The sequence below is a fragment of the Argopecten irradians genome, chromosome 1 (genome assembly GCF_041381155.1).
Source record: "Argopecten irradians isolate NY chromosome 1, Ai_NY, whole genome shotgun sequence".
NCBI lineage: Eukaryota > Metazoa > Mollusca > Bivalvia > Pectinida > Pectinidae > Argopecten > Argopecten irradians.
This window is the reverse complement of record NC_091134.1, coordinates 11,482,876-11,542,859: the sequence shown is the minus strand read 5'-3', so window position 1 is coordinate 11,542,859 and position 59,984 is coordinate 11,482,876. Positions and strand designations below refer to the sequence as shown.

The 59,984-nt window shown below is 37.5% G+C and overlaps 1 protein-coding gene across 2 annotated transcripts; it reads left to right on the top strand.

Annotated features, from left to right (window-relative positions):
• Nucleotides 1-25,867: 25,867 nt before the first annotated feature.
• LOC138317599 (uncharacterized) lies at nt 25,868-59,537 on the top strand. Of its 2 annotated transcripts, none has more exons than XM_069259382.1 (7): nt 25,868-25,968; nt 42,764-42,942; nt 44,018-44,127; nt 45,284-45,442; nt 45,857-45,947; nt 47,025-48,467; nt 49,045-59,537. In XM_069259382.1, exons 2-7 carry the CDS (start codon nt 42,867-42,869, stop codon nt 55,611-55,613), a joined length of 8,448 nt encoding a protein of 2,815 aa, XP_069115483.1. In that variant the 5' UTR covers nt 25,868-25,968; nt 42,764-42,866; the 3' UTR covers nt 55,614-59,537. The 2 variants fall into 2 exon arrangements, with proteins under 2 accessions (XP_069115483.1, XP_069115491.1); XM_069259390.1 differs by lacking the exon at nt 25,868-25,968 and adding an exon at nt 26,013-26,116.
• The last annotated feature ends 447 nt before the right edge of the window (nt 59,538-59,984 follow it).

The following is a 59,984-nucleotide window of genomic DNA, read 5'->3' as shown; positions in this document are numbered from 1 at the left end:
TTAGTAATGTTAGATATGGGGTCATAATTCAGTAAGGTTAGAGAGGGCATAATTCGTAGTAATGTTAGAGAAGACATAATTTAGTAATGTTAGAGAGGACATTATTTTAATTCAGTAGCATGGTAGCTTTAATTAAGGGAAGGACTCGAGAGGGCTTATAATTAGTAATGGTTAGAGAGGGCATATTCTTATAATGTTAGAGAGGGCATAATTAGTAATGTTAGAGAGGACCATAATTAGTAATGTTAGAGAGGGGACATAATTAGTAATCGTTAGAGAGGGAATTTTTAGTAACGTTAGAGAGGGCATTAATTAGTAATGTTAGAGAGGACATAATTAGTAATGTTAGAGAGGGTTATAATTAGTAATCGTTAGAGAGGGCATAATTAGTAATGTTAGAGAGGGATAATTAGTAATGTTAGAGAGGGCATAATTAGTAATGGTTGGAGAGGACATTATTAGTAATGTTAGAGGGAGGGACATAATTAGTAAACGTTAGAGAGTGGACATAATTTAGTAATGTTTGAGAGGACATTATTAGTAATGTTAGAGAGGACATAATTTAGTAATGTTAGAGAGGACATAATTAGTAATGTTAGAGAGGGCATAATTAGTTAATGTTAGAGAGGACATAATTAGTAATGTTAGAGAGGGCATAATTTAATTAGTAATGTTAGAGAGGGACATATAATTAGTAATTGTTAGAGAGGGTGTTAAATTAGTAATAATGTTAGAGAGGGCATTATTAGTAACGTTAGAAGAGAGGGCATTATTAGTAACAGTTAGACGTTAGAGAGGACATAGATTTAGTAATGTTAGAGAGGAGCTTAATTAGTAATGTTAGAGAGGGTAACTAATTAGTAATGTTAGAGAGGGCATAATTAGTAATGTTAGAGAGGGTATAATTATTAATGTTAGTAGTTAGAGAGGGTTTATAATTAGTAATCGTTAGAGAGGGTATAATTAGTAATGTTAGAGAGTGTGTATAATTAGTAATGTTAGAGAGGCATAATTATTAGTAATGTTAGAGAGGGTCTTCTAATTAGTAATGTTAGAGAGGGTACATAATTAGTAATGTTAGAGAGGGTTATAATTAGGCTAATGTTAGAGAGGTATTAATTAGTAATGTTTGAGTAGGAGCATAATTAGTAATTAGAGAGCATAAGGTAAGAGGAGGGCCACAGGACTTTATAATGTAGTAATGGTAGATAAAGGAAGAGGAGGGCCACAGACTTATTAAGTAGTAATGGTAGATAAAGGAAGAGGAGGCCCACAGACTTATAATTAGGTCATTGTAGATATAATTAGGAATGGTAGAGAAAGGAAGAGGAGACTGTACAGGGGGTGGGGGGGGGATACAGGGGGAGGAGGGACCACAGACATATAGGGGGGGGGGGGTAGGGGGGGGGGGGGGGGGGGGGGGGGGGGGGGGGGGGGGGGGGGGGGGGGAATGTAGTAATTGGTAAGGTGATACAGGAAAAGGAGGTCTCACAAACTTATAATTAGTAATGGTAGATACAGGTAGAGGGAGACCGCACACAGACTTATGATTTGTATATGGTTAGATAAAGTAAAGAGGAGGACCACAGACTTATGATTAGTAATGGTAGATAAAAGTAAGAGAGGACCAACGCAGTCTTATTATATTTGTAATGGTAAGATACATGTAAGAGGAGAAACACAGACATGCTTAATAATTAGTAATGGTAGAATGACCAGGAGAGGAGGGACACAGACTTTATAATTTAGTAATGGTAGATAAAGTAGAGGATGGTAACACAGGACTTATAATGTAAATGGTAGGAATAAGTAGAGGAGAACCACAAAACTATAATAGTTAATGGTAGATAATGGAAGAGCAGGAGGACCTGATAATTAGTAATGGTAGATACAGGAAGAGGAGGACCCACAGACTTAATAATTAGTAACATGGTAGATAGAGGAAGAAGAGGACCACAGACTTATAAATTAGTAATGGTAATACAGGAAGAGGAAGACCAACAGACTTATAATTAGTAATGGTAGATACAGGAAGTGGAGGACCACAGACTTATAATTAGTAATGGTAGATAAAGGAAGAGGAGGACCACAGACAGATACTAATAATATTAGATACAGGATGGGAGGGCCACAGACAATAATTAGTAAATGGATAAAGGACCACAGACTTATAATTAGTAATGGTAGATAAGGAAAGAGGAGGACCACAGACTTATAATTAGTAATGGTAGATAATAAGAAAGAGGAGGGACACACAGACTTATAATTAGTAATATCGTAGATAAAGGAAGAGGAGGACCACAGACTTATAATTAGTAATGGTAGATAAAGTAAGAGGAGGACCACAGACTTATAATTAGTAATGGTAGGATAATTGAGCTAAGGAAAGAGGGAGACCACAGACTTTATAATTAGTAATGGTAGATAAAGGAAGAGGAGGACCACAGACTTATAATTAGTAATGGTAGATAAAGGAAGAGGAGGACCACAGACTTATAATTAGTAATGGTAGATAAAGGAAGAGGAGGACCACAGACTTATAATTAGTAATGGTAGATAAAGGAAGAGGAGGACCACAGACTTATAATTAGTAATGGTAGATAAAGGAAGAGGAGGACCACAGACTTATAATTAGTAATAGTAGATACAGGAAGAGGAGGGCCACAGACTTATAATTAGTACCTTTAATGGTAGATACAGGAAGAGGAGGACCACAGACTTATAATTAGTAATGGTAGATACAGGAAGAGGAGGACCACAGACTTATAATTAGTAATAGTAGATACAGGAAGAGGAGGACCACAGACTTATAATTAGTAATGGTAGATAAAGGAAGAGGAGGGCCACAGACTTATAATTAGTAATGGTAGATAAAGGAAAAGGAGGACCACAGACTTATAATTAGTAATAGTAGATATAGGAAGAGGAGGACCACAGACTTATAATTAGTAATGGTAGATAAAGGAAGAGGAGGACCACAGACTTATAATTAGTAAATGGTAGATAAAGGAAGAGAAGGACCACAGACTTATAATTAGTAATGGGAGATAAATTAGGAAGAGGAGGACCTGACTTATAATTAGTAATGGTAGATAAAGGAAGAGGAGGACCACAGACTTATAATTAGTAATGGTAGATAAAGGAAGAGGAGGACCACAGACTTATAATTAGTAATGGTAGATAAAGGAAGAGGAGGACCACAGACTAATAATTAGTAATGGTAGATAAAGGAAGAGGAGGACCACAGACTTATAATTAGTAATGGTAGATAAAGGAAGAGGAGGAACGGCCACAGACTTATATAAATGGTAGTAAAGGAAGGTAGATAAAGGGAAATAATTAGTAATGGTAGATACACAAGAGGAGGACCTATAATTATAATAGTAATGGTAGATACAGGAAGAGGAGGACCACAGACTTATAATTAGTAATGGTAGATAAAGGAAGAGGAGGACCACAGACTTATAATTAGTAATGGTAGATAAAGGAAGAGGAGGACCACAGACTTATATAATTAGTAATGGTAGATAAGGAAGAGGAGGAGGACCACAGACTTATAATTAGTAATGGTAGATAAAGGAAAGAGGAGGGTTGCACCACAGACTTATAATTAGTAATGGTAGATACAGGAAGAGGAGGACCACAGACTTATAATTAGTAATGGTAGATGAAAGGAAAGTAGGAGGGACCACAGACTTATAATTATTAGTAATGGTAGATAAGATAGGAAGATGGTAGTACCGACCAGGACACATCAGGGACTTATAATTAGTAATGGTAGATACAGGAAGAAGGAGGACCACAGACTTATAATTAGTAATGGTAGATAAAGGAAGAGGAGGACCACAGACTTATAATTAGTAATGGTAGATAAAGGAAGAGGAGGACCACAGACTTATAATTAGTAATGGTAGATAAAGGAAGAGGGAGGACCACAGACTTATAATTAGTAATGGTAGATAAAGTATGGTAGACTAATAATTAGTAATGGTAAGGAAGAGGAGGACCACAGACTTATAATTAGTAATGGTAGATAAAGGAAGAGGAGGACCACAGACTTATAATTAGTAATGGTAGATAAGGAAGAGGAGGACCACAGACTTATAATTAGTAATAGTAGATACAGGAAGAGGAGGACCACAGACTTATAATTAGTAATGGTAGATACAGGAAGAGGAGGACCACAGACTTATAATTAGTAATGGTAGATAAAAGTAAAAGAGAGGACCACAGACTTATAATTAGTAATGGTAGATAAAGGAAGGAGGAGGACCACAGACTTATAATTAGTAATGGTAGATAAAGAAGACAGGACCACAGACTTATAATTCAGTAATGGTAGAATCCAGAAGAGGAGGACCACAGACTTATAATTAGTAATGGTAGATAAAGGAAGAGGGGCAGGACCACAGACTTATAATTAGTAATGGTAGATAAAGGAAGAGGAGGGCCCACAGACTTATAATTTAGTAATGGTAGATAGATACAGGAAGAGGAGGACCACAGACTTATAATTAGTAATGGTAGATAAAGGAAAGAGGAGGGACCACAGACTTATAATTTAGTAATGGTAGATAAAGGAAGAGGAGGACCACAGACTTATAATTAGTAATGGTAGATACAGGAAGAGGAGGACCACAGACTTATAATTAGTAATGGTAGATAAAGGAAGAGGAGGACCACAGACTTATAATTAGTAATGGTAGATAAAGGAAGAGGAGGACCACAGACTTATAATTAGTAATGGTAGATACAGGAAGTGGAGGACCACAGACTTATAATTAGTAATGGTAGATAAAGTAAGAGGAGGACCACAGACTTATAATTAGTAATGGTAGATAAAGGAAGAGGAGGACCACAGACTTATAATTAGTAATGGTAGATACAGGAAGAGGAGGACCACAGACTTATAATTAGTAATGGTAGATAAAGGAAGAGGAGGACCACAGACTTATAATTAGTAATGGTAGATAAAGGAAGAGGAGGACCACAGACTTATAATTAGTAATGGTAGATAAAGGAAGAGGAGGACCACAGACTTATAATTAGTAATGGTAGATAAAGGAAGAGGAGGACCACAGACTTATAATTAGTAATGGTAGATAAAGGAAGAGGAGGACCACAGACTTATAATTAGTAATGGTAGATAAAGGAAGAGGAGGACCACAGACTTATAATTAGTAATGGTAGATAAAGGAAGAGGAGGACCACAGACTTATAATTAGTAATGGTAGATAGATACAGGAGAAAGACAGGAGGACCACAGACTTATAATTAGTAATGGTAGATAAAGGAAGAGGAGGACCACAGACTTATAATTAGTAATGGTAGATAAGGGAAGAGGAGGACCACAGACTTATAATTAGTAATGGTAGATACAGGAAGAGGAGGACCACAGACTTATAATTAGTAATGGTAGATACAGGAAGAGGAGGACCACAGACTTATAATTAGTAATGGTAGATACAGGAAAAAGGAGGACCACAGACTTATAATTAGTAATGGTAGATAAAGGAAGAGGAGGACCACAGACTTATAATTAGTATATGGTAGATAAAGGAAAGAGGAGGACCACAGACTATTATAATTAGTAATGGTAGATACAGGAAGAGGAAGGCCACAGACTTATAATTAGTACCTTTAATGGTAGATACAGGAAGAGGGGGGCCACATACTTATAATTAGTAATGGTAGATAAAGGAAAAGGAGGACCACAGACTTATAATTAGTAATAGTAGATATAGGAAGAGGAGGACCACAGACTTATAATTAGTAATGGATAAAGTACAGAGTAAGTAATGAAGAGAGGAGGACCACAGACTTATAATTAGTAATGGTAGATAAAGGAAGAGGAGGACCACAGACTTATAATTAGTAATGGTAGATAAAGGAAGAGGAGGACCACAGACTTATAATTAGTAATGGTAGATAAAGGAAGAGGAGGACCACAGACTTATAATTAGTAATGGTAGATAAAGGAAGAGGAGGGCCACAGACTTATAATTAGTAATGGTAGATAAAGGAAGAGGAGGACCACAGACTTATAATTAGTAATGGTAGATACAGGAAGAGGAGGACCACAGACTTATAATTAGTAATGGTAGATAAAGGAAGAGGAGGACCACAGACTTATAATTAGTAATGGTAGATAAAGGAAGAGGAGGACCACAGACTTATAATTAGTAATGGTAGATAAAGGAAGAGGAGGACCACAGACTTATAATTAGTAATGGTAGATACAGGAAGAGGAGGACCACAGACTTATAATTAGTAATGGTAGATAAAGGAAGAGGAGGACCACAGACTTATAATTAGTAATGGTAGATAAAGGAAGAGGAGGACCACAGACTTATAATTAGTAATGGTAGATACAGGAAGAGGAGGACCACAGACTTATAATTAGTAATGGTAGATAAAGTAAGAGGAGGACCACAGACTTATAATTAGTAATGGTAGATAAAGGAAGAGGAGGACCACAGACTTATAATTAGTAATGGTAGATAAAGGAAGAGGAGGACCACAGACTTATAATTAGTAATGGTAGATAAAGGAAGAGGAGGACCACAGACTTATAATTAGTAATGGTAGATAAAGGAAGAATGGGATAGGAAGAGGAGGACCACAGACTTATAATTAGTAATGGTAGATAACAGGAAGAGGAGGACCACAGACTTATAATTAGTAATGGTAGATAAAGGAAGAGGAGGACCACAGACTTATAATTAGTAATGGTAGATAAAGGAAGAGGAGGACCACAGACTTATAATTAGTAATGGTAGATAAAGGAAGAGGAGGACCACAGACTTATAATTAGTAATGGTAGATAAAGGAAGAGGAGGACCACAGACTTATAATTAGTAATGGTAGATACAGGAAGAGGAGGACCACAGACTTATAATTAGTAATGGTAGATAAAGTAAGAGGAGGACCACAGACTTATAATTAGTAATGGTAGATAAAGGAAGAGGAGGACCACAGACTTATAATTAGTAATGGTAGATAAAGGAAGAGGAGGACCACAGACTTATAATTAGTAATGGTAAGATAAAGGAAGAGGAGGACCACAGACTTATAATTAGTAATGTAATGGTAGATAAAGTAAGGTAGATACAGGAAGAGGGGACCACAGACTTATAATTAGTAATGGTAGATAAAGGAAGAGGAGGACACAGACTTATAATTAGTAATGGTAGATAAAGGAAGAGGAGGACCACAGACTTATAATTAGTAATGGTAGATACAGGAAGAGGAGGACCACAGACTTATAATTAGTAATGGTAGATAAAGGAAGAGGAGGACCACAGACTTATAATTAGTAATGGTAGATAAAGGAAGAGGAGGACCACAGACTTATAATTAGTAATGGTAGATAAAGGAAGAGGAGGGACCACAGACTTATAATTAGTAATGGTAGATACAGGAAGAGGAGGAGGACCACAGACTTATAATTAGTAATGGTAGATACAGGAAGAGGAGGACCACAGACTTATAATTAGTAATGGTAGATAAAGGAAGAGGAGAGGACCACAGACTTATAATTAGTAATGGTAGATAAAGGAAGAGGAGGACCACAGACTTATAATTAGTAATGGTAGATAAAGGAAGAGGAGGACCACAGACTTATAATTAGTAATGGTAGATAAAGGAAGTGGAGGACCACAGACTTATAATTAGTAATGGTAGATAAAGGAAGAGGAGGACCACAGACTTATAATTAGTAATGGTAGATAAAGGAAGAGGAGGACCACAGACTTATAATTAGTAATTGTAGATAAAGGAAGAGGAGGGACCACAGACTTATAATTAGTAATGGTAGAGATAAAGGAAAAGGAGGACCACAGACTTATAATTAGTAATGGTAGATACAGGAAGAGGAGGACCACAGACTTATAATTAGTAATGGTAGATAAAGGAAGAGGAGGACCACAGACTTATAATTAGTAATGGTAGATAAAGGAAGAGGAGGACCACAGACTTATAATTAGTAATGGTAGATACAGGAAGAGGAGGACCACAGACTTATAATTAGTAATGGTAGATAAGGTAAGAGGAGGACCACAGACTTATAATTAGTAATGGTAGATAAAGGAAGAGGAGGACCACAAGACTTATAATTAGTAATGGTAGATAAGGAAGAGGAGGACCACAGACTTATAATTAGTAATGGGTAGTAGAAGAGGAAGGCCACCACAGACTTACAGGTAAGATGAGGAACCACAGACTTATAATTAGTAATGGTAGATAAAGGAAGAGGAGGACCACAGACTTATAATTTAGTAATGGTAGATACAGGAAAGAGGAGGACCACAGACTTATAATTAGTAATGGTAGATAAAGTAAGAGGAGGACCACAGACTTATAATTAGTAATGGTAGATACAGGAAGAGGAGGACCACAGACTTATAATTAGTAATGGTAGATAAAGTAAGAGGAGGACCACAGACTTATAATTAGTAATGGTAGATAAAGGAAGAGGAGGACCACAGACTTATAATTAGTAATGGTAGATACAGGAAGAGGAGGACCACAGACTTATAATTAGTAATGGTAGATAAAGGAAGAGGAGGACCACAGACTTATAATTTAGTAATGGTAGTACAGGAAGGTAGAGGAGGACCACAGACTTATAATTAGTAATGGTAGATAAAGGAAGAGGAGGACCACAGACTTATAATTAGTAATGGTAGATAAAGGAAGAGGAGGACCACAGACTTATAATTAGTAATGGTAGATACAGGAAGAGGAGGACCACAGACTTATAATTAGTAATGGTAGATAAAGTAAGAGGAGGACCACAGACTTATAATTAGTAATGGTAGATAAAGGAAGAGGAGGACCACAGACTTATAATTAGTAATGGTAGATAAAGGAAGAGGAGGACCACAGACTTATAATTAGTAATGGTAGATACAGGAAGAGGAGGACCACAGACTTATAATTAGTAATGGTAGATACAGGAAGAGGAGAGGACCACAGACTTATAATTAGTAATGGTAGATAAAGGAAAGAGGAGGACCCACAGACTTATAATTAGTAATGGTAGATAAAGGAAGAGGAGGACCACAGACTTATAATTAGTAATGGTAGATAAAGGAAGAGGAGGACCACAGACTTATAATTAGTAATGGTAGATAAAGTAAGAGGAGGACCACAGACTTATAATTAGTAATGGTAGATAAAGGAAGAGGAGGACCACAGACTTATAATTAGTAATGGTAGATAAAGGAAGAGGAGGACCACAGACTTATAATTAGTAATGGTAGATAAAGGAAGAGGAGAACCACAGACTAATAATTAGTAATGGTAGATAAAGGAAGAGGAGGACCACAGACTTATAATTAGTAATGGTAGATACAGGAAGAGGAGGACCACAGACTTATAATTAGTAATGGTAGATAAAGGAAGAGGAGGACCACAGACTTATAAATTAGTAATGGTAGATACAGGAAGAGGAGGACCACAGACTTATAATTAGTAATGGTAGATAAAGGAAGAGGAGGACCACAGACTTATAATTAGTAATGGTAGATAAAGGAAGAGGAGGACCACAGACTTACAATTATGTTAATAATTTGAAGAGGAGGACCCACAGACTTATATAGTAAGGAAAGGAAGGAGGACCACAGACTTATAATTAGTAATGGTAGATAAAGGAAGAGGAGGACCCACAGACTTATAATTAGTAATGGTAGATAAAGGAAGAGGAGGACCACAGACTTATAATTAGTAATGGTAGATAAAGGAAAGAGGAGGACCACAGACTTATAATTAGTAATGGTAGATAAAGGAAGAGGAGGACCACAGACAGACTTATAATTAGTAATGGTAGATAAAGGAAAGAGGAGGACCACAGACTTATAATTAGTAATGGTAGATAAAGGAAGAGGAGGAGGACCACAGACTTATAATTAGTAATGGTAAGATACAGGAAGAGGAGGGAGGACCACAGACTTATAATTAGTAATGGTAGATAAAGGAAGAGGAGGACCACAGACTTATAATTAGTAATGGTAGATAAAGTAAGAGGAGGACCACAGACTTATAATAATTAGTAATGGTAGATAAAGGAAGAGGAGGACCACAGACTTATAATTAGTAATGGTAGATAAAGGAAGAGGAGGACCACACAGACTTATAATTAGTAATGGTAGATAAAGTAAAGAGGGGAGGACCACAGACTTATAATTAGTAATGGTAGATAAAGGAAGAGGAGGGACCACAGACTTATAATTAGTAATGGTAGATAAAGGAAGAGGAGGACCACCAGACTTATTATAATTAGTAATGGTAAGGATACAATAATTAGTAATGGCAAGATAAAGGAAGAGGAGGACCACAGAACTTATAATTAGTAAATGGTAGATACAAGGAAGAGGAGGACCACAGACTTATAATTAGTAATGGTAGATAGAAGAGGAGGGACCACAGACTTATAATTAGTAATGGTATGATAAACAGAAAAGGAGAGGACACAGACTTATAATTAGTAATGGTAGATAAAGGAAGTGGAGGACCACAGACTTATAATTAGTAATGGTAGATACAGGAAGAGGAGGACCACAGACTTATAATTAGTAATGTTAGATAAGGAAGAGAGGAGGACCCCACAGACTTATAATTTCAGTAATGTAGATAAGGAAGAGGAGGACCACAGACTTATAATTAGTAATGGTAGATAAAGGAAAGAGGAGGACCACAGACTTATAATTAGTAATGGTAGATAAAGGAAGAGGAGGACACACAGACTTATAAATTAGTAGAGAGGAAGTGGGATAATTATAATATACAGGTAATACTGTTAAGAGAGGACATAATTAGTAATGGTTACATGGAGAGAGGGCATAATTAGTAATGTAGATAGAGAGGAGGGATCCACATAATATAGTAAATGTTAGAGGTACAGGAATTGGATTAATTAGTAATGTTAGAGAGGAGGACATAATTAGGTTTAACAGGACTTATTATTAGTAATGAGGAGCAAGGTATAATTAGTAATGTTAGAGAGGACATAATTAGTAATGTTAGAGAGGACATAATTAGTAATGTTAGAGAGGACATAATTAGTAATGTTAGAGAGGGCATAATTAGTAATGTTAGAGAGGACATAATTAGTAATGTTAGAGAGGACATAATTAGTAATGTTAGAGAGGACATAATTAGTAATGTTAGAGAGGACATAATTAGTAATGTTAGAGAGGACATAATTAGTAATGTTAGAGAGGGCATAATTAGATAATGTTTAGAGAGGGCATAATTAGTAATGTTAGAGAGGGCATAATTAGTAATGTTAGAGAGGGCATAATTAGTAATGTTAGAGAGGACATAATTAGTAATGTTAGAGAGGACATAATTAGTAATGTTAGAGAGGACATAATTAGTAATGTTAGAGAGGGCATAATTAGTAATGTTTGAAGCGCATAGAGAGAGAGACATAATTAGTAATGTTAATTAGTAAAGTTAGAGAGGACATAATTAGTAATGTTAGAGAGGCATAATTAGTAATGTTAGAGAGGCATAATTAGTAATGTATAGAGAGGCATAATTAGTAATGTAGAGAGGGCATAATAGTAAAGTTAGAGAGGGCATAATTAGTAATGTTAGAGAGGGCATAATTAGTAATGTTAGAGAGGGCATAATTAGTAATGTTAGAGAGGGCATAATTAGTAATGTTAGAGAGGACATAATTAGTAATGTTAGAGAGGGCATAATTAGTAATGTTAGAGAGGGCATAATTAGTAATGTTAGAGAGGACATAATTAGTAATGTTAGAGAGGGCATAATTAGTAATGTTAGAGAGGGCATAATTAGTAATGTTAGAGAGGGCATAATTAGTAATGTTAGAGAGGGCATAATTAGTAATGTTAGAGAGGGCATAATTAGTAATGTTAGAGAGGGCATAATTAGTAATGTTAGAGAGGGCATAATTAGTAATGTTAGAGAGGGCATAATTAGTAATGTTAGAGAGGACATAATTAGTAATGTTAGAGAGGGCATAATTAGTAATGTTAGAGAGGGCATAATTAGTAATGTTAGAGAGGACATAATTAGTAATGTTAGAGAGGACATAATTAGTAATGTTAGAGAGGACATAATTAGTAATGTTAGAGAGGACATAATTAGTAATGTTAGAGAGGGCATAATTAGTGAAACCTAAAGCATGTGTTTTTAAATTATATATAAATTTAGGATATTCTTCGTATTTTGACGGGAGTTGGGACGATCCTTGCTGATCCGTAGATTAGACGGTTAGACCTTTTGAATTGGTCAATTCGCATTATATAATTTTATTACAAAAACGTGAAAATGAGCAGTTTTTTAAATCCTTTTCAGTTCATAATTTTTAGTAAAAACAGTTACGTATGTGCAAGTCACTAAATGATATGCATGACCTATTTTTAATACATTTTGGAGTCTAAATATTTTCAAATAAACACAATTTTTCCGAAAGAAATGGCAAGCAAACTATCACCATATTTGGAAGTAAACACACAATCACGTGATCACTAGTTACCCATAATACAATTTGTATATTCCGACCACTGGCTCTGAATGAGGTTATAAGCACGTGACTTGTTTTAACTAGGTTTGACTACAAAGAACAACGTGTTTTTACTACAAAAAAAATAGATGCAGGGATGTATTCAGAGTTTGGAGTTTTAAAACCGCGTCCTGGGAGGATTTTTAGCCCAAAGCTTGAATCTGGCCATTAACGACCATAACAAAAATTCGTTGTGCCTTTATATACATGTAAGTTTATCGAAGGATGTAAATATTCATGTATACCCGTATATATGGACTGTGCAAGCTAACAAGTAAAGCTGGTTTCCCAATGTGTATTGTGTACCTGTACTGTGACCTTTGTGGCTTTTAAATTACATAACTTGTATTTTTCGTGATTCGCAAGAAAATAAATACATGAAAATCTTTTAAAATCATTGTTGGCATATTTCTGCCATCGTGTTATTTTAGTTCGAGTTATGTAAACGTAACTTTTAATTAGGTGTCCTGTTCATTCATTTGTTGACTAAATTAATATAGTAGTCGACTCACATACGGTATGTACCCACATGGACTTGGTACGAATGCCAATCCACAAAACACCAAGTCACACAGCTTTTAAACGAATTTTCAACCCGACATAACTAACGGTTATATCGGACCTATTGATAAATAATTAATGGTTTACGAATTGCCAAGAGGATGGAAATGCACTTTAAATCCAAGAGGATGGACTTCCTCAGCTCGGACTAACAGCTACGTACACGTAGGCTACAGCTGCATGGCTGGGGATGTTCAGGATCACAATTTTTAATTTTGAAATCAAATAAATAAAAACCTGAATTAACAAAATCAACGTCCGATCTCTCTGCTGAATGGTGCCTTGCTGGCAAATACAAAGGTGCTTTAATGGAAGGGTGCACCTTTGATTTTCCACTCTCCCAAGTCCAGATTGTCGACATCTTTTTTTTAGTTTAGATTCGAGACATCAATAACTGACAATTCGGTGTCACACCCGAGCATAAACACGATTAATCGCCGAGTTACCGATTTTCTACATAATTAATCTTGGAATCATTATGTGGGCATGTACATGTGGTAAGTCGACATCTTCTACTGTTTATGTCGACATTATCCTTTATGTTAACTTGTCGACATAATGCCTTAATTATGTCGACATCATTAAGTCGTAAGTCGGCAACTCAATGACAGAAATATGCCACTAATCATATTTTTTTGGCCTAAATATAAACAAAGCCCATAACTATCCAAAGTTGAAGCTTAGAACTGTCGTAATGCTAGGATTGTAAGATTGACAAGCTCTTTGTCCAAATTAGTATTGTTAATTATAACATTAGTTATTATTAAAAAAAGATTTCCTTTGATAATCATTTTGCAAGTGCATTCATCCATGAATTTTTTAAAAAAATTTCGTACATTAACTGCATTCATCCATGAAGTTTTTTTAAATTTAACCTTTATTTTGAACAGAGGCGTTTTTTGATACCGTTGAACAGAAGGATCTTTTTTCTGCTGGAACACTCTGGGGAAAACGCGAGACGTTAAAATTCGCATATGACTATATTTTATTCTAAAGTAGACCTTCGAACATACAAAAGTTAGAAATTGAACATAAAATGGCGTGCTGATTTTTGCACTTTAGTGAACCGAAGATTTACTATACCGAAATGTCACTGTTTTGACCATACACAAGACATGCTGAAGCAATATAGCAATATCTTGAATTCCTAAAATCAAATCTGTTGTCTGAAAATAGTAATGGGGATTAACCGGATGAAAATAGTGTTTGGTAGTGGGGTTTATAGTCTGGAAGTATATATGATTCGTGTATACAAGTATACAGACTGGTTACACGGAAAATGTGAATGGTAAAAGCAGGTCCTAAAACAAAATAGTTACACATTTCAATGAATACACGTAGGATATTACTCAGCAAAGCATCCGTTTTTCACATGCTTGACAGATTCAACCAAATTCACAAAGAATTGGATATCTCAAATAAACTACAGAAATATCAATATTCTGTCCATTGTGCATTTATTTGCATTGTTCAAACAGTTTTGTTTCTGTTAATTACTAATATTATGTTACAGCTTTTTAATGTAAAACCAAGGATTTTTTTAAGATGAAAAAAAAACTTAACTGTGATCTTACTTTTGACACCTGAACGAAATACTGCTTACGAATCTGTATCTCGGTTGACTCGCGTTTTAGTTACTGCATTATACAGGTAAAGAGATAAACGCAGCACGGTAAGTTCAAAAATTCCAATTTCCAAAAAGCGAACAAACACGAATCGTTCACTTTTCATTTACATATATGCAATAACAATTCTGTTTATCAATCATAACTTAATCGTTTTGTAGGACTTGTTATATATCTACATTGTAAATTGGTATACAATGAACCTAATTCTGTGCGAAAAAAAAAAATCGCCACTATACTATCACTTAAAAAAAAAAAATGGTATTTAGTTTGTAATTAGTTTTGGGGAAAAACCATAAAATTATTTCCACGTTTTTCCAACTTACAGGCGCTACAATTGACCATTATTTATACTTTGATAGGATGCAAATGATGTTTGACCATTCAACCCCTCAATAAGGAACTACGAGGTTGACTTAAATTTTAAATGTGTAATTTGCGAAAAAAAAAAATTAAAAAATAGGAGTTTAAAATTATTACCATTTACACGTGTTTTTATACCCTTGGGAACGTCGAGTTTATTAAATTTTAAATGTGTTTTTAGTATAGGAGTTGTTTCCCTTCCTCTGTATAGATCTTAGTTTTGAGAAGCGTTTTACTATAATGTTGATAGGGATTGACAGCATCTTGAAAGCTATATGGGAGATTGTAAAATCCACCATATCTACAATAGGAAGAGGGACCATCTATTGGCATTAAGTATTTACCAAACCACTTTTAATCTTAATTACATTGATGGTACAATACTTTAAATTACATTCCATGGCTTCGACCATCACAACATCCGGTAACAATACAGTAGAGTTCGCACTCTGTGCATAGGGATTATGGAAACATGTGTGAATCGGCGCAGACTGCCAAAAACATCAGTCGAAGCTGTTACTATATTGCGCGTTGCCACTGAAAGTGGTCTTGGCAGATGTTTAAACCATACTTGATAATCTTAAGTTTCACAGGTGATTTTCTGTGCACTGTCTGTGAGAATATATATAAACCTGATGGTCATGTTCAAGGCTATTGTGAAATCCGAATTAAAATAATTAATGATATGTGAACTGATGCACAAAATATTAAAACATTTCTTAGGAAAGCCTCCGGGTTGTAGTCCCGAGTCCAGCGATTCATTTTGTTGTTTATTACCGTTACAATGCTTGAACACATATTCTGTTTTGATTTGCTTTTGGTTTGATTAGTTTAACGTCCTATTAACAGCCAGGGTCATTTAAGGACGTGTCAGGTTTGTTGGTGGAGGAAAGCCGGAGTACCCGGAGAAAAACCATCGACCAGCGGTCAGTACCTGACAACTGCCCCACATAGGATTCAAACTCGCGACCCAGCGGTGGAGGGCATGTGGTTATATGTCGGTACATCTTAACCACTCGGCCACGTGATGTCAAATATATATTTAATTGGATCTAATAACAAATCTTTATGTTATCGTATGACGCAAAATCGTATCGAAGCGTGAACTAGAGGTAGTCCGATCTTGCATTGGGTTTGTATTCGTACGTCATTGCGATTACGCTAATTTGTACACAACTCCGCTCCCATTGACCTACATATATTTTGAGAAATAAGAAATACATTTCTTTAATTATTGCTAAACATGATATAAGTTTGATAATCTGGGATGTTCAGTCAAAGATATACATGTACATATGAAACTAAAATATTCGATTTAGACTTAGATGTAATTAATTTGTATGTTTACATAAAATCACAACGGAACAAATTAAAATAAAGAAATGCCCAGTCAGACACGTGCTGATAATGTGCATGATTCGCCGGGTATAGTATCCAGTTTATGCATGTACATAATGTAGAATGATTACATAAAACATGCCTAGCGAGACTGCTGAAGTTTGAAAATACTAGCACTTACATGTAGTTAGGACAATATCGGTGTCATTGTAAGCATATTTCAGCCCCTGAAAACTCATGGTTTGTGGAACATGTTGGGAAAAAGTCCTAAACGACACGAAGTTTCCAGAATTCTGGACGCTGACGTACAAAGCACGATGACAACATTAATTATTGTAACTTTACTGCTGTTTTGACCATGTTGTAGCGAGATTAATTTTAGACTTTACAACTAAAGATGGAGGGTACATTTGAAGGGAGTTTTAATTTTTGTGCATGTGAATACTTCGCGATAAATACAGAGTGAGGGTGAATTTGAAAATAAACGTGCCGGGCAGGGAATTATCGCAAAATTTGTAGTCTTACGTATATAAAGTATTATCTTGTTTTCGAGTCCTTGCTTCTAATGTTGATTTGTGTATTTGTATGCGTATCAGTGTTTACTTGAATAAAATATTGTGTAAAACTAAATAACGAAATTGCCGTTTATACTATAAGCCATTCCATTTATGTAAGAAATCCCAAACATTTGAAAATCTCAAGCGTAAATGATAAGCAAATAACATTTCATTGGGAATTTCCAAACGGACAGGAAATTAGAAAACTATTAATATCAATAGGACGAATGAAAAGTAGCACCACTACAAAAAGGATGATAAGTACACGAAACAGGAGAATGAGTAAAAATAAGCTTCTAATTACTCCAGTAGTGATTTTCAGAATTTATCTAACTACAAATTGAACTGTTAGTAAAATGTAATATTCATATATAATACTGATTTTATTCTAATTCGTTAGAGTTGTCTCCCTTAGTCCGTCCTTTTCCAATGTCTGCAATCGCTCTGACTACTCTGAGCTGAATATCAGTATTACCTCCCTTCAGTTTTCACGGAGGATGTGTGTTCTTTATAACGTTAATGTTCTTTTAAATAATTTAGTGATTTTGACTTTGATGGAAAGATTAATGAATAGGAAAATTATAACATCTATCATGTTGCAATAACGCGCGCCAATACATTTAAACTAGTCATTCTCGTTTTAAAGAGAAAATAGAAACATAAAATCGTATACATCTGCATACAGAAAATATCATTTGATGGAATAGACTTTGATTTAGCGAGTAAGAGTGGGTGTCAGTACTTCTGGTGTGTTGCCATGGACAACCGACTAAACAATAATGGTAGATGAAATAGTCCTATCGATATAAATAGATATACAAAGATAAATACAACACTTCAATCCATTTAATTTATTTAAAATAAAACATAAATTTTCTTGTTGATCAATCTTAAGAATATTTTATAGGGATAATTCTGTCTAAAATGTACACATATATCGGAAACAAACCAGTTCTAATGGACGTTTGCGTTGTTGGTATTAAATGTCAGAAACACTGTGGTGAAATGTGTGTGAAATACTGTTACTCGCTTGTTAATTGACGGCTATTACGCAATGTGGTCGGACGTTTTGTATGTCGAACCCTGACAACCGACATAACAGTGAAATAAGGAAACTTGGTGTTTGATAGCTGACTGAATTGAAGGTTTGATGTCAGTGTATGGCAGTTTCAAATCGGTTTGTGACAGGCGAAGAGCAGTCTTGGCTGTTTTATGGTTCTTCGCGTTCCCTTTTATGCCTATATGACTAAGGATCCAGATATATGTGATTTAAGTTTAAGATAATCGAAATGTTCGGATTTAAAGATCTTGAATTAATTTTGAGTGTTTCTAGGACTTCTCGATTTCAGAGCCTGAAGAACCGAAAGAGAGTCAGAACAAATGACTGTGGTCAAGAGCCAGACCGATACATGTAGCACATGCTTCCGCAGAGAAAATGGAGGCAACATTTGGAAGTCGGATAGAAGAACGGTGATTTAGATGTACAGCACAGTGGCGTAGGAAGATGAAACGTAATGGGGGGGGGGGGGGGGGGGGGGGGGGGTGGGGGGGGGCGGGGGTGGCAAAGGTCCTCAATATTTCGTTACACCCCCCCCCCCCCCCCCCCCCTTCGCGAGCCCCGCACCCACAGGATATATACTTGATATACGTTTTACGCATATATCATTACATATAATTTGCCCCCGTACACATCTATAAAGACAGTGGCGTCGTAAACAGAAAATTAATGAATACCGCATACGCAAATTAGCGTGCGAGGTTGGGGGTTCGGGGTCCTAGCTGGAAAAATATTTCGATTTAGAATGGCTGAGGTGAATTTTACGATGTATTTTGATGAATTTGCGAAGCGCCGCGAGATTTTGTTGTTTTGGGGGTCCGGGGGTTTCCCCCGAGAAAAAATATTAACGATTTGGAATGCCTGAGATGTATTTTACAATGTATTTTGATATTTTTAAAGCGTTCTTAACACTCTAATTTTTCGATTTAAAGTTACCTGCATTTAGAAATGATAATTGTGAGTGTCGTCATTAAAGGAATGATTGTTATTTTTTGTTGTTTACTGGTGTATAAACTGCATTTTTGTACAGATATTTTGAATGACGCGCGTCATTGTTGAAAATATCTGTACAAAAAAATGCAGTTTACACACCAGTAAACAAAACAACAAAAAATTAAAAACATTCCTTATATTTACATTTCGACCGACCAATTTCATTTAAATTTAGTGTTCCGGTGAAATAAACATTCGTTTTTTCAACGTTATACGATTGGTGGAACAGCTGAGTAATGAAACAGCTGGCTCAAATTTGGCGGGAAAATGTGTCAAGTTCCGGGAGTAAATAAAATAACGTTCCATAATAATTTTTAGCGTTTTTAATCCATTTATTCCATATGTTTTCATTTTTCTTATTTTTTAATATTAACACAATGCTTTCCATTGCATTCAAACTGATGTTGATATGGAACCTTTGTCATGGCATATATTTTGGCCTAACCGGATGCGCATTCACATAAGGGCGGAAGTCAGTGTTTCGGTTTGTGTTCTTGCGCAGCAGCCCCTCTGCGTTTACGCAAGTGTAAACGATTGCCCGGTTAGTAAGGTTATATGGGAAAGAGAAAACGGAAATGTAAATATACCCAACCCCGCTCGATCTGAACATACCGGATTCACACCATCGGCAAAATTTTGTGTAATTCAAAATAAAATGAATTGGTCTTGTTAAGACATATAAACAAATTAATCTTTTTAAGAAACATTTTTTGAAACAATATGATCCCTTGATAAACATTTTTATATAGTGTGTATTGATTTTTTAAAGATTTGACATTTCACGTCCCCGCGAAAAATTTTTCTAAAATGGGGAGGAGGACCCTTTTTTCTTTCAAATGTGCATTTTTGGAACATTTCACTCGGGGGGGGGGGGGGGGGGGGGGGGCAAAAAGACATGTTTTCCCCCCGCTTCCTACGCCCCTGCAGCATGCTGCTGCAACTTTATCACATTTTTTATAAGCCGTCGGTGTAGATCTGAACATGGTCGTGGGAAAGGCCCAATACACTCCCGAAAGGAGGATTTATGTACTTCGGGTAATGCACTGGACTTTGCCTTCTTATGTAGAGATACATTCATATCAGGTGCTTGAATGAGCCGTGGGAGTACGTCCGATACGTGTACTAACCACCAGGACGTTCTGTTTCACGTATAATTTGAATTGTTAGGACCCCAGCTGCAGTCTAATCTATGAAATCCGTTCTATCCATTTTAAGATTTTCTAGATTTTGAAATTTCTGGGAGAGATCCCCCGATCCCCCCCCCCCCCCCCTACAATTCTATACTTTTCGCCAGTTTTCACCTTAAATTTGGCCACACTATTCTTCATTTGAAATATGTTAACTAACACACCTTGGTTGCTGATATGCAGAGTACAAGGTTATGAAGCTGTCAAAGGATTACAAGTTCCATTACAACGATTAGTATCGAGCTTTATTGAATTTAAACCGTTATTGGACGGAGGAGCAGAATCCGCGTTGAATCTGAGTTGAACTGCAGCACCTACATTTTTTTAATAGATATTTTTATGAAATAGTTTGTTTCATCATTAAAAGTGTCCAAAAACCACCTAGAAGTGCATGTATCCAGAATATAAAAAAAGACCCCCACCCCTCTCGTGCTCTGCCTCCTCTCGTCCTGCGGTCACCGTGTGGGGGAGAGATCCCCCTTTTAAAGTTCCCCTGTATCCCCCACTTTATTAGACAACATTAATTTGGCCATAGCACAAGCCCCCTGAGAACTTTTAAAAAATAAACGTATTTAAAGAATTGGATCGAATGTTAGTACATGCCGCATTTAGTTTAAATAAAAATGGTTCATTGGCAAATTGTCATCGTTCGTGAAAGAGGAAAGTCCCCCTTTTATACCTTAGAAGGATTGTGAAAATGTTCGTTAAATACTGCTGCATTTTGGTGGAGAAGTTAAAAATGTTAAATTATTAACACGTCGCACGACGGACGACGACGTGACAAAGGTCGATAAGTCAACAATAGGTCATGAGACTTCGTTTTAACTCTGAGGATTTCAAATTTTCGCCATTTTTAGGATAAGCATATCGTACGAAGGTCATTGTCTGCGATCTTGTCAGGGCAGCACGGACAAGGAGGCAGGGAAGCATGATTACCTGACAAGACCAAACTCCGTGAGAGGTGGACTCATTGAGATAATGAAGTAGCAGTACGTAAGCCGTGCAGTGGATTGTAAAAGAAAAGACGGACAAGGAGAAACAACCATAAACCTGGTCAAATTGTCCCACGACGAGATTGCGCTTCGGCGCAAGGACGGTTCAAAGCGTTGGTGCACTGATTACAGAGCGCTCAATATTAATAGATGTTACTCCGTTAAGGACACGTTCCCATTATCATTATTAAGAATTGTTTGGATACACTAGTAGAAAGTTCGTGGTTCTCCCAAGTTCGATGCTAACAACGCATATTGCAAGATTAAAATTATAAGGACACGAATAGGGAAAAAAAAATTTTGAGCACGCCCGTATAGGTTTTGGTCTGACAAATATTCCAGCTACATTTTCTCGTGCAATGAATTTCATTTTACGCGATCGTACCTGGAGTTCTCGCGTGGACGACATACTGTTTGTTATCAGGGAACAGCTGGATAATCTGGGAGAGACGTTGGAATTAACAGTTTGCTATAATGGAATGAAACTTATTACCAGAAGTTCTATTTTTCTAAAAGGACGTTTAATAAATTAATTTTTCGGAAAGAAACAAATTGTGATGTCACAGACAGACACTAAAACAGTAGCTAACTGGCCTTTACAAAAGTCAGCTGTGGACATGGAGCGTTTTCTCGGATTGGTAAACTACCATCGCTCTTTTATTCAAGATTTCTCAGAGAGCGCGGAATCCTTGTATAGTCAGATTTAAAAAGAAGTTCTATTGGGATAAAGACCAACAGCAGACCTTTGACCTTTGGGATACAGACCAACAGCAGACCCTTGACCTTTGGGATACAGACCAACAGCTGACCTTTGACCTTTGGGATACAGACCAACAGCAGACCTTTGACCTTTGGGATACAAACCAACAGCAGGCCTTTGACCTTTGGGATACAGACCAACAGCAGACCCTTCACCTTTGGGATACAGACCAACCAGCAGAACCTTGACCTTTGGGATAATAGACCGACAGCAGACCCTTGACCTTTGGGATACAGACCAACAGCAGACCCTTGACCTTTGGGATACAGACCAACAGAAGACCCTTGACCTTTGGGATACAGACCAACAGCAGACCCTTGACCTTCTTGCTGTATAAAGGCATTGACGGAATCACCTGCTTCCCTTTGATACAGACGCCTCGGATACAGCTATCGCAGGTGTCCTAAGTCAAGTACAGGAGGGAGTTGAGGGGGTTATTGCTGTAAGTAGTTTCTCTCTTCCTTCGAAACAGAAAATGTATTAGGAAGGAATTACTAAGCATCGTGAGGTTCATGTAATGCTTATTAGGTAGGCAATTTTCCGTCTTTACTTCTGCTGGTATTTTCTCCGCCCATGATACCCGTCTTCCATAGGTTTTGTATTAGTTATTTTGCGCGAATAATGACTGGTCTAAGAATACATAAGGGGCCATATATTGACGCAGATTTTTTCAAATCTTTTCACTTCGTAGCCAACATGTTTTCAATTGGGACTGGATTCCATCTTATTCGAAGTAGTTTAACAACGCTGCCTTTGTCATGTACATCTGCCGCCTCGACTGCTTTCAATATTCACCAAGAGCGTATATTGAATCCAGCCTGTCCCAACAAATCTCTTGCGTCCTTGAAGAAGGTGTTTCTTGTATACATTATCCACAAATTATGTTACAATGTACGTTATCTACAGAAAGATTCCTTTGTAAAGCGTTAGACTGTTGCTGAGAAGTGTTGCATTCAACATGAATTAGAATATCTGCCTTGAATCTGAAAGAGATCGACGCACTATTAAGGTATGCTGAATTGCCTAACCAGATGAACCTTGTAGATGACGTACTTGACTCTCATTACCTCCAAGACTAGTTATTAAGTGTTATAAAGAAAGTTAGCCTTAGTAATGACCGTGATCTTCTTGTGTTATCCTAGTTTGGAATTAGAAGGCTAAAGTGTTGCGGATGATAAGGACAGACATGTGTGAACAATCAAACTGGTCACCATTCTCTTATTTCGAATACAAATATATACATATATGCTTATTGTTTGGAAAAATATGCCGTTTTGTATCAAACCCTGTCAAATACGTAAGTATATGATAAACATGTAACTATTATTAGACTTTCACTCGAATTTCCTTAAAAACTGTCTTGGAGACGCAACCACTATACTTTTGAACTTCTTTAGAACTTCTTTAGAAATTCTTTACAAACGTAGTCTATTAGTCTGTGTGATGACTGTTAAAGACGTTCCAGTGGCGCTGACAAATGGTATTTTTCATCTATCAAAAACAGCAGCAGACGATTGAGTATTTTTCTTCAGTTACAAAAGTTACCTACTTTACACCATTACTACCTACGTCAAGATAAAAATATCAAAAATAATTAATTGCCACCCGAAAAAATCCATGGCACAATGTCCTAATGGAATGAAATACTGATTGCGCATGCACCTAAAGCAAAATGCATAATTATATATTATATATTATATTTTGTGTTAATTAGACATATATATACACAATTAAACACCAATTACTGTTCAAATGACCTGTGTCATTTATGCCCTGTAGGCGGTGAAGCATCTTTAAACAAAGCGATCATATATTACCTTCATTAGCAACTTAAACAGTGTTTACGTAATTCTGATGAACAGTTTTGTTAATATTGTATGACATGTGTAAAACACAAAGACATCGATATATGCAGCTGTTAAGTTTTGACTCATTTCATGTAAACCTCACCAACAGTCCAAATTGTATAGCTAAGGCAAAAGTTGTTAATATCAAATGAATATGAATAATTTATCATGTAGTATAGCGAGTTGCATGCTGATCTTTAAGACACGTACATGTACATTGATACATTAGTCCGGTAAACGGTTTTAAAATATTGTTTGCGCGCGCATTGCATACATGTAACATAAAGAATGACGTGTCTTTGAAACTAAAGCTAGGTAAAAAGACTGAAGATTTTTGCGTTACATCTTCATTACATAAAAAAATATACTTAAGTTAATGTTTTATGCATCTTTTTAATTAGATGGTTATCAATATACCGTCGACTAATGACCATTGTCTCGTGTTCTTTTCTAAGTGTATGTATTATTTATTCGTCTTAGGGGTTTAACGTAACTGTATTTCCGGGTAGGAGTATCTCATTGTATATGTACATAATACATTATATGTATGACAGGAGACTATCTTTTATTATAATACATTTTGTCCGATCATTTTGACTTTTACAAATACAAACTCGAATGTGTTAGCTCCAGACTAGTGCACGTGGTTTGATACCCCAGTCCCCGGGCTTCACACGTATACCGGCCCATACCTAAACATAAGTTTCCCTCGACCCTAATATCATCTATGCAGGTGGAACGTTTTGAAATCCACTGTCCATCAGAAAACAATATCTAATTACCTAGCGCTGGGACCACGATACATTATTGTTTGGTGTAGAGGCATGCAAGTACAAGTATATATTCAACCACTGCAATCTGGTATAATGTATAATGTACACGCGCAGCGTGACTTCTACTACATGTGTGTAAGACTGTTACTTATCCTTTATAGATGTCCGCTACACATGTGTGTGTATATATAACGTTACTGTTTGACACATGTGCATATTTGTTCTTATCTACATCAACTGTAACATGTTAGTGTAACATATAAATAGTAATGTGAGCGGTCCGTTATAGTATTTTAAAGGTATCTATAATTGTTCCGTAGAAGCAATATTCTCCATATCCCATAGTATCGACTCATCTGTATTTCCTAGGACACATATGTCCATACTAGTACTGTATACAGGTACATTGAGCAGGTGCGTTGGAGAGCATGTGTGTACACCTCTTACAGTGATACCAGTCCGCAATACACACACCACCAGTGCTAGTTTGTTATATCTCGAATTATTCTTTGTCTGCAGCGGCAAAAGTAGCATGCATTATAATACTTCATCTGGATACTCTCTCTCTCTCTCGTTAAATAACACAACATCCCAGATAACTTATGTATTAATATCGATAAAACTACAATGTACATACATGTACAAAATGTATAGTACTATATAGTGACATATACATGTATACCTTACATATAAAAAATATACGCATATTCATAACTGAATTTGTATTATGTGTTATTAGTTCGGCATTAGGTTAGTACAAAGTATAAGCATATGTACTGTATAGTACAGCTAGTACACATATATAGTTCGGCAGGTAACCTCACCATCGTGTGTACATGTACACGTATACCTATACTATTCTGAATCATGTATCATAGCACCATGAACATCATATAACTGCAATTTTTTAAAGTTTCTTTACATTTTAACATATTTTATCAATGTCTAGTAGACCTAAGACCAGGTCACACATGCCCAGAGGTACCAGTTAAGGCTCTAGCTAGCAACACATGTCTTTTCTGGGGTTGGGGACAATGGCAGGATATTTAGATGACTATAATACTTGGGCCAGTCCATTATCAAAAAGTAGGGTGGGATTTTGTACTCAGTGGACACATTTACGTGGAACTTATTATTATATTCGCTTGTAAACAAATAGTTGACTCTATGTACGATTTCATATTTAATACAATATATATTTAGCATTTTAACATCCTTTTATATTTTATAAAGATATGTCAGGATTTCTTGTTTGACCTGTGCCCCCTTCATTGGCCGATTCCATGAAGTCAATTCCCCTACGTGCTGAAGAGAAGAAATGACCAGAGAAACCTTTTGAGGAGGAAATCGTGTAAAAAACGTCGATTTTACTTTAAGGTAAGTACATTTTACCATACAATGAACACTTTGATGATGTTTGATGGAATCCTAGCGAAATTTACCTGGAGACAGTGCTCTTTACATAATCTGTACTGTCCGGGTTCCATCTGCTCGTGGATACTTTATGGAATATAAGTCAGGAAAGGTAAGTCATCATTAAATTCTTATATAACATATATGTTTTCCTTATAATGTTCTATTTTGTCATTGTATGTAGTTTTAGAGACACGGCCATGTTATAGTAAACTATATTGATGTGTAAAGAGATGGACGTCTGTGTGTGTCAGCAGTCGACGGCTATTAGATCTAGTTTACCTCAACTTCATACTCTTATTTTGTTTATTTAGATATTGCTTTTCTTAAATCTATGCAGACCATTTATTAAATTAACTATCTCTGATTCCAACAGTACCATAATAATAGCTAAGTATGCTCCGTGGAGGTTTTTCTGATCGATATTTCTGAACGTCCTGCTTGTATGTACTGAGAATCTTTTCCACGAGAATACAATATGGCGGCCCGAAATCTCGACCGTGTTGCGACTGATAGGAGAGTAATTTACATACGAAATTCTGCAAAACCTAACGGCGTTTAGACATTAAATCCTAATCGTTAGTTAGCTTATATATTTTACCATGTATTGCCGTAATAATATGAGGTTAAAGTAAAGGCAGTGAGTTTGTTGAATGTGAAAGGAGGTAGTGTTTTGCTTCTCCCGTTACGGCGGAATAAACACAGATAAAAGGCCACTGCTATAGGTAAACTGTACAGCGCTATATAGGGCCTTGTGTTTGGACGCTGGGCGCACAACTCATTGTATAGATTAGGAAAATGGGCTAGCCCTACCAAGTATGACTGTTACAACAGCCTAGCAACTTGTGTAAAGATGGGAGGGTTTTAAATGATATCGGTCTGTAACGCACGTTGTAATACCTATTTATATACAAGTACATTAAATTGTTGTCTCCTTTGTTATAATTCTACATATTTTAACACCATACTAGGAAGGAAGTGCTCTGTACTCTCAACATTTTGAGGAATAAAGAATGATATGATGACCTAGCTACATAATTTATTATGCAAAATATTAATATTTGGAGCAAATATAGGACTTAAATGTCCTTGCAAAGGAACCTAAATATAGCATCATGACCATGATTTATTATTTTTTTACCAGATTATTCCCATTTAGGGGTGTTGTTATCATTTGATGTACAGTTTTATACTTCCCTGTGTTATATGTAGATTTTGTAATCTTTTCTCAATGTTTTCACAATTCCCTAATGCCGCAGATGATTTACCTGTGCTGTAAAGTGTATATTGATCTCGGAGTAGGTATTTTGAATCAATGAGTGATAGAGGTTTCTGATATTTACTTTTTATATATAATGTTACTCTTATTTATTCAAATTACCTTAGAAAAATCTATATAGAGTTACTTCCCTTTGAATAAAAAAAGACCACAATGTATGTAAAGAAAATTAATTGTTCTTGTTTATAAAGTATATTGTTACAATTAATTTTCTTTACGAAGATTTTTGAAAGTGTATTTATTTGGAGAAGCATTTTAATGTATTGGTCATCAGAAAAGTGTTGAAGCTTTCTAAATGAGATGATGTACGTCATACTAGAAATTTGTTATTTCACAATGTCATAATTAATGCCTAATTGCCTATCAGATATTACAACTTATTAAATGATGTAGGAATTAGATTTATCACATTTAAATGGCCTGTTCAGTAATGTCATATATTGACCATGTTAATGTATCCCTATTGTGATGTCACAAGAATTTATGACGTCATAATCACTAAATGGAACCTCACGATGTCACATGATTGCCTCAGTAGATGGACATACTAACGTCAGATCTATATATATAATTAAGCCAGATTTTGCCCGTCTTAAATGAAAGTAAAAGTTTTGCCTATATTCCAGTAAAACTAATAAAAAATATGTGATAAACTGAATCCAGTTGATTGTAAGAATTGTATTGATGCCGATTCGGGATAACAAGACTAAAAGACGATTTTACAAGAAGACACACAGCCAAATTTATTCCAAAATAATTGTGAATGGAAGTGTTCTAAAAAAGACTTCTTCTAAAAGGTTGATATTTTAAATTACTTTCCAATGTATTTGGTATTTTATTTTAACTCCCATTATCTTCTTGTAAGATTTTCTGGAGGCAAACCTCTCAAAAAAACAAGCAGATTTTGCCGAGACATCTTGTTTTTCAATACACTTATAGGCCTCATTATGATATCAAGAGACCTCGGATTTATTCATGTTACAATGCTGTACAATGTACACGCGCATGCACATTGAAAATGAAAGCTTATCATTCCTTTGTTGTATTTTTGAGAAACCGTTACAAAATACATTTATAAATTTAGCGAGAAACAATATAATTAAGGTCTAGGTCATAGTTGGTATCAGAATGTTTTACCCTTCCGATGGACAAGCATGATGTAAACTTTCACTCGTCCGATGGCCAAATCCACTCGTCTGGACGAGCAGACGACGTATATTTCCCCAGCCCTGGGTCTTGGGGTTTTCCCCTAGGGAAGGGGTAAAGTTTACTATAGTTTATATCAAGAAAGCAAATTTTTGAGCATTATTTGATCATTTGTAATAGGAAATTAATCAAACATTGTCAGAATTATCCCTATGAAATGGCTATTGAATCCTATCAGCAAATTTTCCATGAACGACCCCAAGGGGCCTTAGGGGCGGGGCCAAAAAGGGTCATATAGGCTAAAACTTCAAAAATCTTCTTCAGAAACTCTGGAACTGGTAGAATCAAACATTCTTCATAGATGGAAAGTTCTTAAGGTCCTTTACAAAAATTCTGAATTATATGAGTCTGGGGTGTCACGTTTCTGCCAGGGGAGGGGGTCAGTTTTACTATAGTTGATATAGGAATATTTAATCAAAACGCAAACACGGACAATTTCTCAATAATGATCTTTATTGCGTTGGAGTTGGTACTGATGCTAACTTGTAAAGGGAAGTAACTCTAAACCAATACTGCACTAGATGTATGTCATGGAGCCAATTTCATCGACTGTATTTTAATAAAATTTAGGAAGCAGTACTATCGCAATACTATTGCAATTGTAGACTGTAATAGTTCAACTATCGCAATAGTGTTTTAATTTCCTGATAGCAATAGTATTACAATAGTTAAGTCACCCCTAGCCTTATATGTCAAGGTCATTTGGTGATATGTGTATATGAAAAAAATAAGAAAGATGGAATCGACCTTTGTCAAGGTCATTTGGTGATTAGGTGAAGATAGAATCATCCATAATTTCATGTCTCTCAAATTAAAATTGAATATTATCGGTATATAATTGTTTCTCATACAATAACATTGGTTAAGGACAATTACAGAGTATTGAATATTTGATGACCATATGCTGATGGTAATCTTTGTCCTCAATATATTCTACCATTGATTGTTAGCGTGGACGTAAATTTACACATGTTAACTTGTCTGCTGTTGTAGGTGTATTGATCAACTGGAGTAGCTCTACGAACATTATGAAAACTCCTACATGTATCACAGTAAATGTACTAGTGTGGAATAATGTTCAGTGTAGTAATTCATCCACCAATGATATAGGAGATGTTTGATCATGTGAACAAAACATGGAATCAATTTATGAAACTTTAATTTCCAATCCAACCTTTCACACTTATAACTAGTTGTGTAGTTCTACCCCAGCCCTAACCTTCTAATTCCTGTAAAGTCGAATGCCTGTCACTTTTAGTGTTAATCATGATCCTCGCCATTACCATGGTAATATTTGAGCAGACGTCTGGTCTCCATGTCTCGGATACAGTTACCACATAATTCATGTTGACATTCTACAAGGCCACCAGCCCTTTAATTATCCCATGAAGATTCAGTTAACTTTTAATGTGTTTTAACCCTATAAAAAGCTAGGCGTCCTGTCCTGTACCATGGTGTCTGATGATTAAGTTATCTGACATTACCCCTTCAGCCCTCCTGTCCTGTACCATGGTGTCTGATGATTAAAGTGTCTGATATATCCCTTCAGCCCTCCTGTCCTGTACCATGGTGTCTGATGATTAAGGTGTCTGACATTACCCCTTCAGCCCTCCTGTCCTGTACCATGGTGTCTGATGATGAAGTGTCTGACATTACCCCTTCAGCCCTCCTGTCCTGTACCATGGTGTCTGATGATTAAAGTGTCTGATATATCCCTTCAGCCTCTCCTGTCCTGTACCATGGTGTCTGATGATTAAGGTGTCTGACATTATCCCTTCAGCTCTCCTGTCCTGTACCATGGTGTCTGATGATTAAGGTGTCTGACATTATCCCTTCAGCTCTCCTGTCCTGTACCATGGTGTCTGATGATTAAGGTGTCTGACATTATCCCTTCAGCTCTCCTGTCCTGTACCATGGTGTCTGATGATTAAGGTGTCTGACATTACCCCTTCAGCCCTCCTGTCCTGTACCATGGTGTCTGATGATTAAGGTGTCTGACATTATCCCTTCAGCTCTCCTGTCCTGTACCATGGTGTCTGATGATTAAGGTGTCTGACATTACCCCTTCAGCCCTCCTGTCCTGTACCATGGTGTCTGATGATTAAGGTGTCTGACATATCCCTTCAGCTCTCCTGTCCTGTACCATGGTGTCTGATGATTAAGTGTCTGACATTATCCCTTCAGCTCTCCTGTCCTGTACCATGGTGTCTGATGTGAAGGTGTCTGACATTACCCCTTCAGCCTCCTGTCCTGTACCATGGTGTCTGATGGTGAAGGTGTCTTACATTATCCCTTCAGCCTTCCTGTCCTGTACCATGGTGTCTGATGATTAAAGTGTCTGACATTATTCCTTCAGCCCTCCTGTCCTGTACCATGGTGTCTGATGATTAAGGTGTCTGACATTATCCCTTCAGCCCTCCTGTCCTGTACCATGGTGTCTGATGATTAAAGTGTCTGACACTATCCCTTCAGCCCTCCTGTCCTGTACCATGGTGTCTGATGATGAAGGTGTCTGACATATCCCTTCAGCCCTCCTGTCCTGTACCATGGTGTCTGATGATTAAGTGTCTGACATATCCCTTCAGCCCTCCTGTCCTGTACCATGGTGTCTGATGATTAAAGGTGTCTGACATTATCCCTTCAGTTCTCCTGTCCTGTACCATGGTGTCTGATGATTAAGGTGTCTGACATTATCCCTTCAGTCCTCCTGTCCTGTACCATGGTGTCTGATGATTAAGTGTCTGACATTACCCTTCAGCCTCCTGTCCTGTACCATGGTGTCTGATGATTAAGGTGTCTGACATTACCCTTCAGCCCTCCTGTCCTGTACCATGGTGTCTGATGATTAAGGTGTCTGACATTACCCCTTCAGCCCTCCTGTCCTGTACCATGGTGTCTGATGATGAAGGTGTCTGACATTACCCCTTCAGCCCTCTTGTCCTGTACCATGGTGTCTGATGATGAAAGTGTCTGACATTACCCCTTCAGCTCCTCCTGTCCTGTACCATGGTGTCTGATGATTAAGGTGTCTGACATTATCCCTTCAGCCCTCCTGTCCTGTACCATGGTGTCTGATGATTAAAGTGTCTGATATATCCCTTCAGCTCTCCTGTCCTGTACCATGGTGTCTGATGATTAAGGTGTCTGACATATCCCTTCAGCTCTCCTGTCCTGTACCATGGTGTCTGATGATTAAGGTGTCTGACATATCCCTTCAGCTCTCCTGTCCTGTACCATGGTGTCTGATGATTAAAGTGTCTGATATATCCCTTCAGCTCTCCTGTCCTGTACCATGGTGTCTGATGATTAAGGTGTCTGACATTACCCCTTCAGCCCTCCTGTCCTGTACCATGGTGTCTGATGATTAAGGTGTCTGACATATCCCTTCAGCTCTCCTGTCCTGTACCATGGTGTCTGATGATTAAGTGTCTGACATTATCCCTTCAGCCCTCCTGTCCTGTACCATGGTGTCTGATGATTAAAGTGTCTGACATTATCCCTTCAGCCCTCCTGTCCTGTACCATGGTGTCTGATGATGAAGGTGTCTGACATTATCCCTTCAGCCCTCCTGTCCTGTACCATGGTGTCTGATGATGAAAGTGTCTGACATTATCCCTTCAGCCCTCCTGTCCTGTACCATGGTGTCTGATGATGAAGGTGTCTGACATTACCCCTTCAGCCCTCCTGTCCTGTACCATGGTGTCTGATGATGAAGGTGTCTGACATTACCCCTTCAGCCCTCCTGTCCTGTACCATGGTGTCTGATGATGAAGTCTGACATTACCCCTTCAGCCCTCCTGTCCTGTACCATGGTGTCTGATGATTAAGGTGTCTGACATTATCCCTTCAGCCCTCCTGTCCTGTACCATGGTGTCTGATGATGAAGGTGTCTGACATTATCCCTTCAGCCCTCCTGTCCTGTACCATGGTGTCTGATGATTAAGGTGTCTGACATTATCCCTTCAGCCCTCCTGTCCTGTACCATGGTGTCTGATGATTAAGGTGTCTGACATATCCCTTCAGCCTCCTGTCCTGTACCATGGTGTCTGATGATGAAGTGTCTGACATTACCCCTTCAGCCTCCTGTCCTGTACCATGGTGTCTGATGATTAAGGTGTCTGACATTATCCCTTCAGTTCTCCTGTCCTGTACCATGGTGTCTGATGATGAAGGTGTCTGACATTATCCCTTCAGCCCTCCTGTCCTGTACCATGGTGTCTGATGATGAAGGTGTCTGACATTACCCCTTCAGCTCTCCTGTCCTGTACCATGGTGTCTGATGATGAAAGTGTCTGACATTATATCCCTTCAGCCCTCCTGTCCTGTACCATGGTGTCTGATGATGAAGGTGTCTGACATTATCCCTTCAGCTCTCCTGTCCTGTACCATGGTGTCTGATGATGAAGGTGTCTGACATTACCCTTTCAGCCCTCCTGTCCTGTACCATGGTGTCTGATGATGAAGGTGTCTGACATTACCCCTTCAGCCCTCCTGTCCTGTACCATGGTGTCTGATGATTAAGGTGTCTGACATTACCCCTTCAGCCCTCCTGTCCTGTACCATGGTGTCTGATGATGAAGGTGTCTGACATTACCCCTTCAGCCGCCCTGTCCTGTACGTATACCATGGTGTCTGATGATGAAGGTGTCTGACATTACCCCTTCAACCCTCCTGTCCTGTACCATGGTGTCTGATGATGAAGGTGTCTGACATTACCCCTTCAGCCCTCCTGTCCTGTACCATGGTGTCTGATGATTAAGGTGTCTGACATTACCCCTTCAGCCCTCCTGTCCTGTACCATGGTGTCTGATGATGAAGGTGTCTGACATTACCCCTTCAGCTCTCCTGTCCTGTACCATGGTGTCTGATGATGAAGGTGTCTGACATTATCCCTTCAGCCCTCCTGTCCTGTACCATGGTGTCTGATGATGAAAGTGTCTGACATTATCCCCTTCAGCTCTCCTGTCCTGTACCATGGTGTCTGATGATGAAGGTGTCTGACATTACCCTTCAGCCCTCCTGTCCTGTACCATGGTGTCTGATGATGAAGGTGTCTGACATTCCATCTTCAGCCCTCCTGTCCTGTACCATGGTGTCTGATGATGAAGGTGTCTGACATTATCCCTTCAGCCCTCCTTTCCTGTACCATGGTGTCTGATGATTAAGGTGTCTGACATATCCCTTCAGCTCTCCTGTCCTGTACCATGGTGTCTGATGATGAAGGTGTCTGACATTATCCCTTCAGCCCTCCTGTCCTGTACCATGGTGTCTGATGATGAAGGTGTCTGACATTACCCTTTCAGCCCTCCTGTCCTGTACCATGGTGTCTGATGATTAAGGTGTCTGACATTACCCCTTCAGCCTCCTGTCCTGTACCATGGTGTCTGATGATGAAGGTGTCTGACATTATCCCTTCAGCCCTCCTGTCCTGTACCATGGTGTCTGATGATTAAGGTGTCTGACATATCCCTTCAGCCTCCTGTCCTGTACCATGGTGTCTGATGATGAAGGTGTCTGACATTACCCTTCAGCTCTCCTGTCCTGTACCATGGTGTCTGATGATTAAGGTGTCTGACATTACCCTTCAGCCCTCCTGTCCTGTACCATGGTGTCTGATGATGAAGGTGTCTGACATTACCCTTCAGCCCTCCTGTCCTGTACCATGGTGTCTGATGATGAAGGTGTCTGACATTACCCTTCAGCCCTCCTGTCCTGTACCATGGTGTCTGATGATGAAGGTGTCTGACATTACATCTTCAGCCCTCCTGTCCTATACCATGGTGTCTGATGATGAAGGTGTCTGACATTACCCCTTCAGCCCTCCTGTCCTGTACCATGGTGTCTGATGATGAAGGTGTCTGACATTACATCCTTCAGCCCTCCTGTCCTGTACCATGGTGTCTGATGATGAAGGTGTCTGACATATCCCTTCAGCCCTCCTGTCCTGTACCATGGTGTCTGATGATGAAGGTGTCTGACATTACCCCTTCAGCCCTCCTGTCCTGTACCATGGTGTCTGATGATGAAGGTGTCTGACATTATCCCTTCAGCCCTCCTGTCCCTGTACCATGGGTGTCTGATGATTAAGGTGTCTGACATTATATCCCTTCAGCCCTCCTGTCCTGTACCATGGTGTCTGATGATGAAGGTGTCTGACATTATCCCTTCAGCCCTCCTGTCCTGTACCATGGTGTCTGATGATGAAAGTGTCTGACATTACCCCTTCAGCCCTCCTGTCCTGTACCATGGTGTCTGATGATGAAGGTGTCTGACATTACCCCTTCAGCCCTCCTGTCCTGTACCATGGTGTCTGATGATGAAGGTGTCTGACATTATCCCTTCAGCCCTCCTGTCCTGTACCATGGTGTCTGATGATGAAGGTGTCTGACATTATCCCTTCAGCCCTCCTGTCCTGTACCATGGTGTCTGATGATGAAGGTGTCTGACATTACCCCTTCAGCCCTCCTGTCCTGTACCATGGTGTCTGATGATGAAGGTGTCTGACATTATCCCTTCAGCCCTCCTGTCCTGTACCATGGTGTCTGATGATTAAGTTGTCTGACATTACCCCTTCAGCCCTCCTGTCCTGTACCATGGTGTCTGATGATGAAGTTGTCTGACATTACCCTTCAGCCCTCCTGTCCTGTACCATGGTGTCTGATGATTAAAGGTGTCTGACATTATCCCTTCAGCCCTCCTGTCCTGTACCATGGTGTCTGTGATGATGTGAAGGTGTCTGACATTATCCCTTCAGCCCTCCTGTCCTGTACCATGGTGTCTGATGATGAAAGTGTCTGACATTATATCCCTTCAGCCCTCCTGTCCTGTACCATGGTGTCTGATGATTAAGGTGTCTGACATATCCCTTCAGCTCTCCTGTCCTGTACCATGGTGTCTGATGATGAAGTTGTCTGACATTACCCCTTCAGCCCTCCTGTCCTGTACCATGGTGTCTGATGATGAAGGTGTCTGACATTACCCCTTCAGCCCTCCTGTCCTGTACCATGGTGTCTGATGATGAAGGTGTCTGACATTATCCCTTCAGCCCTCCTGTCCTGTACCATGGTGTCTGATGATGAAGGTGTCTGACATTACCCCTTCAGCCCTCCTGTCCTGTACCATGGTGTCTGATGATTAAAGTGTCTGACATATCCCTTCAGCCCTCCTGTCCTGTACCATGGTGTCTGATGATGAAGGTGTCTGACATTATCCCTTCAGCCCTCCTGTCCTGTACCATGGTGTCTGATGATGAAGGTGTCTGACATTATCCCTTCAGCCCTCCTGTCCTGTACCATGGTGTCTGATGATGAAGGTGTCTGACATTACCCCTTCAGCCCTCCTGTCCTGTACCATGGTGTCTGATGATGAAGGTGTCTGACATTATCCCTTCAGCCCTCCTGTCCTGTACCATGGTGTCTGATGATGAAGGTGTCTGACATTATCCCTTCAGCCCTCCTGTCCTGTACCATGGTGTCTGATGATGAAGGTGTCTGACTTTACCCCTTCAGCCGCCCTGTCCTGTACGTATACCATGGTGTCTGATGATGAAGGTGTCTGACATTACCCCTTCAACCCTCCTGTCCTGTACCATGGTGTCTGATGATGAAGGTGTCTGACATTACCCCTAAATCAGCTTCAGCTCTCCTGTCCTGTACCATGGTGTCTGATGATGAAGGTGTCTGACATTACATCTTCAGCCCTCCTGTCCTGTACCATGGTGTCTGATGATGAAGGTGTCTGACATTACCCCTTCAGCCCTCCTGTCCTGTACCATGGTGTCTGATGATGAAGGTGTCTGACATTACCCCTTCAGCCCTCCTGTCCTGTACCATGGTGTCTGATGATGAAGGTGTCTGACATAACATCTTCAGCCCTCTTGTTCTGAACCATGGTGTCTGATATGGTTAACATGTTTTGACATTCTGCCCTCCTGTTCTGCTGTCTGATTTCTGATAATTTTCTTGATAATTATTACCCAAGTACTTCTGAGGTATGACACATAATGTTATTTAATTGGCTTCAATGACTTTTAGACAATTATTTGAAATCTTACTCAACATAATAAATTCTAGCATTTTAGAAGAGCAATATAGAGCTCGTGAGGTCCTTTATAGTTAAGTTACCTTGGTGGTGCAGTCGGGAGATGTGAGACGCTGTATAAATCAATAGCACTATTATTGCATGGTGTCTGATGATGAATATAACTGTCAGGGACATCTACAGTAGAAAGGTCTGTCACTGAAAAATTCTGGGACTATTTAGGTCATCTGACCTGCACAGTCAATAAACTTTTCATATTTTAAACTTTGTCTGAAGTTCCACCTGTGGAATTGATCTGAAACTTGTCTGATATGATCCTGATATGAAAAACAAATTTTGAACTTCATCTGAAGTTCTACCAGGATAATTTTACGTGAAAATGATCCTGACATGATGCCGGCCAAGTTTTGGTATTTTTCGGGTCAATCTGAAATTGAAGATGGATGCCATCTTGAAAACACCTTTTGAACAACTTCTCAAAAATAATTAAGTTCTACCATATATATATCTTGCCAGATATGAGCCTGACATGTTATTTTTCGGGTCGATCCGAAATTCAAGATGGCAGCTATCTTGAAAACACATTTTGAACTTCTACATATACCAATGGGATTTAACTGATACACTTTCCTTTCCAAATGATTGTCTTTTTTCAGGGAGATACTGTATTTTTCCTAACATTAGGCGTGGATGATTGGCCAAGGGTGCGCCGCTATTTGAGACCATTTTTAGATGTTTTTTTCTTGAGACAAACTATAGTCATCTCGATTTTATTTTCATAGTTTTAGGTCATATCTGACCCGAAGGGTCAGTATGACCTAAAATCATCACGTTTCGTCCGTTGTCGTCCGCCATGTGTTAACTTTAAACATTTTGAACTTCTCAAGTTCTATCTATTCCTGATACGTCTACAGCTGGAATTAAATCCCCTCTTAACATCCAGGTATATGCAAAGTCATGTTTGATCGGAATTTATTTGGATAAGACACGATGGGTGATCGTACATGTACATTGGACCTGATTTGGTTTCCCACACCTTGCAGAAAAGTCAGTCAGAAGCAGGTGATATCTTTTTTGTACAACTTCTGACTGCATGACTTTCCCGCTACAACAGTAGCTATTTCCATACCTACTTCAGTAGCCCTGATTCAGAGTCTTTAATGAGGTAGACTCTAATTATGTCCCCCAAACGAAGTGGGGGGACATATTGTTTTTGCTCCGTTTCTTATTATTATTATTATTATTATTTTTATTCTTATTTCTTCTGGTTTCTTCCGCCGCGCGGGTTTCCGCAGCTTTTCTCAGAAACTACTGGGCCGATTATCACGAAACTTCACATACATATTCATTAGGGTGTGGGATTGTGCTTAAAGGTTTTTTTTTCCCCAACCGAAAGTCCAAGATGGCCGCCATGGCCCATTTCCTGTTTTCAGGTTTCGGTCTCCGATCTCGATGAAAATTGGTCTATGGGGGTTTTAAGGGATGGCGAACATCAAGAAAACATTTTCGTGAAGATTTTTGGTATTCCAAGATGGCTGCTGGCCCACTTCCTGTTTTCAGGTTTCGGTCTCCGATCTCAAAGAAAATTGGTATGTAGGGGTTTTAAGGATGGCGAACAACATGCAAACATTTTCGTAAAGATTTTAGTATTCCAAGATGGCCGCTGGCCCACTTCCTGTTTTAAGGTTTCGATCTCCGATCTCAATGGAAATTGGTCTATAGGGGTTTTAAGGGATGGCGAACATCATGATAACATTTTCGTGAAGATTTTTGGTATTCCAAGATGGCTGCTGGCCCACTTCCTGTTTTCAGGTTTCGGTCTCCGATCTCAAAGAAAATTGGTATGTAGGGGTTTTAAGGGATTGCAAACAACATGCAAACATTTTCGTAAAGATTTTAGTATTCCAAGATGGCTGCTGGCCCACTTCCTGTTTTCAGGTTTCGGTCTTCTATCTCAATGAAAATTGGTATATAGGGGTTTTAAGGGATGGCGAACAACATGCAAAGATTTTCATAAAGATTTTCGTATTCCAAGATGGCCGCTGGCTCATTTCCTGTTCTTCATGTTTCGATCTCCGATCTCAATGAAAATTGGTCTACAGGGGGTTTTAAGGGATGGCGAACAACATAAAAACATTTCCGTAAAGATTTTTGGTATTCCAAAATGGCCGCTGGGCTAACTTCTTGTTTTTATATTTTGGTCTCTGATTTCAATAAAAATTAGTATATAGGGGTATTAAGGGATGCTGATCAATATGATAAAAATTTAAAAGATTGTCGCTGGGCAAACTTCCTGTTTTCAATTTTTCGTCAGCAATTCATTGAAAATTGGTAAATGGGGGTTTTAACTTCAAATTTTAAGGGATGCCATACAGTCATGATAACTGCCAAATCAATTTCTCTGAAAACAGCCTTGTATTACCCTATTTTTGCGCGTTTAGTGCATTTTTTTTCAGATTTGTTGCAATTGGGGGTGCGTTTGGGGGACTATGTAATGGTGTCCATTACAATGAGTACTTGTTAAAATTTATTTGTGTAATCTTTTTTACATTACGAAGCTGACAATGCCAATCATCGTATGTATACTGCCTACAGAATACGTTTTGGATCTTCGTAGTCGACAAACGACGTTTCCTACTTTTTAGCTCTGCCCCTACAGTGAAATGACAGCAAATGAGAGCTGCGCTTACACATGTACAGCTTATTGAATGTCGTTGGCAAACTGACTAGCTTGAACGAAACTGTATACCCACTAGACTGGCCATCACATGTATCCATATTGTAATCGCGCTATTATATTGTAACAGACTAACAGTCACGATAAATGTCACTTTTCCATGCTTTTTAAACAAAACACAAACACTGACAATGTACTCGATCACGATCTTCATTGCGTTTGAGTTGGTACTGACGCTAGCAGGTAAAGGGAAGTAACTAAACCAATTCTGCACTAGATGTACATCATGGCGGCCAATTAATCGACCAGATTGTAATTGGATTCAGAGTGCAATAGTATCACAATACTATTGCAATGTAGTCTGCAATAGTTAAACTATTGCATTAGTGTTACCCTCGATAGCAATAGTATTGCAATAGTTAAAATTGTAGGCGATAGTCATGCACCCCTAATGAAGACTGTTCTGTATCTTGGCTAGAGCTTCTGATTATGTTATACCATGACCTTAAATTACTTATAATTATAATATAGGCAGTACATCACATGTACATGAGAAGGTCACCCTTAATTCACTGTATGCTAAAAGTAAACCAAGCAGCATTGAAGCATATAGGGGATGATTTGAATGAAAGTTGATACATAATGTTACGGTAAATACCCAAGTATATATGTTACACCTGGAGATTTGTACAAAAGATTTCTAAAATGTTGTGGGTACTTTTTTAATATTACCAGCACACTATATATATATATAGACAGTATATATTTAAATCAATAAAGAAGTATTATGTTGGTTGGTCTAACAGCTTGTGGCTGGTTTGGCATCTACATATTGTTACATTGCAGATCTGTAAGCAATTTAAGTTTGCCTATAAACCATTAAGTATTTTGGTATATATTCCCAGAGCATTATATATATGGCAGTTGAGATAAATTCAAGGGTATAGTTATGAAATTAAGTATTGTGATTAAAATTAAATTAATATTTAGAACACTTTTAACAAGTATGATATATACTAACTATTTATTAAAATGAATGTATGTATTAAAACTTATATGCCAATTATAATATTGTCCCTATTGTTTTATAATTATTACTTTCATCACTCAGCAAGATCATGCTTCAAGCTAAGGTTACTTTCATATTAAACCCATAAACTTTTCAATAGACTTTTCTTTTTTAAAAGTTTATAAAATGGCTTTGGTAACATTATGAAACTTAACCAAAAAGCTGCAGCTAGCTGATATCCTAAAATTATTGGCAGTTGAAATAAGATTACTTACAATGTGTAATAAAATTTAACAAACAATTAAGCATCGACCATTAAATTTCAAACTTCTTGTAGAATATGTATATGGAGTAAATTTTCTTGGTGTACCTAGGTTATATTTTAACTTATGACCTATATTGTGTCATTGCACTGGAGGTCAAGTACCTGGTATTTGGTTTACTATAGATGGGAGGTGGACTCCAGGTCACTTTGGTCATTTCCTCATACAGTATTATCTGTTAGACTATATAAAGCCTGACCACAAGTACAAACAAAGACTATGACCTTGAGATGGTCACTGGTCAAAGTCGTATCAGAACCTGGTAAACATAGTGTTTGTTTATTATTTGTAAAGGATGGAAGACATTTACTCCTTTTAGATTAGTATCGATGTGTTAGTTCCAGAGCACACAAAACTTTCCAGATATGAATGGTAGGTTTACTCCGAGGGTAAGATAAAGAGAGTATCTGAGGAGATGCCGAACTCCTCCTAGATTAATAGAATCTTTCACCCCCTTTGGGGTGAGACAGGAGAATCTCAACCCGAGGGGCAAGATTCTTAAGCTTAAGAATCTTATCCCGTGGGTTGGGATATCCTGTCTCACCCCAAAGGGGGTGAAAGATTCTTTTTCTCTTACCCCTTGCACCACTTAATGTCGCTTATAAACATGTCACTTATGCAAGCGAGGATGACATGACCTCAATGAGTCACCGTTTTTGCCGTCTTTGTGACGTCATTTCATTGTTGTCGGGACGTTAAAATACTATTACCGCGACGTCATGATACTGTTGTCGTGACGTCATACTATTGTTGAGCATGTGCGAAGATCTTGTGTAGCTTGTCTTTACTCTAGGGTGAGATAGAAAAATCTCACACCGGTAAAACTTTGGATATATCCCTGTCTGTGGTTAGAGAAAAAGACCTATCTCTGTCATCCATACCGTCAGGTAAAAAAGAGAAAAACCTATCTCTGACATACCATCAGTGAAGGTGATCCTGTTTTTGCTGCTGATCCATTGTATTTTCTGAATTTCATGTGAATATTTTCCCAATTCAAAGTTTCCCGATTCAAAGTATTAATATTATAATTGATGTAAATATTTCAAGGAAGAAAAAATGCACACTTTTCCATATTTAAAGTACAGGGAAATCACTTTGCTCTTCAACATACACGTACTACAGTATCCAATATTTTTAATGTTAAACCAACCTATGTCAGTGCACGTGATGATCTGTAGTAATTTTTACCCTTTTACCCCAGAAATTTCCATGAGCTCAGAAAAAATTGGATATTCTGAATAGTATCCAATGTGCAGCTGACCCTTATAAGGTATCTTTATGCAAGAATTTAGCTTATGATCACTGATTGCTGATTGATGAGTGGTTTATGAAAAGCCCCAAATTGATATAATCCTTCTTTTAGTATAATCCTTAACATGATAACTAATTAATGATGTAGATATTGGAAATCCTAGCTTTAGAAGTATTGAATATTGATGTGTGAAAGACCTTGTGTACACATAAAGTATGGCCTCTAGCCTTCTGTGTACATGATGTCAGCACAGGAAGTAGCAGGAACATAATCCATGTTGTGTTTACTTGGCAGTACTGCTATGTAACTATTGCTGCTATATATGGCGCTATAATACCTGGTCATGGAGTGGCTACCTATATACATATAGGCGTAGCTGGCAGGTTGATAAATTATCATTACAAAGAGTATATATATATATCCCAACTGCATCCTAAGTCAATGATGGTCCATTACTGGAGACAATCAATCTGAAAGTGACAAAATGTTGATTTGTGTATATATGTGTATCCAATATAGAAATAAATAGTGTAAAGCTGAAAACTACATTGATACATTTACATTTCAGGTTAATATCTTACAATTAAATAAGTCCCGATCAGAGTTCACAAATTGACCGAAAGCATATGCATCACTGTCAAAAAAAACTTAAGAATAGATAATTCAGTATATGTTTATGGTACATGGATAAATTTCTATATCAATCATTTGATAATAGTTTTATTATGTACCAGCAACCTAACAAAGGTAAATCTGCTTCTTTAATGATTTAAGCATTCCCTGCAGCATGTCCTAACTTAGGCCTAGGATATAATTAACTGCCCCATTAATTTGAATCGTGCAAAAACAACAATTATAAGTATACTAATATACAGCCTTAAGTCTCTTACAAACTTATTGTCTAAGTTATCCATCAGTTAACACACAATGATCCTACCCATCAATCAATCAAATGTTTTTTGTTTTTTTCCAGGTCAGGATGACATAGCAGTCGCCTATCTGTCATCACGGCGTTGCTAGGGACATTGTTACCGGTGGTAACGGAATTATTACCAGAGTAACTTGTTGTCATCGCTATGGAGATTCCAAGTCACATTGTTGCGCCAGCTGGCATCGAGCTGAGGCAGTCGGAGGTTGATACCTCTCAAATGGGTAAACTTTTAGTTTTCATTATTTAATGAATATGGTTACGCGGAAATTTTTTTTACTAGGTATTGTTTAACATTTGAACCTTGCATTGATTTAATATTCTTTTTTTTTATAATATGAATAGGAAGGCAGTTTACTCAGCAAAATCAAACTAAACTGACCGGAAGTGAAGGGTAATTTTGATAGCTTAAATTACTAAACATATAAACAGTAATTTGTATCACATGAATAACACATTGCAAACATAATGAAAATATGTTTATTATCAACAATCTCAGTTACTACTTAGCCTATAGCTATTGTGATAGCCTTTAATTTGTTTGGCATTGTGGATATGATATTCGTTTTTATTATAAATTACTATATATATGTTTGTACACAATTTATGTTTTTAACTTCTCAATTATCATGAGATGATCATGGAAGGACTACAAATTTTATTTAAATGAATATTCTTGACCTTAATTCAAGTCAGGGAAAAAATATCTAAAAACCTTTTCAATTACTATTTTATTGATAACAATGAAACGGTAACAATATGCTGCCATGAAGGACATCAAAGTGTTACCTACTCTTGTCAGGTCACAAGAATTAATCTTCACCTTGATAAACACATATAATTTCGTTTACAATTCAAGCCTTTCCAATTTGAAGGCAATTGTATTTTATATATTGTTGCATCCTCGATACACCAGGGGTTCTGATCACTTACACGATCTCTACACCTCTGGACTATCTCATAGTGAAATTGAAGGCAGCTCAGCAGAAAACGTTTGACCAATCACAGGATTGCAAAGATTTTCTTTGAAGACTACAGAGAGAGCGACGCCTAACATCAAAGCCACACAGTCAACCATAGTGTACCGTTATATGGCTCTTTTGATGTGCATCAAATGACTAAATTACCTGTTCTATTCTGTTTCCTCCAGTTTTACTATGAGATAGTCAAGGGGTGTATAGAGATCGTAAGTGATTAGAACCCCTGGAATATCGACGATGATATTGTTGTAGAAGTATGGAAAATAAAAACTTCAATGCAGGAATATTCTATCTATGCTAATTATAATTTTGTACACAGGAGCTTGGTGTGTGACACCCATTGCAAAGGGAACCATATTTGGACCGTACGTCGGAGAGATTGTGAACAACCATAAAGGCAAAAACATCGATTACAGGTTCTCTTGGGAGGTAAGTTTTCAAGTTTCTCTAGACTTACTCATCTTTTGTTGTAATATTACATCAAAGAAGTCGTATTTTTCCCACACCTCAGTTGGTCACAGAGGAAGTTATAAAGCTATGTCTAGGGGTGTAACAATACATTGGGAGTAACAATTTATTGGATGAAACAATACATCACATGTAACAATAGATCGGATGTAACAATAGTTCAGATGTAACAATACATCAGATGTAACTATCAATATATCGGATGTAATAATACATCCGGTTTAACAATACTTTGGGTGTAATAATACATCCGGTGTAACAATACATCAGATGTAACTAACTATATATCCGGTGTAACAATACATCAGGTTTAACAATACATCAGATGTTACTAACAATATTGTACATGGATGTAAACATATGTTGGATGTAACAATACATCAGGTTTAACAATACTTTAATGTAAAAATTACATCAGATGTAATTATAACTAACATATAATATCGGATGTAACTAACTATATATCATATCGGGTGTAACAATACATCAGGTGTAATTAACAATACATTGTGATTGCAATAACTAACATATAATATCGGATGTAACTAACTATATATCATATCGGGTGTAACAATACATCAGGTGTAATTAACAATACATTGTGATTGCATGCCTATCACCTCGATCAATTGATGGCAAATTCAACAAGTCAATAACAATCTCTGATATTACGCCAAGCTGTCGATAGTTTTCAATAGTCAATATTTTTCTGTAACTTTGACTAAAATGATGTACTATCAATTTTTACCTGCTGTTCCATTAACAAGCAAACACCGACATTGTTCTCAATCACAATCATCAGTGTGTTTGAGTTGTTACTAACGCTAGCAGGTAAAGGGAAGTAACTCTAAACCAACACTACACTAGATGGATGACATGTTTTGCTATTTGTTGACTTAAATTAAATAGAATTTAGAATGAAACATGTAAATGTATTACTGCTATACCATTGCAATAATTAAACTATCACAATAATGTTTTCCCTGATAGCTGTAGTAATTATTGCAATAGTTAAAATTGTAGGTGATAGTCATATTGGAAATAATAATACATTAACAAATAAGGAAATATTATTCTCTCTTCGTTGTTCAATTCTAAATCATTTATAATTTTGCAGGTGTTTGATCTGGAGAAGAATGAACTATCACACATCATTGATGCCACAGATCCTATGAAAGGAAACTGGATGCGTTATGTGAACTGTGCCCGGTTCCTGGAGGAACAGAATATTGTATCAGTCCAGGATAACGGCCAAGTTTTCTACAAAGCTATTCAGGTACTACCCCTGTGATGTTTCACACAATTAAAGGAAATTATTGGACTTCCCTGCTGATTGGTTAAAGTTGTATGGTCTATCATGTTATGATTGTTTTAAAGATTTTTTTTTTGTTACGGAAAGGTAGCCTAGCGGCCCTTTCATGAATATCATGAAGTTGATTGTCTTTTACATTGAATGCGAAAGCATTTAAATTATCATTCTTCAAAAATAAATTGTCATAAGATCTACAGCAGCTAACTGTGAACAGAACAATTCGTCAAACTTTCCTATAATTGCTTCTTAATAAATAATGCTGTAAGGTAGCCTTCTTAGCTTTTTGGGAAGCTAATACTTGTGACATTTGTTCCCAAGATTTACAGGAATTATTTGGGATTTTGTGGTAAGACCATGATTTTTTTGTTTTTTCTACAGGATGTAGATCCCCAGAAAGAACTTCTAACATGGTTTCAACCTTTCAAGAAACGACGGAGACGCAGAAAGAACACAGACATGGTGGACAAAGGTATGTATATCGTAAACCCTATAACTGTATCACACCCTCCTCTACAAAATAATTACATAATTAGAACATTACTCCAAACAGTATGTGTGTGGAATGCCATTTCCTGATATGTTATTCTATTTCCTTATTTCCACATATAAAAATGGAAATAACCTTCGTAGCGGAAATTTTATAGCAACACATTATAGATGTAATAAATTCTTATGTAAATTTTAGGTCACCTGAGACCTATCTTAATCGCCTTTTGTCTGTCAACATGCTGCGTCCGCCATATGTCTCTAAACAATTTACATTTTTCGACTGCTTCTCCATACCTGCAGAAGCAGTTTCAATGAAATTTTGCACAAATCTTCTAAGGCAAAAGACCAATCAATATTATGATTATATGGTCCCCCCCGGAGTTTAGAGGGCAAAAGGTAAATGACTAAATTTTTCAATTTACTCACAGATGCGGTAAAATCAATACTCTTCAAAGATAGAAAGGTTTTAATAAAAGGTCCTTTACAAAAATGTGAATTATATAACCCTTGGGTCTCTAAGTTTCCCCCTGAGGAGAGGGTTAAGTTTACTATAGTTTATTTAGGGAAAACACATTTTTGAGCATTATTTGGTCATTTGTAATAGGAAATGCGTCAAAAGTTGCCAGAATTATCAGAAAATATAATAAAGATGAAAATTATTACGTACCAGATGCATGGTCAATCGTAAAATGGTTTAATTCACGAAAGACTGAAGCATGGTTGTTTATAATCACAACACAATGGCAGGCTGATTTTGCTATTGATTTTCTGCAGAATTGTTATCCAGTAAGACTTAAATGTGTACGAGAACTGAAAAAAAATAATCATAAAAAAAGGCCTTCTTATACACAGGTGCAACTTATTATCGGGAAAATATGGTACAAAAAACAATAGTTTTTCTTTAGATTACTTGAGATAGGTTTTGCTGGTCTTTGAATAATTGAAGAATATAGGTATGGAACAGATGTATATTACTATGTAAGGTGTTACTCATTATATAATTCTAACTATAATGTATTTCATTTAGATGTACATTAATTTTATTTGTTGTTTACAGATGCTGCAGTTCCTGCCAAAATTACCATTAAATCATTGCCAAGGGTCAAAACTCCAAGCAAAGCCAAATCGGTTGCTATGGGAACAGAAACAGTTACCACAAAAGCTTCATTTTCTAAGATTACAAAGGAGACACCATTAACAGAATCAGCAACCTCAGTCACAGCAGCAGCTGGACCAGTATCCATAGCAACAACCACATCCACACCAAATTATATAGACTCGCCCATTCAGATATTAGAAACAAAGAGACAAAGGAAGAAGAAGAAACTGTTTGATGAGGACATTCTATTGACAGACCTTGTGTTTAAGAAAAAGAGACATCGGCGGAGCAAAGAAGAGATTGAGAGAGACAACATGGAGGCAAGTCTCAACTCACAAACCAAGGGTAAACAGAAACGGGGTCGGAAAAAGAAATCAGAGACCATGATTCAAGAAGAAATGCCGGCTGAGTCTAAAAAGGCTGATGAAGAGCATGCAGGTCGAGAAGACAGTCCAATGAAGGCATGTTCAGTTCTAGAAGATCTCGAGGAAGTGGAGGGAAATACAGTGGAAAGCTTGGAAAAATCCTGGTCTTACCCTGCCAAACATTTAGAATATCTCTTCACTCTTGGTCCTCACTTCAGTATCACTCAGAACGGACGGCGTGTTTATAGGTGTGACGTGTGTGCAGGCGTGTACAAACACACCTTCAGTTTGAAGCGACATTACCTTCGTAACCATATTAACTGTCGTTATCTCAGTCGAGCTGACATCACAAATTGTATGATTCTGATTGGTCAACAGCAACTTGCCATTCTTAAATCAAACAAAAAAGACTTGCTTCAAAAAGTCGACAATATATTGTCCCAAACAAATAAAGAGGAGGAATCAAAAGTTCAGGAAAAATCGGAGAGTGAAATGTTGAAAACTGGACAGGAAAACTCAGAGAAAGACTCTATAGACAGAGTGAGGGATCAGGAAGTTGAAAGTAATAAAATATCTGATTCTCCAGAATGTAATTTACAGGAGCCTCAGCAAACACCTGAACAAAGCGAAGAAATAAAAAAGGAAAATACAACAGAAGAATCCTCTCCATCCAATAACACTTTAACATCAATGACTGGCCTATACAAGTGTAACATATGTTATAGGCTCTTTGATGAAATTGAGGCCCTTAAACTACATACAAAAGATCATCCAAAATTTCTAGATGTTAAAGGCTTTGCATGTGATAAATGTGAGATGCGATTTACATACAAACAGAACCTAGTTCGTCATCAAATGGTCCACGAAGGCGAAAACGACAGGACGGCTAAGTCCTTACCAACGTCACCAGCAAAGTCAAAATCAAAACTTGGAGAGAAGAAACTACCTGTTATTGGCAAGCCATTCAAGTGTCCACGATGTCCGATGAAGTTTAAATACACCACAAACTTAGAACGTCATGAGGCATTGCATTTTGGTAAGTTTCTCTTATACATGTGTTCATAAAGAAATTGTCCATATTCATTCCAAGCTCTCCTCCCCGAAACAGGTGTAAGCTTATGAGTTACCCTCCATCCCCTGTCCAGCTGGACAGGTTCCATTTAAAAAAATTACCATCACCAACTAGCTAGTAGACTAGACCAACTAGCTAGTAGACTAGGCCCCAATTTCTCGAAAACAAAATGTAGATTTAATTCAAAACTTCATTATTTTCTCATTATATAACTTGTATGAAAATACAACTTTGTTTCGAGAAATTGGGGCTTGACCAGTAGCATGCATGCTGACCTCAATAGCCCTTAATATTGTTCAAATATGAATGACTTTGACGTTAGGGTGTACCGAGTATGTTAAATGTTGAAAAATAAATCCCTAAGGTGAAGACCAGACCCCTATTTCTCAAAACAAAAGTCTTATTACTAAAGTCAGTTTTTTACTTTAGTTTGTTTTGAGAAATCGGGGCCAGATTAAGATATATGACGATGGGGTCGGTACTTGTTGACAGTTTACTGGTACTGCCGCTCTAATGAAGTTTGTATTGTTGTATTTTTCAGCTGATCGTTCCTATATCTGTTCCTACTGTGGAAAAGGCTTTCCTTCAGCCACCAACATGAAGAAACATGAGCACATCCACCTGGGCAGTAGAGTACCATGTAAATATTGCACAGCCGTTTTTGTTCACGTTGGGAGTCTTAGAAAACATATTCGACTGGAACACCCAGACATTCATCGCCAACGCCTGCTTAAATTGTTAGAGAAACGAGGAAAACTAGGAACCAAGGCTGCCCGTACTCTACAGGAAAGTTACCAGAAGGATGTCACCAACACCTTTCAAAAGAAACCATCTCAGATTGTACAGCATATGAAGATGATTAAAGAAGGCAGGAAAGGTCCTATCAGGGAGGACTCAAACTCAAAGTTCAAGTTCTCTTGTTTGATTTGCAAAAAAAGATTCTCTGCTTACGTCAATATGTGCCGGCACCGACGGTTAGCTCACAAGGATAATGGTGAAATACCGAGACTCAGTCAAAATCCTGTTAAACCGCAACCAATCCCTGCAAAGCCGAAACGTCAGCTGTCTCGACTAAGGATACTAATGGGAAGTCCAAAGAGGGATGAGGAGCCAATTGTTTTTGAGACGGCAAATGATCCAATTGATGATTCCCCTGAAGCCAATGTGAATTTTTATGCTAATGTTGCTGCCAACATTGCAGAAAATTTGACAAGTTACATAGATGGTGGAGAAGCTTCAATGGCACAGTTCAAACAGCATATCAGAATAAAAGACTACGATTCTGTATTCACAACAGCCAAGGAGGACAAATGCCATGAAGAGGAAAATTCAAATGTAGATGACAAACTTCAGTGGGAAAAGTTTAACTTTCCTCCTAACTATGATCCCAAAGTAATAGCTGATAATTTCATGGATTTGTCAGAGTTAACTCCCCTACAGACTGAACCAGTTGAAGATGATTTTGGATTCCAAGACAAAGCTCCAGCACTTTGTACACGGAGAAGGAGGTCAAGGGAAGGATTGTCGTCTGCAGAAAATTCCCGTGATGGATTTGAATCTGTTCATTTCAAATCAAAAAGTCCTCAGGACCAACATGAAATGAAGGAGATTAAAACAGATTTGAATGATAAGGATTTGGAAAGAGAAAAGAAAGGCAATGAAGAGGGAAAATCTGAAGTCTTCAAAACAGTTTTAAAACTGCCTTTGCTGATGAGTCTAGATGCTACAGCTATAAAAACTGAGCCCTTAGAAAAGGACGATTCATGTAGAAGTAATGACCACAAAAAGCATCAAGTAGAATGTGGAAATGACATTGATGTCAGTCTCCAAAACAACATAGGCTCTGGGTATTCTGATATCTTATCACAAACTGGATCAGAGCAGCTGAACCACAATGAAAATGACAGGACAACAGTAGATGAAAATGCTGTTCCATGGAACACAAAGGCCACCAGGTCTACCACAGACTCTGTGAGGACAACAGTAGATGAAAATGCTGTTCCATGGAACTCAAAGTCCACCAGATCTACCACAGACTCTGTAGACGATGAAATGGACGAAACAGAAAAGCTGAACACTTATGAATCAAGCTACAAAGTTGAAGAGATGGAAAAATTGAGCAGTGTGGATTTGAAAGATGGAATTGAAATGACAGAAAAGGTAATATTGGAGGAAGAGAAAGCTGAAATGGAAAAGACAGAAAAAGTGAGTTTGGAGGAAGTGAAAGCTGAAATGGAAAAGACAGAAAAAGTGAGTTTGGAGGAAGTGAAAGTTGAAATGGAAAAGACAGAAGAAGTGAGTTTGGAGGAAGTGAAAGTTGAAATGGAAAAAACAGAAAAAGTGAGTTTGGAAATGAAAGATGAAATAAAGACAGAAGACGTTATCTTGGAAACTAAAGATGAAATCATAAGGAGAGAAGAAGTAATATTGGAAGAAGTACAAGACAAAATGGAAAAGACAGAAAAAGTGAGCCTGGGAAATATGTCTGAAGTTGAGGAAAAACTAAGCTCAGAACAATGTCCTAACATTATCAACAATAATGAGCTTGAGGACAAATCTGAAAACGTTATCCAAATGGAAAAGAATTCTAGCGATGGTTTAATGATATCAAATGTTGTTGGAAGAGAGGATGCTGCAGAACTCTGGTGTCATGAAACACTTAACTCTAGCAGTCCGGATATCACTGAAACTAGCACTGTGGACGTGAATAGGAACAACAATAGCACAGACAACTTAAATCTGTGTCCTAGTGACGACAACAGTGGCTATAGTAGCCCTGGGGTTTACAACCCCCCGCTGTCTCCAGACTCCGACTCAAACCAGGATTTCAGTAAATATGGAGCCGTTTCAGCAGCACAACTTATTCAAGGTTTAAATTTGGCCAAGGCACGGCAAACCTGGCAGGAAAACAACGCAACACGGGAAGATAAAATGAGATCAGCAGAACGCATCTACCGCAGTCTTCTCCAACTCAAAGAGAATCAGCCAGAGCCTCATAGTCCACTACACAACTTTGATTCTATAGCGTTTGGAAATTTTGGAAAACGAGCATATGTTTGTTCGGTGTGCATGCGACACTTCAGTGATAACGAGGCTGTTTTACGACACCAATGGAAGAAACATCCCTTAGTAGCATGTCATACCCTTGAGATCGAAGACGGACACGATATTGAATACCTGTATTACACTCAGCCGACAAACGTTGGAATTCTCGGTGCCTGCGGCAAGGCACTAGAGAATGTTTTGGACCGAAATGCCTACACTTGCACTAGGTGTAATGGTAGCTTTAAAAACATTGATCGGCTTCATATCCACATAATGAATTGTGCTCCAAAAACATCCAGTACATCAGAGATATTAGATAAACTGCCACGGAAACGCAAGCGAAAATTTCCAAAGAAATTTATAGGAATGGAATTGATGGAGTCTAAAACTACTGAACAAGATGAACATGATAAACTTGAAGAACTCAGCAGAAATTATATTGCTAAGTTAAAAGCCCAGAAAAAAATATTTTTGGGTTGCAAAAAACACAAGATGGCTGACGTACCAATCGGTGAAAATTCTAATGATACCAAAATGAGGCGACGCCGTAGTTACGAAATTGGATACAATCCTGGAAATCATGTACGTCGTCGTGAGATGACAGAACTTTTGGATACACATCAATGTAAAGGATGTGGAGTAAAATTTAAATCCATCTCACTGCTTGAGAGACATGTACGCAAGTGTGATGGGAAAGAGAAATTCAAGGACTTAAAGGTTATGAAGTCAACAGTCAATGAAAGTTTCCATAAGAAGCATAAGCAGATGTGTTTATACTGTCAGCGAGGATTTGCTTACCCTAAAACACTGATGAATCATTATAGAGCATTCTGTGTTGTGAAAAAAGACAAACTTTTAAGTGGTACACTAACCGAAGCAGAGCGCATCACAGAGGCCGAGATGGTAGTGAGGCTCAAACAACAGGACGAAGATCGGAATGAGGCTGTGTCAGTACATCACATGGAAGAGGTTGAAGGTCACAGAAAGGGTTGGCCGAAAGGTCTCAAGAGAAAATCTCGACGTAAAAATCACTGTTGGACATACATAAAGAAACGAAAGTCATCTAATGATGCCCAAGACATTGATGAGGATGACAATTTATCAGAGACAGCTTCTCAAGTATCATCAGATTCACCATCTAAGTACAGCGACTCTTCATCGCTGGTGTCATCACAAAAATCAATGGAATCATTAAAGCTGTTGAATTTACCAGAAAGGACAATCACCGCCAGTACAAAAAGTAATGGTAAAGAGAGTAAGGAAACAGATACTTCGACAGTTTTGTGTGAAGTTAGTAAGGAAAGAACCGTCTCAGATAGGAAGCCTGTTCAGATCAAGATAGAACCTCTGGACTGCATTGAAACTGTGAAGCCAGCAGATTACAGCGGGGGAAGAAAACCGGAACAAAATGGTAACATTGAGAAACTGTCTACTCAGAATATGGGAACAATGGTAAATCACGTCACAGACAAATCTGCTTCAAATGGTGACACAACAAGGGTGAAAGGAGTGGAGTATGATGGGAATACTACTTCAGATTGCAAACTAGTCAAGTATAGTGCTGACACCGTTTCTCCAGCTTCTGATCAACCCGTGTTAAATGTGAAGGCAACCTCTCCAGCAAAATGCCCTGTAGGGGACCGTACATGGTCCCAAGGATCGACTCAAAATAAAACTGTACAGAAATCTCCCAAGAAAGTGAACAAATCTGAGCAACTGTCTTCCATTGGTGTTGTCAAAACAGAGCCAGTTATTATGAAACCTGCATCAACTGTGCCAGTGTATCATGCCACGGCAGCTTCAGAGCTGTCATCAGGCAATGGTAAACAAGCAAGTCTCTTGCTGTCTGGTGCTTCAAATATAACAACCAAATCACCAGAGAAAAACACACGGAAGAAATCAAATAAAACTCAAATTTCAAAGCAAGATTCTACAGTTCGACAAAAGCAGAATTCAGGTAATTTGTCATTAAATGACAAAGCGAAAAATAGTCCCACCAAGTCAAAAGGGATAGGATTTACTGCCAAAACACTGCCAGCTAAAGTTGAGAAGCATTCAACAGTGGTGCTCAATTGTCCGGACCTGTCAAAGGTTGTTGGAAATACAAATTTCTTGAAAAAGGCAAGCCCCCGAAAAAAAACGAAGCAGTTTGAACTGCCTAAGCAAGTGAATGTCTCACTACACCAGAACCTTAGTTCTATTTCTTCAACGAACTTGTCTAAATCAGTGATACAGAAGGAGTCAGTTACTGTAAGAAGTGAAACGCAAACACTTTGTGCCGATCCGACATTGAAAGGACATAAAAATAAGCCATGTAATGTAACCTCATCTGTGTGTACAAAAGCCAAGCCTATACAGGAAAACCAGTTACCTGGTCGCCATAGGATCAGTGATACAGCAAAAAGTGAATTGATCGGAAAAGATTCGTCAAACGCATCTTGTGGAGCAGAGACATTGGCAAAATATGATGATGCTCACGAAAAAGTGTTATGCAAGACGGAGAAAGCAGTGGGTGAACAAGTGTTGAACAAATCTGAAGAGGAAAGAAATAAAGACAGTACAAAATCTCAACAAGTTATTCTTCATTTAGGGACAGAACAGTTCTGTGTGGCTCTACCAAACTCTGCAATATCATCCGTTCTAAAAACCACAACTAAGGTAAATAAGGCATCTGAGGTACAAAGTACAAAACCTATTTCAAAGCATGATCTAAGGGAAACAACTCATGAGAAGGAAAAGAAGGAGAAGAAATCTGATAACATTGCAGTAAAGCCACTAAGTTGTCCACAGAAAGTAACACCAAAAACGTCAAAGGTATTAATGGGTTCTGGGAAAATCTCAAATGTACGATGGCCTGTCAAGAAGTCATTGGTACCACTGGATGAAGTATCTAAAGGGAACAACTTAACAGCGAGTGTGATGTCTAAAAATAGTGTGGGAAAGCAACTGAACATGACTGATAAGGCTTGTGTTGATAAACCAAGCAGAAACAATGATACGGATAACATTGAAAAGTCAACCAAAAAACAACAGAAACAAACTCCTAAACAACAAAAACAACATCAACCAACAAATAATTTGGGAAATATTTCCAAGGAAAGTAAAACGCTGTTATATTCTACAAAGGAAGGATTAGCCACTGACATTGGTCAGACCAGTCTAAATGTTTGTACAATGTCTCCGCCAGTGAATGCACAAATAGATGGTGACATAATACACTCGGGGCAGACAATAACTGACCAAAGTGCAGCATTGTCAAGTTCAGTTACAACTTTGCCACAAGTAATGTCGGACAAAAAAGAAAAGTCTACAAGAAAACGTCGTAAAACAACACCAAAAATTGATGTTTCCATGCCAGAATCAAAAATCACCAAATGTGTTCAAAATAGTGCTAAACTCTCAATGTCTCCTGAATTGACACCTACCCTTGTGTCAAAAGTCAATCCGTCAACACACACAGCATCTAAAGATAAACCAATAAAAGTTAAAATACTAGATGACAATGTCTCAGAGGTCAAGGTGATTGAAGACTTTGACCAGCTTGCTCCTATGAATAATTTGTTACAACTTGCATGTGTTGCTACAGATGTTCTAAAGAGTGTAGTAGGTTCTGACGAAGAGGAAAAGTCAACTGTGAATAATTCTAAACCAAGTTCATTCCAAAACGAGTCGGTGCAGAAGCAGCCATCCAAAACGTTGGCTTCTCAAGATTTGACTACAAACATTGCTTCTCTAGACTCAAATTGTGTTCAACAAAAACAGTCTAATTCTCAAACTCATAAGATCTCTAGTTCAGCTACGAGTGTGAAGCCTCCTCATGTTAAAGAAATGCAAGGAAAGATGGATGCGACAGGTGTAATTCCGATATCCACAGATAAACTTAACACATCTACAAACCAAGTAAAAGCTAGTCAAAGGAAGAAAAGGGTCTCAAGGTCTCCAATGAAATTAGCCACAAGGGAGGAACTTCTTAATAAATGTGGCTTAACACCTCACACAGAAATGTTCACAAATACAATAATTGTCAAGGGAGATAATCCAGAATCCAAGGGAGATAAATCATAATAAACTGCATCTGTAGTTGAGTCATCTGCTGTTCTGAACAGCTATAAATTAATACAGAAGTCTAGTGACAGTATAATACTGGGTTTTGATTGTTAGATTTGAAAATATCTAGGACAATTATCTAAAGTTAACTTCAAAATTAAAATAGATTCCTACAAAAACTGATATCTGTGCAATACAGATGCATGAAGCCTGACACAACTTTAGTATGTAGTCATGACTATGGGTACAGCCAAATCATAGGTTTTATACCAAGTAGGGGCGTATTACTTGATAAAGATTATAAAATTCTTTTACAGACATTTTTCATGATTCTAATTGATCGTTAAGCATTACATTCAATAGAGATTGATTGTATACACATTTTATAAATGGTTTCATGGTTGCATGGGCCTAACTTTTAGGTGCGACTTATATGTATACAAAAACTGAAAAAAATCATAAAAAAGACCTTTGCAACTTATACACAGGTCCGACTTATTGTCCGGAAAATACGGTATGTGGTTATGAAGGATAGGGATATTCTACCCAAGGGTCACAAAATGTTGTAAAACCAGAGGTATGCAGACGATTTTATGATGGAAATTGTGTGATATTTTTAATGAAAATCCTGTTGTTTGCATTTGTATAGTAAAATCAGCGTAGTTTCTGAAAATAACCTTTAAAAATGTATCAAGAGAATTTAATTCAGTTCACACAGTGATGTCACAAAATTGTATTGCATGGCTACAATACATACAACCTCAGGCGACAAGAGCGTATTGCATGGGATAAATCAGTATTACACCGGTAGTATGTAAGAAAATATGATGATGGATGACTGAAATCGTAGGGTTGTGAAATACGAAGAATTCCAAGTTTTTTTTTTTTTTTTGTATTCTGTGATCAACTTGCTTGTTTGTGTTCATAGTATGAATAGTTTGTATTTGGAATTATGTAAAGCCAGTTTGTTTTGTTAAGTTTTGCCAACATTTTTGCAAACATAATTGTAATATAACACATTTCCAACCAGCTCTTTTTACTGTTTTCTGCATACACTTACAGCTAAATGTCAAATTGTTTTTTTATGAGTTAGAAAATTAATGTATCAATATAGAATCTTTAAGATCTGTTGATTTTTACCAATAGTCCTCCACATCTGGGTTGAGAGTTTTAAACCCACAATAACTGACTATAGGTTGTTGCCCTGGTTACCTGGCTTTTCCTCATAGCTTAAATACCTAGCACAAAGCATTTTTTTTCATTCTGATTTTAATATGATACATATTTGTAAAAGGGATTATTTTTGTGTAGTTTTTAAGTATGAATACTGATACATACAAAGTCAAATCTTGTTTATCTTGCTGTTTTAACATTTGAACGATAATGGATAATAGTAACATTCTCAGAAACCATTTTCTTGTTTTGCTCCGATGTTTAATTTCTAAGAATCCAAACTGTAGATCAATAATGTAAGTGCAATTATCACAAATTGTAAGTATATAGGAGGTATATATCATTGATAAAAAAGAAAAAGAAAAACATTTTGGTAAAGGATATCAATTTCTAAACAAATGGATAAAAAGATATGAAATTACGGTTATCTTTGAACATAGCAGTAAAATGATTTCTGTCTTTGGACAATTAAATTACTTCAATTGTTAAAAAAAAACCTTCGATATCTAGGACCTTCACTTGTGTTTATTTTAACAGATTTTTATATACAGTGGTAAAAACCTTCCCATACTGATAGACTCTTTATAAAGACCACTTACTTAGTAAGACCACTTTTTATAGGGTCGCAGATGTGTAAGTATGAAGACCACTTGGCTATATAAGCCACTTTTTCCTTGTCCCGTAAGTGGTTTTTATAGACAGTTTTGACAACATATGATACATTATTAAGAAACATTTGTTGTGCCGGCTCTATATCTACTGATTGCTCCCCTGTTGTCCTATTGCCCAAGGCTGGTAACATTTTATCATGTTCTCTTTTGTAATATCCCTTTGTTTGTTTTCCCCATTTAAGGCTGCATTCTTAAATCATGTAAATAGCTCAAGGAAATAAATGATATTAAAATGAAACCATTGATAATGACATCTCTAATACTGAGATATGGAAACATCAATGGATCACTGTCAAAATGGCTGTTCTATAATATGGACTAAATTATTGATATTAAGCTGTTAATTTTCTTACTTTAATTATAACCTTCGCTTCCTACTTGTTTGTATCGGTTTAGGTGGAACCCACAAATGATTGATTTAACACTCCAGTTTGAATTCAATTGGATGTGCTTAACATTGTCCCAAAATGCTCTTTGATGAAAAAGCATACATGGTCTATGTGGTCAGTGTAAATGCTAGCTAGCTTTTTAACATTTCATGGTGCACTGCCGTACAATATGGTAATTGTCTGCATGGCTCTCACAGTATAGGCCATATAGATGTCATATCAAAACAACTTTTAATGCTTAAATACACACTCTAAAATACACATATGTAATTCAAATGTCATTATTTTGAAATTAAGTGCTTCTGTTTGTGATATTGATAAATTGTTACTGCCTTAATGACTCTACCTATTGTTAAGTTTTGTCTCAACAACTACAATGGGTGTTACACTGTTTAAATCTCTATTAGTACATGGAGCTGAGAGTCTAAATATCTACATGGAGCTGACGTTTGTACAGTCGGTATGAGAGTCTAAATCTCTACATGGAACTGACGTTTGTACAGTCGGTGAGAGAGTCTAAATCTCTACATGGAGCTGACGTTTGTACAGTCTGTGTGAGAGTCTAAATCTCTACATTGAACTGACGTTTGTACAGTCGGTGAGAGAGTCTAAATCTCTACATGGAACTGACATTAGTACAGTCAGTGAGAGAGTCTAAATCTCTACATGGAACTGACGTTTGTACAGTCTGTGTGAGAGTCTAAATCTCTACATGGAACTGACGTTTGTACAGTCAGTGAGAGAGTCTAAATCTCTACATGGAACTGACGTTTGTACAGTCGGTGAGAGAGTCTAAATCTCTACATGGAACTGACGTTTGTACAGTCGATGTGAGAGTCTAAATCTCTACATTGAGCTGACGTTTGTACAGTCAGTGAGAGAGTCTAAATCTCTACATGGAACTGACGTTTGTACAGTCGTGTGAGAGTCTAAATCTCTACATGGTACATGGAACTGACGTTTGTACAGTCTGTGTGAGAGTCTAAATCTCTACATGGAGTGACGTTTGTACAGTCGGTGAGAGAGTCTAAATCTCTACATGGAACTGACGTTTGTACAGTCAGTGAGAGAGTCTAAATCTCTACATTGAGCTGACGTTTGTACAGTCGTGAGAGAGAGTCTAAATCTCTACATGGAACTGACGTTTGTACAGTCAGTGAGAGAGTCTAAATCTCTACATGGAGCTGACGTTTGTACAGTCAGTGAGAGAGTCTAAATCTCTACATGGAGCTGACGTTTGTACAGTCGATGTGAGAGTCTAAATCTCTACATGGAGCTGACGTTTGTACAGTCAGTGAGAAAGTCTAAATCTCTACATGGAGCTGGCGTTTGTACAGTCGATGTGAGAGTCTAAATCTCACATTGAGCTGACTTTTCTCTACATGGAACTGATGATTGTACAGGTTCAATGCTTTATGATATGTTGTGATAAATGTTCTTAATCAATTTTATCCTTTGAACACCCAGGTATATAACTTTCAACATACATACTGATAATTGAATGTTATGTTCTAAAAATTGTTATTCATGTACTGTATGTGAATCCCTCTGATTTCCCTAGTGTTTGCAATAACCCAGTGTTCATTAAAAAGCACTTTGTTAATTAGAAGTTATATTGAGGTTTACTCTTAATGTGCTGGTGCATGATCTGATTGAGATGAAATTGTGCAAATAGAAATATACTGAATATGTTAAATAAAAAAAATCTTAAAACATACTTTTCTTTTTCCTTTACTTAAAGATGCTCCACTGCCGACAGAGCATAAATGTACCCATCATTTGAACGATAATTGGTGTTTAGTCGTATATATATATGTCTAATTAACTAAAAAAAGATGATATAAAATAATTAATTTTGGTTTCGGTGCATGCGCAATCAGTATTGCATTCCAAATAGTGCCACAGAATTTTTTCGGGATGCAATTAATTATTTTTGATATTTTTATCTTGAAGTAAAATCAGAAGCTCAGACGTCAATGGTGGTAATGGTGTAATGTAACTAACTTTTGTAACCAAAGAAAAATACTAAATCGTCTGGTCCTGTTTTTGATAGCGAAAAATTATCATTTGTCAGCGGTGGAGCATAAATATTTACCATACAAGGGAGATAATTCTATGTTCTTAAGGAAGATCTATATGGACGAGTTACTCCCCAT

Bases quoted from the DNA above. Each gene is read 5' to 3' on its own strand.
- LOC138317599 (XM_069259382.1), top strand. From the start codon at position 42,867: ATGGAGATTCCAAGTCACATTGTTGCGCCAGCTGGCATCGAGCTGAGG. The intron at 45,948-47,024 runs GTATGTATATCG...TGTTGTTTACAG, and splicing joins CACAGACATGGTGGACAAAG to ATGCTGCAGTTCCTGCCAAA. The intron at 48,468-49,044 runs GTAAGTTTCTCT...TGTATTTTTCAG, and splicing joins TCATGAGGCATTGCATTTTG to CTGATCGTTCCTATATCTGT.